The sequence below is a fragment of the Ambystoma mexicanum genome, chromosome 5q, assembly GCF_040938575.1.
Source record: "Ambystoma mexicanum isolate Mex_15411 chromosome 5q, UKY_AmexF1_1, whole genome shotgun sequence".
NCBI lineage: Eukaryota > Metazoa > Chordata > Amphibia > Caudata > Ambystomatidae > Ambystoma > Ambystoma mexicanum.
The window spans coordinates 1,204,419,333-1,204,491,421 of NC_090933.1; positions in this window are offsets into that span (position 1 = coordinate 1,204,419,333).

The following is a 72,089-nucleotide window of genomic DNA, read 5'->3' on the forward strand; positions in this document are numbered from 1 at the left end:
AAGACACAAATCAAGATTGAGTAGGCTATGTGTGATGGGATGTGGATGCTCACAATCCGCTCTTAAATTTGGGATTAGGCACAGTCAACCGGGTTCTGGACTCTATGGCTGGGGTCACCGGACGGCGGACTTTCCTGGCAAAAGACAGCTGGGCAAAGGTCTGCTCACAACACAGCGACACCTCAGCGGGATGGAGCGGGTTGCAGCGGGCATGCAGTTAGTGGGCAAAAAGCCGGTCTGGTTTCAGGATGCTTCCCAAAAGAACACCACAGCTTTCCTTTTGGTTATTGGGATTTTTAAATCTAGGGTCTCTGGATTGAGTCCTTTCTGGGATGGTCAGAAATGCTTTGGCCTTGCAGTGGGATCTGGAATCAGCTATGATTTGGCTTTGCAGGGGGATCTGGAATCTGGCAAGATGAATGTGAAAAATCAGGAACTCAGTGGCAGTAAATTCATGAAAAAGCGTGTGTCCTGTCAGCCACGCTTTATATAAAGTATGGTGACATCATAGAACTATACGGTGGGGCAGGCTTAGCTGAGCATGCCTCTAAACAACTGGATTGGCCAGGGATAATGGTTGATGCCTTGCTCTCAGTTGGTTGGGTTTCAAGGGCAGGATGTCAGATTTATGATATGAGTTTTACAATGTCCAAACCCTACCACAGTTACCTAAGCAAAAATCCAGTTTTGCCATAAATGACACATTTGTACAGAGGTAGCATTTTAACAAATTACATAAACAGGTTACGGGCCTCATTACGACCCTGGCGGAAATCGTGGTGCAATATGCACCATGGAGCACGGCGGAAAGCTGCCGATACCGCCATGGGGGTTGGCGGATTTACCACCCCATTCCGACCTTGGCGGGGCGGTAAATCCCCATTCCCCATTTTACCCTTCCCCATTCCCATATTTGACCCATAGGGCATAATGGGAGTGGGGAAGGCGTTAATTACGCCACCGTAAAATACGGTGGCGTAAATAACAACAAGGTCCCGTAGCGCCATGGATTTCTCCGCCCGGAAAAACCAGGCGGAAAACGCTCCATGGCGCTACGGGAACTCGTAGTAGGGCGGAAGGGTCCGCCGCGAATACCGCTGGCGTAAACCCACTCCGCCAGGGTCGTAATGAGGCCCTACATATTTTATGCAGTACTTGCCAGTCCAACTCTGCAGTCTGTAAGACATTGTTTCGGCCTTCTAATAAGTTTTGTTCATTTTTAGTGTGAAATATTCGGCCTAAAATTCTGTAACTTTATACAGGTGTGTGAATTATCATTAGGCATGTCAGCATTGAAATTCGCAGTGGCATCAGGTATACTTTCCTTAGAATACCCAATTCTCTGCCATTTATGTTCCCAAGGTGGCAGTGAAGGCTACAACATCTTAAATTAAACCACACAAAATTACATTAAAATTGTTAACTTCTTACATTTTTGAGAATTTCTGCTGCAAAAATAACCGTCTTCAAAGTTTCTTAATAAAATAGTAATTTGAAACAAATGGACTGGTTATTGTCCTTCACTCGACTATTTTTTTTCTTCAGCTACCACCAACTGTCACTTCAGCTCTGTGTCGAGATGGGGTTTCCCAGTTTGATTGAAGGTTTTATGGCCGCTTCCACTTCACAGGTTAGTGTCCCAGATTTCCATTGTCCCAGCCTGGAGCACAGACCAATGTCAGACGAGCGTGTGAAATTTCTTTGTCTTGATCCATTCAAAGTTTTTCAAGCTATCAATTATTACTTTCGTGACCTGGTAGTTTATGGTGGTTCCTTTTGGGGGAAGCCTTAGCTTAGCCAGCAGGGAAAAACCTGTTCTGGAGTTTGCAAAATTAAGCCAATGCAGTTTAATTCCTTTTGTTTAATTTCATTTTGTCCTGGATCAAAACAAACCTGTTGGATAAAACAGCCCCTCTATGTTTCACATCAACAAACCCCTTTACATTGCTAGGCACAGACAAGTTTTTGTTCAACATGGTATTTTTAAAACAGGCATTTTTATTTCTGGTTTGCAAAAGTCAATGTTTGCATATGTAAAGCCAGCTGGCATTTTCCTTGCAAATTCAGTTTATCTCTTCCATCTGCACTGCCACATTGTTTTGTAGCCATAGTTAGCTTCTTGTACACAACAGTCTGTACAAGGCCAAGGTCTCTTGAGATTGACATGTGCACAGAGAGCTAGAATTTCTTTTAAAGCAGTGATTTTTGACATTTTGTAGCAAAAGTCAAGCGTTTTTCTGTGTAACTGAAGTAAAGCTTTTGTTGATTTTCCCAGATTTGGCTGACAGAGCCTGACATTCAGGGATCATGCTTTCTTCTGCTTAAGCACAATGTGGATATGGATGGGCATGGCAAGGCCTTATTAATAAAAGTAGTTTGATGAAAAATAGATGAAAATAGCGTCAGAACAGCATCCTTTTCAATTTGAAATATTCCCTTTTTCAATGGGAACTTTGGGCTTTCAGCAAAGCAGAGCTGCTTTTCACTCCCCTTATTTTGTACATGTAAGCAACACACTGGCAGGCTTTTTTAGTGCACCCCCTTATTTCATCCTGCCTAATATGTGCTTGGCCAGATGGTGCAGCCATCTTTTTGTAGTTGCAAAATACAGTTTTGGTGTGAGGCAGTGGTGCTCAAAGGAGTCAGCGCAGCCATTTTGCTGTTTTTGCCAAAGTGCAGCTTGGTTATGGAGGAAAATTCTGTTGAGTGGGTCAATGCAGCCCACAACAGCCAGGAATGAACAGAAATTTAGCAGGAAGAGAAGAGTATAATTATTATCCCCTGGGATGAGGTTTTGCACCCAGAGGCAGAGGGCAACCACAATCAGCAAGGAGGAGGGTTTAATGGAGGACAACAACAATTAGGAGGATTGTATGTAGAAGTAGGGGAAGAATACAACAGAATTGGCAACAAGTACCCACAAGAGGGGGACCAGCATACCCCCGCCATATAGCGCAGAACCACCATAATATTACACCCAAGATATATGATATGACTTGGTATTTATAACACACCTTTACACAAGTGTTTCTAGGCACCACAAGACAAAGGAGGGGAGACAGAGGGATGAAAAGACAACTGATCTTTGTAGGCCTTGTGACATTCAGATTGTGCAAGTGCAATAAGAAAGTGCAGGGAAGAGGGTGAGGGGAGAAGTGCAGCCAGGGCAGCAGGGCTCTAAGTAAGTGCAAGGACGGCAGAGGACTACGCATTTTCAGTCCCAGACTGGAAGTGCTTGGTGGGCCAGAAGGCAGTGCAAGGTGACTGGTCAAGGGGGGCAACCATGCCCCCTGTCATGATAAGCAGACAGGTAGATTAGCAGAGGAGAGAGTGAGAGGAGGGAAAAGAGAAGAGGAATGTCTTGAGCAGCTTCTGGAACTTCAGGAGATCTGGCTCAAGTATGAGAGGGGCAGGGAGACCATTTTAGAGGGAGGCACCTGCAGAGGAGAGAGATTTACTCTCTGGAGAAACATCTGACCCACAGAATGTTTGAGGTAGCTAAGCAGAGGGCCCTAGAAGGAAGGTATTTAGAAAGAGAGTGTTGGATTTAAAGGACCACGGCACCAGAAAGCCATGTGGATGATGCAGAGGGTCTTGAACTTGGTCCTCGCAGCCACCCGGAGCAAGTGGACAGATTTCAGAGCTGGAGAGATACAGTCCCTGGTCTTGATGCCAAGGATAAGTATTGCAGTCCTGTTCTGGATTAGTTGAAGAGGGCGAAGAGTAGAGTTAGGAAGATTGAGAAAGAGGCTGTTGCAGTAGTCCAACCTGGAGAGAACAAGAGCTCTGGAGACAGTGAGCTCTGGGGGAAGGTGAGAAAATGTAGGATACCTCTGGGGAGGTACAGCTTGAAGTGGACCTTCCTGGCAAGGTCCGTGTTGTGTGGCGAGAAGAAGAGAGTTGAATCGAAGATGACTCCAAGATTTTTTGCCTCACAGGAGGGTCAGGGGAGGGGGACCAAGTCACAATGAGAAGGATCTCTGTATAACTGGCATTAAGGCAGAGGCCAGTAGAAGTGCACCATCCCTGAATAGCAGAGAGACAGCCAGTAATGACCAAAGAGAGAGAGGAGGCTAAGGGTAGCCTGACAGAGAGCTGTGAGTCATCCGCAGGAAGGATCAGTAGTGGGCTTTTTCAGGATGTGGTGCTCAAGGGAGTGCTTGAGAAAAGAGGGGAGAGAACCAGTGGCAAAGGAATAATTGCATAAATCACCCATGGCTGGAGTGAGGGAAACACTGTTTTCCTTAATGGTTCTGGAGGAGCAGGGGAGAACCGGTTTGGATGAAACTTTCATAGACCGGACATGTCTAGAAACATCAGGTGTTATAGGAGAGAGCGAGGAGAGACAAAGAGAAGAGGGAAAGATCACCCGAGGGGGCCTGGGAGAGGTAGATGGAGAGAGATGAGGAGAGAAGGATAGCGTGGACAGGATGTCCTTAGTTTTATTGGTGAAATGAGATACCAGGGCTGTGCAAAGGATCTGGGAAGGAACAAGAGAGGTAGAAACTTCAGTCGGATTGGCCAGCTCCTTGCAGATTTTAAAAAGTTTGGCCATGCTGTCGAAGAGATGCAGGCTTGAATGTGGAGCCTCTTCTTGGAGAAGAAGGAGAGTTTCTATTGCCTTTGGAGCAGGCGCCAGGCCAGTTTGTCAAAGGATGTGCCCGAAGCCCTCGACTTCTGCTCGCCAGCTCTGCACTTGCATTTCAGAGTGGCTTGGTCGGAGACATACCAAGAATTGTACTTGGAGGCAGGTTTCATATGGAGCCTCCTGGCAGGGGCAAGGGTATTGAGAGCCTTGGAGATAGAGAGATGATGGTTAGAGAGGGCTGTGTCTGAGTGGGAATCAGCTGCACTGGTAGGAGGAGGAGAGAAAGAAGAGGCAAAAGCAACAACTGACACCCCCTTCATAGGTCAAATGACTGCAAAGGAAGGTGGCAGTGCTGGGGTAGGTTTTTCCAGAGGGACAGATAGCTGCAGGTGAGAGGAAAGCAGAAAGTGGTCAGTCCAAGAGAGTGGAGTAGGGAGAGGGTTAGAGAGGGTGTGCCTGAGGAGATCAGAACATCCAAGGTGTGTCCGGCAGAGTGTGTTGGACCAGAGGGAAGAACAGAGAGTGAGAGAGAGTCACAAAGGTTTCAGAAAGGCATAGAGTGCTCATTGGAGTCCAAGTGGATGTTGAAAGCCCAGAGGAAGAGAAGCGTAGAGGTAGAGGCAAAGAGAGAGGAGGAGAGATCAGCCCATTCAGAGACAAAGAGGGCAACCTGGTCAGGTGGCCTGTAGCTGGTGGCCAAAGTTAGAGAGAGGTCAGGAGAGACAGAAAGCCTGCCGACCAGGTATTTAAAGGAAGAGTAAGCCTGGGGAATGATAGTGGCAGGGACCCACTCAGGAAAGATCAGTGCCACTCCACCTCTGGCCGATTGGCCCTGGGTTTGGAGGGGAGCTTGTTGACCTCAGGGAGGAGGGTGTCAAAACACATGACAGAGCTGGCCGTGAACCAAGTCTCAGTGAGAGCAAGAACATCCAGATCAAGGTCTTCGAGGAGGAGGCAGATGTCAGCGGAGTGTTTGGCAGCAGAGCGAGCATTGAGAGTAGATACGTGGACCAGATTGCCACTTTTGAAAGTCTTCTGTGGTAGGGTAACGGAGAGAGGTACACCCAGTGGAGGCAGAGGGGCCCAAGAGAGGGCACATGCAGAAGGAGTGGGCAGATGGCCCAGAGAGGAGGAAGAGGAGGGCACCAGAGAGGAGGCTGCAGAGGAGGAGGTGAGTGGCAGAGGAGCAGGAGCTGTATATGTGGAAGTTAGCAGAGGAGCCAGAAAGGTGGTAGAGGTAGCGCTAAGTGGCAAAGGGCCCAGAGAGGAAGCAGAGGGGAGAGCCACAGAGGAGGCAATGGAGGTGGAAGGGAGTGACAGAGGAGCTGGAGAGGTAGAGAAATAAGGTGGCAGAGGGGCTAGAGAGGTGGTAGATAGCAAAGCAGGAGGAGAGAGGAAGTTGATAAGATGTGGGAGGCACCTATCCAGAAGAAGGAGGTTGGGCTGAGTGCCCTGGACCAAGCCTGTCCATTTACATAGACATTAATTATAGTTTTGGAGGACAGGAAGGAGGCCAAGAGGACCTCCCATCTTGTGCCACTATTAATAGTAGATGTAGAGAAATTAGAGATTCCAGAAGCCTTATGTAGGGTGTGTCGGTCGGGAGAGGGAATGACAAAGAGGATACCAGTGAGAATCTGTCTGGAGTAGGCACTGACATGGGTGTCAGCGATGGGAAGACCTGTGCTGGAGACCAGTATGTCCTTCTTGGGCTTCTTCATTCCAGACATCATGAGAGGGATAGAATAGGTGATAGAAAATCAGTTAGAAAAGATGGGTAAGACTGAGAGCACCATAGAGGCGTGTAGGTAGAAAGAAAAGGAAAAAGCGAGAGTGAGATGAGAGAGGAGAGGAAACACAGCACAGAACTACACCAGACATAATGCACTGGGTGGGGGAATTGCAGGGGGAGGGGAGTTGCAACAGAAAGGGAGGCACAGTAAGGAATGGACTCATAAGCAAAAGCACATACACTCAACAGAGAGAGTGAGCACACAGGGGAAGGGGCAGAGGAGGCAGACAGGTAAAGTACAATCAAAAATTACCAACAGTAAACAAAGAGGGGGGAACCTAGACAGGGAAAAAGATATAGGGGGCAGAATAGAAGCAGAATTTAGAGTTCAATCAACAATTACCAACTGTAAACACAGAGGGGGGGCAAGGGGTAAAAATGTCATAGGGGGAACAACAGAGGCAGAATGTAAAGTACAACCAGCAATTACCAACAGTAAACACAGAGGGGGTAACATAGAAAGGGAAAAATACCTAGGGGGCACAATAGATGCAGAATGGAAAGTAAAACCAACAATTACCAACAGTAAACTCAGAGGCGGGAACCTAGAGAGGGAAAAAAAGACATAGCTGGCGCAACAGAGGCAGAATGTAAAGTACAACCAGCAATTACCAACAGTAAAAACAGAGGGAGGAGCCTAGAGAAGGACACTGCCTAGAGTGCTCAACAGAAGCTGAGTGAAGGTAACAGCACATGAACAGCACACCCAGAGGGGACAATTCAAAAGAAACAGCAGGGAACAACAAAGAGAGGCAACTTTGAGAGAGGACGTCTAATGGGTGCGTGGAAATAGCCCTGAGATGAGGAGGAGAGTGAAGGCAAGGCAAGGAGAGATGAGGCCTCAGAGAAGTTGAAGTCCATGAGGCGTACAGTGAGCGGAGTCCATAAGGATGATGTGAGGCCAGATACGTGTAAAAGTCCATGCTGCTGGAGAGTGAGGAGAGCCCCAAGTGTGGTATAAGACCTGTATAATGGAGGTGTGCAGGCAGCCTGACGATTCTTATTCTGCAGCTATACATGCAGTCTAGAAGGCCAGCAGCCGATATGAGCATGTGGCGGCGTTGAAAATGAAAAGGAAAAAAGTGCAGGATCTTGAATATGGCACTCACGAAATTAAGGTACTGTGGGGTATACAGAGGCTAAATGGGGGATGGTTTTATGGCCGTTCAGGGGGTCCCCCGTGGATGAGGGTGGTGCGCGCACCCGCTAGGTCCTCCATTGTTTGTGTTCCAGCCTGCTGGTTAGGCAACATGTTATTTTCTCTCCGTGTTCGGAGAAGGACGTTAGAGGAACGTACCTCTAAATGTGATGAAAACGTCAAGAGAACGTCCCGGAAGTATACAGAACTTGAGTGCTACATAATGTTGGAGATTTTCGTTCAGCTGCGTGAGTGAAATTCGCTGCCGATTGCCAGGCCGTACAAGAAAAGAAGAAACAAGGAAGAACAGATGAAGTATGCAGCGGCTGGGGGCAGGAACTTGGGAATGTTTGGGTGAATAAATTAACGCATCCAAAGGATTGAATTAAGCAGTGAGGTTTCTTGGGGTGAATAGAAACGAACGCATTGCTGAGTGAATAGAAATTAAATTTGGCAGTATTTTTGAGCAGCTAATGTACGGCGACGCTGGAATTGAGTTAGTGACTGACATTGTAATGCAATGCTGACTCAAATTACGAGATTAGGAAGAACATTGAGTTTAGGTGTGTTAAAGGCATTTTATTTATTTCAGGCAAAACGTAGGATATGCTTATTGAGTAATGCTGAACATTTCTTTTAGATGTTATTGTGATTTTTACAGAATGATGCAACTAACAAATTGCTGATGTTGCAATAATCTATGTGGCGCTGCCCGTAATGACGGGCCTACGCGGCGGCGTGACGTTGCACGCCGCCGCCCTGAATATAAATAAAGGGGCATTCCCGGCCACGAGCAGAGCGACCGGGAAGCCCGAACCGAAGGGCTGTGTCAGTGTGTGTCCTTTCGGGTGGGGGCTTGGGGGCACGCTGTGGGGGCTCAGGACCGCCCCCCAACAGTGGCGACGAGCGAGTGCGGATGCCCGGGCCCGGTGGTGAAGGCTTTCGAATTTTTTCTACATGAACGGAACACCTTGATGTTCCGTCTTACGCCGTGGCTACGGCTCGTACACGCGGCCGGCGGCCATTTTGTCTTGTAGGCCGCGGATGTTCTCCGAGCTCCGGTTTGGAGGGGGAATTGAATCCGGGCCAAATTTTTGGATATTCTGCTTGCAGGCAGCATGATCTGCACACCCATGGTTGGATTGTGGATTTTCATGTAGTTTTGGTGCTACTACGTCGAGTGAAAGCCTGGAGATGGGCTAACATGGCTGGGCCTGCTTAGCCTACTCCATGCTTATGGTTTAATTTTTGGAACACCTATACACCGGTGGGTGACATTGGATGGAGACAGCATTTTTCTTCGTCCCCTTCATCATCAAGTGGCTGTGGTCTCTTCTTCGTCCTCTTCATCATCGGAGAAGGCTGTGATTGAGAGACATTCATACCAGCACGCCTTATTCCTGGTCCTTGAAGCTGGTGGCCGTCCCAGGTGAGCTGTGAGGCTCGTAGTGTGCGTCTGGTATCGGATTTGACTGTTATAGACACTCACACTGTGGATGGTGAGGGGTGGCTGAGTTGCGGCCCCCAGGACAACTGGTGGGGGTGCATGTGCGCTCAGACTTATGGTTGACTCTGAAGATTCGGATGACGGGGCCGTGGCTGCACCACTTCCACAGCAGGCTGGTTAGCCTCCAGTAATTCCAATGCAACAGCCAGTACCGGCTCCACAGTTGCCCCTGCAAGGACCTCCAGCAGCGCTGCCAGCTGCCCAACCTGGACCCCCCATCATGGCTCAGGCAAGAGCACCTGCGGCCCACGCCGCTTTGCAGCCCATTCCGGAATTTGACGCATCAGGGCCACCTTCGAGCATGGGCCCCGGTGGAGGAGATGGATGAGTCGCCTTGATATGTATTTCAGGGCCTCACAGGTGACGGACGATGACAGCAGAGTGGCCACCATGCTGTACTCCGCAGGGCCTGCAGTCCAGGAAATATTTGAATCCCTCACACCTGCCAATGCCTCTTATGACGCGGCCAAGGCGGCACTCCTTGCACATTTCCTCCCCCTTGCCAATGTGGACTATGAGAGATTTGTTATGCTGTCGGCCAAACAGAAGGATGATGAGACGCTGGACACCTTCTATGGTCGCTTGCGCCGCCTCTCCCTAGGATGTGCGTGGACGGACGCGGAAGACATGATGCGCACAATGTTGATCCAGGCATGCTCCTCCGGCAAACTCAGGAGGCAGGTCCTGAGAGAGCCAGGCATCACTCTGCCCCGCATACTGGAGCTCGGCCGTTGCCATGAGGTGGCGGAGGCTCGGGCCAATAAGATGGAGGCAGGATCCCGGTCAGTGAGGTCGGAGGAGGTGTGCGTCGTGTGGCGAGGTGGCAGAGGCATGAGACGTCCTGGTGGAGGACCCTGTGACAGGGCAGGCAGAGCCGGGGAATCGTGCCAGAAATGCGGGTACGACCTTCCTCACATGATAGAGTGTCCGGCGGTGGGAAAGACCTGTAAAGACCTGTGGCAGGTGTGGACTGGCCGATTACTTTTCAAGAGTATGCCGGGCAGCCCTGCCGGTGATGGTGCCGAGAGGCCAGGCACGGACGTGAAATCCACGCCAGAACCCGCCGCCGAATGTGGCCCAGGTAGATCAGGGCGAAGTGGATCCCCAGGCAGAGGGTGCTGAGGAGGAGGAGGAGGAGAACATCTTTTTTGTCTCAAGCGTGGAAATCCTGAAAAGAAAGAGTCGGAGGCAGCCGAGATGTGTGGTAGAGGTCAACCACTCCCCAGTCCCGGTGCTCGTGGATACAGGGTTCTCAGTCAATGTCATGGCCAGAGGACATTATGACGCGCTTGAACCCCTCCCAAGTCTGGTCACACCGAAGGCTCGCATATTTGCGTTCGGAGGTCTGGAACCGATACCACTAGATGGTGCCTTTATAGCCAGTGTTGAACATGACGGCTCACAGATCAAGGCTCGCTTCTATGTAACTCCTGTGAGCAACAACACCCTGCTCAGCTGTGCAGCTGCCGAGGCCCTGGGAATTGTCAGTTTCGCCTATTCAGTCTACATGGAAGACATTAATGATCTCCTAGACAAGCATGCAACACTCTTCAGTGGGATCGGAAAGATGACCGGTGAACCGGTTCGGCTTCACATTGATGAGTCGGTACAACCTATTGCCCTGAAACACCGCAGGGTACCGTTTCATCTAAGGGAGCAGGTGGACAAAGAGCTGGACAGTTTAGTAAACCTGGATATCATCAAAAAGGTGGAAGGCCTGACCCCCTGGGTGTCTCCGATCGTGGTGGCCAGAAAATCTAAGCAACTTGATTCGGTCCGCATCTGTGTGGACATGAGGCTCCCTAACAAGGCAATAAAGAGGGAGCGGCATCTCACACCCACGATCGACGACATCATTGCTGAAGTACAAGGGGCTTGGTTCTTTTCAAAACTGGACCTCCGAGCAGGTTATCACCAGGTCGTTCTCCACCCTGAATCCAGGTACATAACAACATTTACCACCCACCGGGGATTGTACCGATATAAGAGGTTGAGCTTTGGAGTGTCATCTGCTGCCAAGGTGTTCCAGAACATCATTAGGGGTACCCTAGCAGATCTGGAGGGCGTCCTCAACATCAGCGATGACATTCTGGTGTTTGCAAAAACGGAGGTGGCCCATATGAGGAGGCTAGGAAAGACTCTAGAACGGCTCCAGTCACTGGGCCTTACCCTTCATAAGGAAAAATGCGAATTCATGCGCACCTCCATTGAATTCTTCGGTTTTGTGTTTAAGGAGGGAGGGGTGTCGCCCGACCCAAGAAAGGTCCAGGACATCAAATCGGCGCAACCTCCCGAATCGTTGTCTGATGTGAGGAGCTTCCTGGGGATGGTGACCTACTGTGGGCGGTTCATCCAAAACTTAGCCTCAAGATCGGAACCACTCCAGGCGTTGACGAAGAAGGAGTCAACGTGGCACTGGGGCCCACTTGAGCAGGCCGCTTTCGAGGACATTAAGGCTGCCCTCACAACGGAAGATACCATGGCATTCTTCGATCCCGCCCTGGAATCAGAGATCATTGTTGATGCAAGCCCGTTTGGCCTGGGGGCCGTGCTAACTCAAGTGGATCGCAACGGGAGAGTTCGCCCCGTGGCATACGCCAGCAAGGCACTCTCAGAGACTGAACAGAGGTACTTCCAGATTAAGCGGGAAGCACTCGCAGTGCTGTGGGGCTGCAGACATTTTCGACTCTATGTCTTGGGTCATCCGGTGACAGTGGTAACCGATCACAAACCGTTGCTTCCAATCCTGGTCGGGTCATCGTCAAAACCCCCGGCCAGGATCGAGAGGTGGATGCTCACCCTCCTTGAGTACTCCGTTAACTTAGTGTACAGGCCCGGGGGCAACAATGCAGCGGAATACCTCTCCCGTCACCCGGGGGTGTGCGGGGGAGAGGGGCATGATACCTGTGAAGAAGAGGCTGACAGCCATGTGCGGATGGTGGTGGAGGCGGCCACACCAAACGCAATGCCACTGGCGGAGCTGGAGGCCGCGGCAGCCCAAGACGAGTGTTTTCAAATATTGCGGCACTCGATGCAACACAGCTCCTGGAAGTCCATCCTCGAGGCTGTGGCCGGGCGAACACAAGAGGCCAGAACAACACTTGAACAGCTGTGGAAAGTGAAGGACGAGTTGTCGTTTTCGGAGTCGGGCCTGCTGCTCCGGGGTGACCGGATTGTCGTCCCACTTTCAAAAGTGAAGGAGGTCATCACTCTGGCCCACCATGGACATCAAGGCGCAGCCAAGACCAAGGCGTGGCTCCGGTTGAAGGTCTGGTTTCCTGAACTAGAGAAGAGGGTTGATGGCTTTGTAGTGGCATGCGTGTGGTATCAGGCAGCCTCTCCTCTGCAACGGGAGCCGGCGATAGAAGCGATGCCCCGAGGCACACGGCCTTGGGAGGTCGTCCACACAGACTTTGGCTCGACATCGGTGGGCACCCACTTCCTGGTAATTGTTGATGAGCACTCTAGATATCCAGAGGTGGAGTTCGTCGAATCCGTGGCGTTTGAGCATGTGGTGGTGGCGGTGGAGAAGATCTTTGCAGCCCACGGGTTTCCCCACACTCTGTGCTCAGACAATGGGGCTCCTTTCCAAAGTGAGCGGTTCTCTGAGCTCATGGAGAGCTGCGGGGTGCAGCACAGGAAGGTGTTACCGCTGTGGCCCCGAGCCAATGGCGATGCGGAGAGCCTAATGCGGACTCTTAACAAGACATTCCGAATCGCTCTGGGACAGGGTCAGCCCCTCCAACAGGCCCTGTATCAATTCCTGCGGGTGTATCGCACAACCCCGCATGCCTCCACTGGAGTGGTTCCCGCAGAAGCGCTATTCAAGAGATGCCCCCGGGGCCTACTACCCGAGGTCGGGGAGAAGGAGCCTGGAGTGATTGATAACCAGCGGGTTGAAGCGGAAAGGCGAGTGAGAATTGACCAAGAGAACCTGCGAAGGGGTCTCCGGCCTCAACGGCTTGAGCCGGGAGACGAAGTTCTCATCCGCAACCGACACCCCCATGGGAAACTCTCACTCCCCTATGAATCCGAGCCATTGGATGTTGTGGCGGTCAAGGGATCCATGGTGACGGCCTCGGATGGGCGATCTGCCGTCACCCGGAGTGTGAGCTTCTTCAAGAAGCTGGGTGATCCACGGACTGAAACTCCACCTGAACCTGACCCACCAGAGGACCCCAATGACGGAGATCTCCGTGAGGATGTCCCAGACTCCCCAATCCGGGGAGCCGCGGCTGAAGGACGTCACGGGCCAGAGGTAGGCAGGAGGTACCCCCAGAGGGCTGGGCGAGGGAAACCTGCTTACCTCAGCGAGTATGTTCTTGGACAATTAGCTAGTAAACTGTGATGAAGGGATCCGGGTGGTTGACAATAAAGGGGTGTTGGGTGTGCAGTGGTATTTGTAGTGTGGGTGTGTGTTAGAAGTTATTAAAGTTAAAGTTGCAGCTGTTGTGGTTCCTCCCGAAAAAGGAGGAGTGTGGTGCTGCCCGTAATGACGGGCCTACGCGGCGGCGTGACGTTGCACGCCGCCGCCCTGAATATAAATAAAGGGGCGTTCCCGGCCGCGAGCAGAGCGACCGGGAAGCCCGAATCGAAAGGCTGTGTCAGTGTGTGTCCTTTCGGGTGGGCGCTTGCGGGCACGCTTTGGGGGCTCAGGACCGCCCCCCAACAATCTATAGGGAATTTTGTGTGTGAATTGGTGGGGTTGGACAGTGCTGTTTGTGTGTGTGTTATGAGAGGATGAACACATGGGTTGGTGTTCAAGTGCAGTGAGTTATGGAATGGAATGATGCTGAAACGCAGTTCTGGACATTGTGTAATGAATTTGAACAATATTATTATGCACAGTAATTTTAAACTTTAGTGAGAAGTCCCCTTTAATTCTTTTTGAAGACAGGGGTTAACTCAGAAATGTTTTTTTATGACGACATTTTTCTTAAATGATGAGATTTTTGTGAATGTTTGAAATGTTCGCAGACTTCTTTATGATAGGAGACTGCACAAGATTTTCTTAAATTATGTTCTAATTTATGTGTGCACTGGGTTAAAGGGATTTTGGAAATTGAAAATGTGTATTTTAATTTTAGACATACACTTTAGAATGGTGACTGATCACCACCATGTCTTTTAGTGTTTATCACCTTTTTGAGATGTGTATATTTGGTTTATGTACAGAGGGAGAGTTTTGTGGGTGAGTGCTTGAGTGCATGAGTTGTATTTGAGTAAAGTGATGATTGAGTGTTTGCAGAGTATGAAATATGTAAATGGGATGAATGAAGTATGTAGAGATGTACAGGCGTTAAGACGTGCGTGTGAGAGGTAGCATGAGCATGTGTTTGAGTGCATTGGCGAATGCGTAGTATTGTGTGTAGGGACATACTGGTTTATATGAGAAGTTGCATGCATTTTATTTTTCGAAAGGGGGTGGCTTTCACATGCTTGCCAGGTGTGGTGCCGTTATAGAGAAGACCTAGGAGAAACCCTGTATTAGTTAGAAGTTGAACACGTAGAGGAACAGTGTTGGATTTGAGAGATAAACTCTAGAGACAAGGGTAGTTGTATTAAGACACTAGAGCATGAGGCCTGAGTTGCAGTTAGGAGACTGATTGAGCGCAGCTTTGGGTGCATGATGTGTGGGAGAGCTGACTCATATGATAGGATATGTGTTGTAGGTGAGCGCATGTGTCTCCAGATATGGTTGTTTTGAGAATAGTGTTGGTCTGGGAGTGAGTGGTTCAAACTCCCAGTTGAGTTCTGTGTGCCAGGTAGTGCTATGGTAGTGTCTGGATGTGTTGGTTTTTTTTTTTTTTTTAGCAAGCCTAGGTGTTTTTTCAATTGTTGAGTTGGGCACACGGATTGCAAGCCAGTGTTATTTTAGTGTATTTTCGTTGAGTTGTAAAACATGAGTTTGTGGTGATGAGTTGACTGGGTGAACCATAAACTGGCAGAGTTGTTAGATGAGGGATGCATTTATTTAAAAGATCAACATTTTTCTTACTTAACTATTATTAGCCTGCACAACATTTTTCATTCTTGTTGTGCTCATGTTACCCTACATTTTTCATTCTTGTGGTGTTTTGAACAGTTTTATTTTGCATAGTTGGTACTATGCATGGTTATGCACCACGTCTTTCTTTTTGTGGTTGTGTTTATTGTATTTTTGTGTGCTCTTTGTCTTTGGGGGTCATTTTCCTGTAATTTTCATTATTTATTTTTTTTTCTTGAGGGAGAAGGGAGGAGGTATTCTGTTTTTGGTGAACATAATGGTTGGTGTTTTGTTGCATTTAGTTGGTATGCCTAGGACAGGGTTTGTGCCAATGTAGGAGTCCTACATTCTTGGGGTTACGCTATTTGGCAAGTGAAGTCGCCCTGGGTTGGGGCATAGGTTTTTGCTCAGGTGTGGCAGACGTGTGGCCAGGGTTGGCAGTCCTGGCGGAAAGAGTTTAGCAGATTGAGGGATTTGAATGTAGGTTTGTTTTACATTGTCCACGTGTGGCAAGGTATGTGCTTGATGGTGGGAGCACTGAGACCCTGGCATGGCAGGCTAGGGTAGAAGAGGGTTGGTTTAGTTATGAGTGTTAGTCTTGGCATGGAAGTGGGTATCATCTATTTTGTTGTTTGTTCTTAAGGAGGGAGATGGTGTTGTATCTTGAATGCTATAGTACGTCTGTGTAAGCAAGCCAGGTCTTTTAGAATGCTTGGTGGAGCCTGGAATGTTGGAGGCGTAGGAGTTCCACAGAGTGACGGTTGGGACTTGGAGTATGGCAGGGAACCAGGACAGATGTTTGTGACTGTCTCTCCTACCTTTCATAACTGCATCTATGTAACCAAGAACAATAAAGCATCTATTTCTGTTTCTACTTACCTGGGTCAGCCTGGTTCCTGCTCCATGTCATCTCTGATCCAGGCATATCTTGCAGGAGGCAAGATACTACAACTAGCTCTTTTAAAAAAAAAATGATGTTCATACCTATTCTTGTCTGCTACTTCTCTTGCTATTTTTGCATTGTTTCCACACTTGCAATTTATCTAATCTTCCCTATCCTTGTCTTCTTCTTCATCACTCGTGACTGCTGCCATTGGGTTGTTGAGAGTTTGCTCCATTTATAACAGGACTCATTCTTGATTTCTTCTTCTGACTTAATCTACATTTTCATGGTCTCACTGAGACAAGGATTGTCCCCTCTAACATTGTTAATTTTTTCATACTTCCTCCCTTACAAACCATTCTCATTACCCTGGACATACTGGAAAGGGTAGTGGGGTAGGAATCTCATTTTACTCCCTTTGGTTCCTTTAGGCCTTCCCATTCTATCCTTACCTCTGATATCACCTTACTTTAACCACCACTCATTCCTCATCTTTTTTCCTCTCTTTCCTTGACCCTGATCATCTTTTCCAATCATCTTCTTCCCATCGCATGTCTCTGGTTCCACCCTATATCTTATTTTTGACCCTTTCCCTTCAATGTTACTATTTAGTGCTTTTGATCTTCCATATTCGGTGAAGGTAACTCATCAAATCTATTTACATTGAATATGTTTTGCTACAACCACGAGTCACACAGCCAACACTAGCTGCACAAAAGCGCAGTTGAAGTAGAGCGGGGCATGACCGCAGTGAGGTGCAGGTAAGGAAATTGGTGGGGAGGGTGTAGGGCCATGGGGATTATAATGGGGGGCATTGAGTGGGGTAATTGGGCCTGGAAATGGTTTGGGTTGTGAAGTTAGAGGGTCTCAGGGCTGGGGATGGGAGGAAAACATAAGTGTACAGACAGAAGCAATGAAGGGGAGGGAGAGGTCATGGGGTAAAAAACATTATCAATGACAGCTGGGGTTAGGGGAAAGACGTTTTGACACTAGGGGATTTGATGGACAGGGAAGAGGCAGAAGGGTTAAGTGGATGGGATTCAGTGGGTGGGGAAACACAGGCATGTGATTCAACCAGTTTTGCTTCATTCAGATCACATAGATCCCTGCTTTTCCTATCTGCTCCTCGGATCACTACTGACTCTATTTTCCACCCCTATTCCCTTCTTCTCCTATGACACTTCTTTCCACTTCCATGTTTTCTTGTAACAATCTACATCTCTTTAACTCATCCACATCCACATAAGTAGCCTTTCTTTCTTCACCCCTTCTTACTCCTTCTGATTTCGCTCTTCTGTTGGTCGACCAGTCGAAGAAGCAGAATGCGTCCTTCAATCTAACCTTCTTTCCACTCTAACCTTTTTCTGACCAACCCTTTTGCTCCCTCTCAGAAACCCTTTAACAATTGCTTTCTCCTTCCCTTTGGGCACATCAGGCTTCTCTTCACCATGCTGAACGTTGTTGGAAAAAACAAGTGCTTCTGCTGATCTCAACTCTCCTACTTTTTTCTACCCCTTTTATGACTCTTCCTCATCACCCAAAATATGCTCTTTTTCTATTCTCACTCTATATTTCTTATCCTCCCCACTCTCTTCTTCTAACTTTACTAATTACTTTACTCTTATAGTTTTTCGTTCATGCTCTTCTTTCGCTCCCCTTGTTCCCTGCCCTTATACTTTATACTCTTTTCCCTTCTCTCTTCAACATTTTCTCTCTTCCTTTTCTCCAATTTTTAAAATATGCCACACCCTACTGCTTCACTGCATATGCCCTACTAACTTCTCTTGTGCCCCATGCATACCCATTCTTGCTTTCCGTTTTAACTTCCCTTTTCAAACTTTGTCTTTCCACTGCTCTGTTGCCCTACATCTTAAAAGAGACTAAAACCCCTCCCTTGGCCCTGCACTGCCTGATAATGTTCTTCTTTCTCTCTTCTTTTTTTTTTTTTATTTTTTTTTTATTTTGATATAGCTGAAGACATCAACTTTTCAAAATCAATCAGAATCAATCAAAAGTAGTTACACATAAAAATTGATAAAAACAATATAGACATACATACAATATCAAAAGGCGACATGATGGAAAAGAATGACCAAAAGAAACATAGTTAAAAATAGACCTATAAGTTGAGATTTAAATTCATTAAGAAGATGCAGTTAGATCTATAGAGAATCGGAGCCATGTTAATAGTAATAATTATAATAATAATAATTCGCGAGTATATAAAATAAATACTCACAAGAAGGCTAATTAAGTCATTATTTCGTCAGGTAAAACTGCTTCTAAAAAGTGAATGATGGCCTTCATTACTGAAAATCTAACATTCTTAAATAAAATACTCCATATCTCGTTATCATTCTTCTCCATATGCAAACTCAATAACTTGTTGCAATATTTATCTCGAATGGTTGTTAGGTTTGGACAGGACACAATTATGTGTTGGAGGGTTTCCTTTACATTTTGTTTCTCACAGAATCGGCAGAAGTTGAGATCCGCTGGAATAAGTTTACGTCTAGCCAGAATTTCTCTCGTCGGCCATAAATTTAACCTTATCCGCAGGAATTTATTGCGAATGTTTGCAGATGGGCATTTCACAAGATAGCCTGCCGCTTGGCCTAGACATTTAGTACCGAAGTGATTAGGATGAAAATCTCTATATTTTACACAAAGATCATAATTTGTAATCCAGTCCCAATTCTTTCTCTCTTCTTCCTTTCCTTCTTATATTCATGAATGTGTATCCTATGCATAAAGCTTTTTTGTTGGACAAACACTCTCTTCTCCTTGAAATGAAACAAAATTATATTTTATTTATATTGCACTCGTACACAAGTGTTTCAGAGTGCGACCAGGCAAAGGGGGGGACAGGGGAGAACAAAAACAATGATCTTACTAGGCCCAGTGACATTGAGAATGCTCAAGTTCATGGGGAAGGGAAATGGGGGAAAGTGCATGGAAGGGGGGAGAAATTGGAAAGTGCGGAACAGAGGACAGAACAGGATAAATAATAGTAAGTAAAATACATAAATAAAGGCGATAAACAGTGGTAGTGCAGCCAGCAAGTGGAAAAGTGCTAGGTTAGTCAAATAGGGTGTATCTGATACGTGCAGAATAAGAGTGGGTGGGGGGCTGTATGGGTACACAAATAGGCCCCAGTGCAAGGGGGGCCCAGAAGCAGTGCAGGAGGGTGGCAGGGTGAGCAGGTGCCTGGGCCCGAAGGACAGAGGTTGCCCAGGTGCACAGTGCCGAGAGAGAAAGCAAATCAGCAGGGGAGAAGAGGGGCAAAGGCAGAAGCGAAGAGGAAGGTCTTGAGGTGCTTCTGGAACTGTAGATGGTTCTCCTCAAGTTTCAAGGTGGCAGGGAGCCTGTTCCAAAGGGCGGCCCCAGCCGAAGACAGAGATCTGCCCCCAGCTCGTTTCTTTGAAAAATGACTGACCCTGAGGTAGTTAGAAGTAGAGGAGTGAAGGCTCGAGAGCAAGGTATTTACGGAGGGATAGTTGAAGGTATTTTGGACCCAGGCCCCAGAACGCCTTGTGGACAATGCAGAGGGTTTTAAATGTATTCCTCGCATCCACTGGGAGCCAATGAATGGATTTCAGAGCTGGAGAGATACGATCCCAGGGCTTGAGGCCAAGGACAAGTCTTGCAGTCCTGTTCTGGATTAGTTGTAGAGGGTGGAGAGTGGAGGCAGGTAGATTAGGAAAGAGGCTGTTACAGTAGTCCCACCTAGAGAGAACTAGAGCTTGGGAGACAGTGAGCTTCTGGGGGAAGGAGAAGAAAGGCAGAGTACCTCTAAGGAGGTGCAGTAAGAAGTTTGACTTTTTAGAGATGTCAGAGATGTGTGAGGAGAAGGAAAGTGTGGAGTCACAGATGACCCAGAGGTTCTTAGCCTCCCAGGTAGGGCCAAGGGAGGTCGGCCAAAGAGTGAGGGGAAAGGATGGTCAAGGTGTACCAATGAGGAGGATCTCAGTCTTGTTGGCATTTAAACAAAGATCTTTGGCAGCACACCAATTTTGAATGGCAATTAGGCAATCAGAGATGAGGGAAGGAGAGGAGGTGGCTGAAGGAAGCCTGAAAATGAGTTGGGTGTCATCAGCATAGCACTGGAAATTTGAGCAGAACATGGAAATGCAGTAGGCGAGAGTTGCCAGGTATTAGTTGAATAGCCAGGGTGAGAGGTTAGACCCCTGGGGAACCCCACAGGTAGAGAGGGAGAAAGATGATAGGAAGGACCCAAGTGGTACTTGGGAGGGTCGATCAGAGAGGAAAGAGGTCAGCCAGGCTAGAACCTGATCGGTGATACCCAGGTTGTCACGGACGGAGACGATTGAGCAGGGTGATATGGTTGACCCTGTCGAAAGCAGAGGAGAGATCAAGTAGGATGAGGACAGAGGGAATGTTAGAGTCAAGGTTGGAGAGCAGGTCTTCACGTATGTTCAGGAGAGCAGTTTCCGTGCTTCTAGCAGCTCTGAAGCCAAATTGGTGGTCATGGAGAGAGCCAACAGAATCAGAATGAAGGTTAAGCTGAGAGATAGCAAGCTTTTCCAGGAACTTACCCAAAAAGGGAGTAATGGAAATTGGACGACAGTTAGCCAGACAAGAAGGATCAGCTCTGGGTTTCTTGAGGAGAGGATGCGCAGGGAGTGCTTCAGCGGGGAAGGGAAAGATTCAGAGGCAAAGGAGAGGTTCTGATAATGTATAAAACTAGCCTGCATAGTGATGCTATTGCACTGTAACCATAGCAAAGCATAATACTTGACTCGCATCTTTCTCCTACATCATGCCATTCCTGTCCTTTCTACTGCACTCAAAGTACTTAATCCTGTGTATACTTCTGCAACCGACTATGCTTCTTTTTTACCTATGTTAAGTTCAAGCTCGCTGTAACAGCGCCACGATGCCCCAGGGCAGGTTGTGCGCTTTATAAATGCAAATAAATAAATACATTAATAAATTACTTCTACCCCAATGACTCCAAGATGTGTGTGCCCTTCTCCTGTTTCTCTGACACATTTCATGCCACCTTTCAATTAAGTCATAGATGAATTCCCACTTTCTTCACCTTATCCATGCCAAAACTGAAGAACTATTCTTTCCTTCCACATCTTTCCTCTTTGTTCTCCTCCTGCTCTCTCATCTCCCACCATCTCTTCCATGCCTCTGCCATCGATCTTGATGTCATTATGTATCCCACTTTTTCATTCTTGTCTCAAAATTCCTATTAATGCTCGAAACTATGATGCAATATGTGTACAACTCAGTCATTTCTATCCTTTAAAACTACAACACCGCTCATCTCCTCTCTTGTCTTCTCCCATCTTCTCTTTTGTCTTCAGCTCTTCTGTCCACTTTCTTCTTCCCACTCCCCGTGTCTCCATCCATGCTTCTCTCTTTACTATGCACTGTCTATAAATGCCCTTTTGCAATATCTTCTTTCATTTTCAAAGTCCCCCCTGCACTCAATCTCACTTGCACACATTTTCCCAATTTGCCCCAAGCAGTGGGACCTCTTTCCGTCATGTCTCCTCCATCCCTTGCCATTTTTCATCTTCATTCCACTATTTCTAATTTATAATCTATATTTCGATAAACTATTCTACAGTATTATTGTTCAACCTGTCATTTAATTTCATTATAATTTGTACCATTATTGTTATGTGTCCTGCACTTTGGAGAAAATGCTACATGATTGTCAATAAAATACAAATACAAAACCCTGTAGAAAGGCAGAGACCATTACCATGGCACATAGTTTACTACTGGAATGCATCCCCAATTTGTTCTCCCTGTCACAGTAGACAGTAACCAGTTTATCATCCCATTCCATCGGTATTGTTGAATGTTGAAACTGAGACTTAAAATGAGAATATCCAAGATTTACCAGGAGACTTGCTTTAGTTGGCCAAAAGCACTGTCTCATGACCTACCCTATATTTGCAGCAGTACCAACTGGAAGCCTGGTTTTCACTTCCTGAGATACCTATAGGGTGTCCCATGCATATGGCCACACACCCTTCACAAGCTCCTTATAAAAATAACTTGCATTGTGATGATGATCCCATTTTAAAGTAATTCTCTTGAGATGTCTGTCAGATCTGTTTAATTCCAGGTGAAGGTGACTCTGTCCAAAGTTCCTAGAAGACCCTGACATTCGCTGTAGCCAAGTGACTGGGTCTACACTTGTGCGCATCAGGAAGTGTCAGCACTTCAAACCTCTCTACCAAGACTGCAGTCAGTTTTCAAGAACATGCCTCCATGTCCTAGTAGATTCCCAAAAACCCAACAAGAAGGATCAGCTATGGGTTTCTGAAATCGGCAAGGGCCGGAGCGAGGGTGCTCCTTTTGATAGTGTTGATCACCCTCTCTTCTCACTACACTCCACTCTCCTCAATTGGGATTTATCGATCTGTTCTTGAATGGATCTGCTCTTACTTAAAAGAATGTAGCTACTCAGATTCATGGACTGGCAAGTTCCCTCTCTCTGTCCCACTCCAGTCCAGAGTCCCCAAAAGGTTCGTTCTTGCCTCTTTTTTTACATCATTTCCTATCTTGCCCTTATCGTCTTTTTCAATCTTCCCTAGGCACCTCTGTCAACAATCTAAAAAAACTCCAAGTCACGCAAAACAACGCACTCCGGCCACCGCTGACCATTCCCAAAAGAGAACACATCTCTCAAGCAAGGAAAGAGGCCCAGTGGCAACCGGTAAAGGAACGTATACTCTTTAAAGCCATGGCCATCACACACAGATGTCTTTCATCAAGTCCTAGTAGATTCCCATAACCCCAATGCTGGAGACAGTCTCAATAGGTCTTAGCAGCAACCACACTTGCTAGCGTGGCTACATTGCCTCTCTGGTCCACAATGAAATCAATCTCTTCACCAACACAGGCAGCAGTGACCACTTCTCATCCATTGACTGCTCTGGCTGCTATCCACCTCCAACACTCGCTCCACCACCATATTCATCTGATGCTCCTGCGTCATCTCTGTGAGTTCACATGCTGCTGAGGAAAGTGAACACCTACACGTTCGTTCACATACAGACCCATATAATAATATGGGCACATTAGCGCACAACCATTCTTCGATTCAAGTGTACAAAGAGCAAAGAAGTAGAAAGGCATGATTGTCCACATGCCACACTGATTAAAACACATCCACATAATCAACACGTGGACAGGGGAAGTGGAACAGCATAGCCCTTTGTCATCTATGGAGGTCCTCGATGACCTGGAATGAAGTGTCAATATTGTTTTCTCCCGGGAAGAGATAGAACAGTAATGGCATCTCGATGGCCACGTTAAGATGCGCGAGGGGCTTCCTCGCGCACCATAGTGGCATCAAAGTCACTATGTTTTCTATCTCACCGTTTTCTTTTGCTACGTGCCGTTCAACAGCTCGATTGGCTACTGCCAATGCTGCAAGGAAATGATATGAAGATATGCTGCAGGACTTCAAATGCCACTGTAGTAGACATGTGACTGCCACAGCAACATCTGATACTGGCCAGAGGAATTGGAAGGGAGAGCAAAGGGACATGCTATGTCCAACCTGGTACCAAAACTCGCCTCAGTCATGTTATAGACATACAGATAAAACAGATTGTAAGTGAATATAATACCCCTTCACTTCTATATTGTTAGTATCAGCTGAGGGCAATCTATGCTTTTTAGAGATGTGGAGTAGCACGGGAAGCTTCCAAACAACAACTTTATCCCAAGTGTCAAAATAAAATGAGTGTCCAAGCAACAAGGCTACTAGTCTTTATTAAAAATACAGAATCATTAAATAAACACGAATCACCTAACTAACCCTTGAAGGGAAAGGTGTACAATAACAAAGACTGGGTATACACCACAGGCAGGTAAAATTGGAATAGCACTTCAGGGGATGTATCACAAATAGGAAAATAGAAAAAGAATCAAGGGGACCCCCACATAACGTACATTATTACCTTAAAATGTTTTGGGCATTTTGGGGGGGCCACGTTCAATCGTGAAGTATTGACGGGCTCTCCAGGCCGGCTCATCAGTTATAGCATGGCTCAGGGCACAGAAGGAAGTCAATTTCACCAAACTTGAGGAGATGAATTTGGGGTCCACTTATGACTCTAGGTCTCAAAAATTCTAAACCAATGGTTGATGCAATGCTGGGCACATCGGTACTAGGGGTAATGCCTCTGTGCTAGGAAGAGTTCTGATGTTCCAGTACACAAATCTCACTGCAATCATTCTCTTTACTCCACTTCCCACACCATATAATTATTCAAAATCACCAGCAGGAAATATGTCCCAATCAGGTTAATTGGATATTCTGTGGAAAGGAGCCTTGAGGGAGAAAAGATTAAAAGTTCTTCTATCTGCGGTCCCTCTACTCCTCTCAGACCCTTGGGGAGATGGCCACTTCCCTCCCCCTGGAAAGCGTCTTCGCCCCTATGGGAGGGGACACTGACCTATCAAACTGCTCCAACGGAAATATATTTAGAATTATATTATAGCAGCAGATTCACACATTTTCAGGCCCTTTGCTAATATCAAATAAGTAGAACTTCCTTAAAAAAAAAGTTGCCACTCTTTTTTGTTGGCAGAGCAAAGGAAGTGGTGCCATGCATGGGATTGGGATGAGCTCACAAGACCTCAATGCAATCAATTGGATACCAGCCACCAATCAAAATACCATCTCAGCACGTACAGTCACCCCAGAACGCATTGCTGCTGTGCCATTGTATGGGACACTGTGCCCCATGGTGCATGCAGGCTCAGCAGTAATGCCCCTTTGCACCAGGTCATTGTGATGGGGGGTGCTTCAGCATGCCAGAACCAGCTTACTAAAGTAAAGGCTAACGTGGTGGAAATGTTCCCCATGGACGTCTCACTGCATTCTTTTTGTTGCTGGAAAAGTAATATCATCTCTGGGAAATTCAAAACGGCAGTTACTTTTCATGCCGGTCTTTACTGCAATCGCTTCACATGCTCTTTCTAGGGTGGGCACTAGATCATTCTAAAGGGCCAGAAAGTCAAATTACTTTTGACATGTGAACCAGTGGTCAGAGGATTGACTATAGGCTGTCAGTTAACACTGCATGGCTTGGCCTTCTCCTGACAGCAAAGGCGAATCTCAGTACTGAAGTAATCCTTTAGGGCAGCTGAAACATGGCTCATTTATTTATTTTATTTATTTATTGTGCATTTCTAAGGCGCTTATACATCAAGTAAATTGTGTTTCAAAGGGCCCACAGGGCAACAAGGAGGCGACGTGGGAATGAGAGGCAAACAGAACAACGAAAGAGAGCGGCCATCCTACTAGACCTTGTGAGCATTCAGAACGTGCAAGTGCAGAGATAGAAAGGGATGAGAGGGCGGGGGAGGGTAAGTGCTAGGAGTAACACGATGGAAGTGTTAGGGAGTAAGTTGCAAGTTGCAAGCAGCTGTTAAGTGATTGGCAGAGATCACTTGGTAGGAGTGGTCAGCTGCCAATACATAAGTGCAGGCCTGTGATAGCACAAGCCACAGTTGGCGCCAAGGCATGTGCTGGGAGTGGGCGGAGGCTGAAGGCGATTGGGGGTGGGAGTCCAGAGCCCAGGTGGACACATAAGGGCCCTGGTCATCAATCTCAGCGACTGTGAGTGTATTGAAGGCGTTCATGGCAGAGAACACTGGGTAGTTGACATCTACGAGAAGGTGGAGGGTGATGGCATACCCTTCGTCTGGGCTGTATTGCTGTTGAAAATGTGTTTAATATTCTTGCAGCTCTACAAATTGACAAGGCCTTGCATGCCCCTCGCTTTGTACAGTACTTTGGCCCAATATCGTTTGTCAAAGGCTCTCCATACATATGTGCTACATCCGAAAGGTATTTGAGACAAAGGTTTGCCCATCCAAGTTCTTACTAGTGCAAAATTAGACTATGCATAGAACGCCTTTGAAGTACTGCCACCTTTTCTATAAGATATAGGAATAGCTCAAACTAAATTTAAAAAAAAATGTAAACATCTTTTAAGAAAAAATGGAAAAGGAGGCACGGAAGAGCAGTGAAGACATACATTATTTTAAAGACAATAGAGAACCTTCCCAGATGCGTAAGGCCGCTTTGTGTATGCAGGAATTTGATGCAAGTGGACCCAGGACCATTGACATTTGGGAGACGTTAGAGGGAGTGGCAGCAAAGTGGTTATCCGACAATTGAAAAGTAAGCACTGCAATACTAAATTGTCTGCTGGATAGGGGTGGATGTTACAATGCTTAAGAGGCGAGCATTAGGTTAGTGGATTTCAATATGGTCTTTGTAGGCAATTCGTTGGTGTGAGTGCATAGTGGTGTCAGATGGAGAGGTGAGTCAATACATTGGGTTAGAGAGGGATTTGGGTTTAGTGGGGACTCCAGTCCAGGAGTTCCAGGTTGTTGTTGATCGGGTGTGGCAATTTTGGTGTGGTGTTGACAACCCACATCTAGAGTTATTCAGTTGTGGGCTTGCCTTTTGGGTGGGGAAATGGAGTGCAAAACTGACACCCTTTGCTCAACTCACTGAGGGATCTCAGTGCGATGGGCACACAAATGATTCTCCACAGCATCTTGTATTGTACAGCCCTCCAGCTCCATGTGGCTGACTGCCACTCTTCAATGCAGGCAAAGTGTGCCTACATGCCAGGGCAGACAATCACCCTGGTTGCTTTGGAATGAGAGACGCCCAGGACCCCACTTATTTTTGCATATTAAATAGCTTTCAATGTTCACTCTAAGTTACTAGGGAAATCCAGACGTGGATCCCTTGATCAGTGTTTTAGAGAGGCAAAGCTCCACCTCACTGACAAGGCACAAGCAGGCTGGAACACGTGTCTGGTGTTGCTGTTGGTACTCTTGTTCAGAGGAGATTTGGCTAGCATTTCAGTGCTGGATTGACCTTGGGCAGGACAAACACTGATTTGTAATGGGCATTGTTCTTCTGTGAAAAGGATAGTGAGCTAAAGAATCTGGTAGAGAGAGACTCCCAGAACCCCCCTTGTTTTTGCTTTTGAATGAAACCACAAGGTAGTATTTTCATCACAGGAGCACAGGGGGATACAGAGGCCTGGTAGTAGCAGCCAGTGACTAATAGATGTGGACAGCACCCAGTTCTGCTCTTCTTGGCTGGGATTGGACTTTATGCAGCCATACTCAATGTCGAGGAGGGAATGAACATTATCTTCAGATGTGCTCGCAGGTGGTTCCTCCACATCACCGGAGGGTCACATGGATGCTTGAGTGGTGGTTGCAACATGGTCCAAACCATTGTTTTGTATCACCAACAAATGTGGTTATGCATTGCAGTCATGCCCAATGTGTAATAGTCACTATTCTCGTGACGTAGTATATTTTTGTTGAAGATCTTCCCTGAACTCTGCCCTTCTCTGCCTGCATATTTCCCTCATGCAGTACTGCCACGCCTATAAGAATCACATTGCAAACTTTGATGGGGCATGTGTCTGTCCTTTGCCCCATTCTTTGCGCAATTGTGCTCCCCCACATGAATGGATTCAACAGCAGCACTCTTTCCCTCTCCTCTTTCTGCCCTCTTCCTTTTGTTTCCCATAATTGTCTCGCTACTTTAAGCCTGAAGCTGCCTCCTCTTGCGTCATGTCCCACTGCACCTCCTCGACTTCCTCCATCCACTCATCCAGATTTTACTGATGTCCCTCTTCCTTCGGTTAGGCATCCATCATCTGTGTTTTAGCTCTTTCAACCTGCTGCCCCCTCCTCCTCTACATTCTGCCTTCTAATGCTCCTGTTTGTTATGCTCCTCTTGCTCTGCCCTCTTGTGTTCGACCCCCTGCACTGCCATCTCCTCCTGCTACTCATCACCACCGCCAATCTGCCTCCACAGCTCCTCATTTGCTTCTTCCATCTCCACCATCCTGACAGCCACCATCTCCTCCACAAGGCTATCAGCCACTGTCACCACCGGCTCCCACATCAGCGGAGGGAGTTCCTCAATCGCTGCAAGCTACTCATTTCCTGCACAATGTACACGTCATCCTCACATGTGTGCTGTCCATCACTTGCCGCCATCTTCATCAATCCAAACAGCTATCACATTGACATTTTGAGATAGGTGTCAGCCCCAGTCTTGAAGGCATGAAGGCTTGGACATGCTCTCTGATCACATCTGGTCTAACGATCCTCCTCTTCCTTCCACTCATTGAAGAAAATTCCTTCCAAAGAGATACAGTGGGACCCTTTTCCCATCCATCTCTAAAGAAAATGGGACTAATACAAAGAGAAGAGGAGAAGTGAACTTCAAAAGTTAATCACAATGGTAATTAATACAAAGGTTTCTAAAAGATCTTTCATTGATGTATGTCTGCATACAAAGTGTGAACCTAGCTGTGAAGCAAAGGTGCGATACACTCATGGTCCTGTAGCTACTGAGTTAGTGTCAACACGTTCTTTGCAGATGATGTCATCATCTGTCAAGTGTGGTCATGTACACATGGGTTGGATCACGTGCAGATCCCATTGTTGAATTCCAGGTCCAGGTGATGGGCGTCTAGTAAGACATGGTTTCAATGAGATGTCTTGGGCCAGATGGCATAATTGAATGCCCTCTGAGGTCCATGCACTTGCGCAATCTCAATGACACCGCGCCTAGTAAGATCGTTGTCTCTGTCTTCCCTCTGTTCCCCCTCCCTTGCCTCGTTGCGCCTTGAAACACTTGTGTATAGGTGCGTTATAAATGCCATATCATATCATGGCCATAGTTCCACTTAGTTTGCGGGTCTGGCTCCACTGTGACTGCTGCTGGTATGGTTGATATGCAATATGTTTTTGTGGACCTTGTAGCCTGGCCTTTGTAACTTCCAGCACTATTGTAGGAAGATGGTATTGTTGTACTGTGCAAGATATATATCATTGATGGCCATCCTGGGCTCTCTTGCCATAAGCACAGAATCTTGCAGACTGATGTGTATTGGCAAATGGATGATGACTTTGGTGGTTGGCCATACGTGCTTGCACATGTGACTTTCAATGGATAGGGGTGTGTACTGAGAAGCTCGTGTAGCTCTGCTGGTCATGGGACAGCTATGGGCACGTGCCACGCTGGGCTGGTTGAGGCGCCATCTGCTGTGTTTTGAGCCTTGAAAGTATTTACGTTGTGTATGTAGCACGTTTTCAGGTGTGACGTTATCACTTTCAGGTGTGGGATGTGCACTTGTGTGGGCAGTTTGTTCATTCTGGGTGTAATCATGGCCTTCCATTTTTCATATCTGAGGGTGGCGCTGTGTTGGTGGTCAACGATTGTGTTAATGTGTGTTCACCTGCAGCAGTGGCTCGGGAGCCACAGATTATTCCCTGCATGTGCCAGGTTTCTGTATGCAAGGGTGTTTCCGATGTTCCGCAGTTATGTTAGAGCTGTAGTTCATGCCGATGCCCTAATAATTGTGGGCGTGGCCATGAAGAATTGCCCCTCCCCATAACAGGAATTTGGTTAAGGTGGATTTGGATTCCTGAAGCATTTGTGCAAGTGTGCTGGTAGGGTTGCCGAAATGGCATAATCACCTTATTGGTCGATACTAAAATAGTCTTTCCAAGTTCCAATTTTGGTGTAGGCAACTTGTTCATGTTTTACAGACTGTTGCCGAAGGCTATTTTGTCGTTTTGGTAATGTGTGACTGCCATCAAACTGTGTATTAATAATTAACCCTCTCATCAGGCAATATAGAAATGTCCCACTTGACATGCTGGAACTAACACGCAATTGGCCAGCGTGGAATGATGTAGATATTTCTTATTTGCGATGCCTGCAATCCTGTAGGCTTAAAGTGTAGGGCCCCCTTAAACAAGCACTGGCCAAGTCAGCCTATTTGGAGCTTGAGAGCTTATTGGATGTTCATTTTCCAGGCAGTGATGTAATGGTACGGCATTGCCAAAAGATGGCAACAGTGGACCAAGGTTGGTAGTACCTGTGCATACCCTGGCAATTTCTTACAAATACCTAGGGCTGGAAGCAACACGCTTGTTTTTTTTAAAAAAAAGATGGTGTGAACAGCATGGCTTTGATCAGGGGTGGACTGGGAACCAAAAGAGGCCCTGGAAATAATGTTCCAAGTGGCTCCATATTACACATTTTCAGCAAGCCCAACCCAAAAGAGGAACATGGTGCATAGATCTACCGTGAAATCTCCAGAGTTCCCTATTGGCCAGTCCACCCCTGGTTTTGATAGCCAGTTCCATGCTTATCATACAGAATCTGGCACAAAGCGCGAAATAAGAGTCCAATTTAATGTTATCTAATGTCCATACAAGAGCCAGAACTGTTGTCTGTGCCAATGCTTGAACAGGATTCAGTTCAATCAACAGGTGCCAGGACAAATATTGATTTTAAAATCAAGTAGCTGAAGACACATTTGGTTAAGACAGTTGTATTGCATCTGGAACTTGCTTACCTGGTTTATAGCTGCAAATACGCCAATACCTTTCAGAAGGCTGCTGAGGACGCAAAGAGCTAGAGTCAAAGAGAACCCAGAGCAATGTGTTGTGGTGAAGGAGTGGCAGGTAGTGACGACGACTAACGTGGCCATGAGCGCTCAATCAGAGGGTAAATAACCAAAAACACATACAGGCTGTGTCCTTCCTCAGATGTCACTTCTCTCTTTTCTTTACCGGCCATGACAATAGTTTTGGCTGATAGACCACGCCTTCATCTGCACCTATTAGTGAACCCTGATTAGAGGTGATCTGGGCTGTCAATTGCAACTTGTTCATGAGTGATGTATTGAAGGCTTTGTGCCTTATAAGCTGGGGCGTTCACACATGAAGCCACATAAGCGATGCAATTCCTTAAAAAAGGCCTGAAGGGGGGCATCAGAAACAGCAACATGTGTTGTTGATGACCAATTCCTGTGTGCAGGGCCATGGAGGGCATAACACAGACACACTCTTTCTCAGACCAGAATGAGTTACAAGCCTGCTTGCTTCTGGCTTATCTTGCTAAGCCTGAATAGATCCAGCTCACTTGTTCATTAGCGGGCCAATTTCAATTCTTCTCAATGTGTCTTGATGTTCAGATAGGTTTAATCCATTTAAACAACACCAGAAAATAAATCGCTGCAGGCCACGGGCTCAAAAAGCACTTACCGGTTCAGATCGTTATGAGTTAAAACATTAATTGCAATTATAGCTAAAAATCTCGCATAATTAGGTAATGGCCCGTTAATCACACCTCATGCCAGGACTGGGAACCAACGGTATTCATCCACTCGGCAGACAGATACTTTTTGCCGAGCCCGGATACCGTTCATAATTTGATGAAAGAGAAGAGAGCGCATTTGTCTTAATTAGCAACAATGAGCAAGAATGTATGGGAGGCTTCCTTTCCCGTCCATGGCTTTGCATTATTTTACATACTAATGGAGCACAATCGCAGCGAGATTAAAACGTCCTCGCTTTATTGTTATTAACAATAATTGAGCATTCCTTTTTGAACCCCATGCTTCAAAGAAAATGTTTTTCAGACAGGCAGATATATAAGTGTAAAGAGAGGTAACATAGCAACCGGGTTTGGAAGCTGGGGTTACTTTTCACATTGGCTAACCGTATGCTAATCACGGATCAGGGTTGAAAGCCCGAGATAGAAATCTTCTTGGGAGAAAAGACACACGATTATTTTTCCAAAATAGCCTTTGGTCTTTTCTCCCATGAACATTTCCCACTTGGCCCCTGCCCTCACCACACCCCCACCACACCCCAATACACCCCCAACCCCCTACTTTCCTTGCTGCTGACTCGGTGTGTCCCTGCAGCGCCTGTTCCCTTTCACTTCTGTGATCATGAACCGTCGCCTTTCCTTTTTTTCTTGAGTCTGGGCCATCCCTGCAGCTCCCGCCACAGAATCGGGGATTTGATTGAACGTTTCAGCCGTTCAGTATTTTCGAATGCCCAAAATTCAGGAAAATCTCCCGTTCGGTCAATTTTTCACGTTAATGATGGCTGATTCCCTAATGACGATACAATTCACAAAATCCAGTGTAATCACGTACAGATACATCTAGTGATAGCAAGTCAAGGACTTGAATATTGTTGTCAGTCTTTCCAGAAACATCTGAATTGCAGGGTAGTGACCATCTATTTATGATTAAGATGGACATCAAATAAGATGTGTACTTGATGAGATGCTCCAAACTTTGGCTCTGTTCAACAAAACTTTATTATACATTCCGTGATATATGCATATATTATTGGATTTAGAACATGCTAAATATTTTGACATATGTCCATAAGGTTCCAGTAAGGACAGCCAAAAGAGTTATGTGGAGGAGAACACTTGCATTTTTTCATAGGCCTATTTTTCACCTACATTGCAAACCACTAGATTGTTTTTAGATGAGCGTTTTCCAGGGGCTTGTCTATGGAGTGTCCCAGAATCCTTTTGTGCAGAAATTCTATATATCATTTTGTTTTAAAGTTGGTCAAAAGTTGTTAAAAAACAAACATTTGGGAGCTCTGTATTTGCTCTGTACTGTTTGCAAATCCATAGGGCCAATGGTAGAGTCAAAATGGGTGTTTACAGACCAACAACTGGCATGAAAAGGTTCGTAAGGGGCAACAAGAATGGCTAGTAGAAAAATAGCCCTGCAAACCTTTTTAAAAGGGACATATTACAGCCAAGTGTGCCAGATACTGATCCTAGAAGATGCAAAGTGTAATGCATGGGTGCAAAAGGCCCCCAAAATGGTGGTCTTGTCCATTGGCTACCATTATCCTGTCAGCTGAATCAGTAGTAAGCTCACAGCTTTGAAATGTAAACAAAGATTTGTCAAATTATAAAGAGGTCGTATTCATAAATTCACCCCGACCATTAGGATAATCTCAAGAGACAAGGCAGAACTGGGGAGTGGGCACTCAACGTCAACAATCCAAGAAGGAAATGTTTTGTAACTTTCTCAGAGACTAGTGCTAGCTCAAGTGGTATCAAAAGAGATGAGGACACACAAAGTACAACCCCGTCTACTTCAGCACAGACAATGCAACCGCAAACGTTTTTTCGGGGGAAAGTGAGACAAGACAGGAACCGGAGGAATCCCAGCCGAGGTGGCAATTGTATGAGAACGAGACAATGGGACCCAGAGCAAGGGCAGCTACAGCATCAATGGTGACACCAAATTTTAAGTTATCGAATCATGTAATGACCCAAGATGAAACAGAAGTACCTAATAAAAGGCTTAGTTTTGTTCCCACGAAGAAGGAAGACAGAGGTTGAACTACAGACATTTTTCAGATCCATCAGACTTCTATATATTTTTAAGGACAAGTTGTACGAACCCAAAGAGAACGTGCGGGACTAAAACTCCCTTCTTCATTTCAACCACCCAGACTGTATCTCCGCTGAGATCCTCTCCTTTGAAAATAGAATTCTCAGGAAAGTGATGGAGGAATGCAGGGCTGGAAACTATGTTAAAAAAAATTTAACACTGAGAGTAATGGAAGCACTGAGGTCCCTCCAGAACGACACTAACATGGTTGTCAAGCCAGCCAATAAAGGTGAGGGACTGGTCGTTTTTAGTATTTAAAAGCATACACGGCAAAACTACTTCTTCACCTCACTAATCCCTCACATTATACCAATCCTACACGTCGCCTCCAAAGGGAGATAGATAACAGAGCTGTGTGATGAAGCGGAGGCAGCAGGGTGGATTTACGATAATGGAAGAGACTATGAGGCCTCATTACGAGGCTGGCACTGACAGAATGAAGGGGCCGGTACGGGACCGGCCCCTTCATTCCGTCAGGGCCGATTACAAGCTTCCCATCGTGGGACCCGGATCGCACGCCTGGTAAAACCAGGCGTTCTTTCCGGGTCCCGCGAGTGGAAGAAGGAGGTAACAATGGGCCACTTGTAATCTGCCCTTTGTTACCTCCATCCCCATTCCCATTTAGCCCTATGGGGGCTCGAATGGGAATGGGGAATGGTTCCTGCAAGGAGGAATTACCGGGTCCTCCAATATTGGAATGAACCGGTTATTCCTCATTGCGGAAACCCGGTAAATGAGCCCGGTTTGGTGGCAGCCATAAATAGCTCCATGGCTACCGCCAAACTCGTAATGAGGGACCATGTATGCAGACCAAACCCCAAAACACCTTTGTTTTTTATCCTCCCAAGGGCACACAGGGATTTGGAAAAAATCAGAGGGTAGACCCATAGGATCAGCAATTGTTTGGGTTTTGAAACTTTTGTCTACTTATGTAGGACTAAGGCCTATATTACGGACACAACAGACCAAATAAACGGAATTCAGGGAAAGGTTATCAACACAGATGACATATTGGTATGCTTTGATGTTGAATCTCTATGTACCAACACACTCCAGCAAGTGAGTATTTATGTGACCAAAGGATCACTCAACAATAGGGAGTGTAAGACAGGAATGGTGCCCACTGTTTTTATCAATGACTGCGCACAAAAAGCACTCACTGAGAACTTCGCCTTCAAAAACAACATATACAAGCAAATAAAAGGGACCAGCATGGGTGCAACATTTGCACCTGACCTGGTCAATTTGTATGTAGCTCATTCTGAAGACACTTTTGTTTACAATGAGACAAATCCATTTTCCCCACACATTATGATGGTGCAGAGATTTATTGAAGACATCCTTACCATTTGGAAGGGGAGAGAGGCAGAACTTTCCATGAGTGGTTGAATATGAGAGATACCATCTCAAATTTACCATCACATTTAGCACAGTCGAGATTGCATTTTTGGATATCTGGGTGAGGAACCAGGGAGAACAAATGATCACGGCCCTATATAAGAAACCGACAGACCGGAATATCATACTGCACTTTAAAAGTTACCATCCACACGGTATGAAAGAGAGTCTCCCACTTGGGCAGTTTCTTAGAATCAGGAGAAACTGCCCAAATAGAGTACATTTTGCGATAGAATTACAGACCTCAGAAGAAAAAGTCCAAAGGCGAGGATACCCTAAAAAACTCAACAGACAATGTAGAAAGAGGGCATCGAACATTCCCAGAGAAGTGAGTCTGACTGAACAGAAACAGCAAAACAGGAGATCATTTTTTGTGCCATCATATCCAGTCCTCTCAACAACCTTATAAGAAGAGAAGTGAGAAAAAAACAGACATTTACGTCACTCAGAAGGTTTTAATATCAAGAAACCCCTTATCGCTTTTAAACGTAACAAAAACATCAGTAAGAGCTTAGTAAGAGCGAAACATGATAAAAAAAAGAAAAGACAGATGTCAGACAAATGTGGGGTCTTGCCCCAGCAGTGGGCCATTTTAAATGCGGTGACTTTTGTGTGAGTGACCCCATTAGAAGCATGAAAGAAATTGAAAACAATGACACAAATCGAAGATTGAAGTGATGTGGGTTATTTACAGAATTAAGTGTCCATGTAATCTTGTGTACCTAGGCGAAGACCAAACAAAAGGAAAGCGAGTCAGAGGATTTACGAGCACCGGTGCTGCATAAGAGATCAGCAACAGGGCGAAACACCTGTAAAGGTCACTGGGTCAGCAAGCAGAAGTTCCACACGCGATCGGGCCTGGGTTAGCTTCTATTGAGGAGCTACTATTGTTTGTGGTTATACAAATACAGTTTTTTAAATGAGCTCGACCTAAAGCAGAGCTAGAATTAAATCCTGGTTTTAAAGTCTTTTTCTGATAAAAATGTGTCAGATTGTTTACACTTGTATATATGTATTCTGTTTTTAATACAGATTTTCATGTATTGCTGCTTTAAAGATTGAATGATGTAAATTTTGTTTATATTGAAAGGTTGTATCTACAGCCAACCAATAAGAAAAAAAAGAAAAAAAGACTTAATCAGGCCTCCGTGAGGCAGAACAAGAAATGCATAGAATGGAACAGAGACTAATAAAGCAGATTGTTGCTGTGAAGAAGGGCCCGAATGTATGCGTTGAATGGGGTCCTCTACTATGAGCTCTGCAGTCAGACGAGGTGTAATTCTGGGCGCACTTTGTGATATTTCTTTTAAACTGTACATGCCCTTCTGAGGTGCCAACTTTAATCATTTTTTGGATTTTACCCTTGAGATCTGCTTTACCTGTAACTTAGGGTGTTAAATCAGAGAGAGGTTTTGATCAATGTCGGCCTGTGGCTTGAATAACGGAGCACTATTCAAGTTGTGTAAAGTAATCTGAGTGGATTCCTCTCGTATATCAACAGAAATGGAATTGTAATATCCGCCTCAGGCTTTATATAGTGCCTGAGGAAGGTTTCCCCCCAAAATATATGCGGATGGAGAACGGCAGTTCTTATGTATTGAAACAATTTTTCTTAGAAGAGGCTCCCCCAAGATGGTGGCGCGATTCAGCGACGGCAAACAACTAGATGTCTCATTCCAGACGGAGCCAACATTACTAAGGTAACACGGACCCCACTGTGGAATGAGAGATCAGTTTCCAAAAGTGAGCGAAAATGCTAATAGGCAGCCGGAGCACGAGCAGAGAGCAGCATTGCAGGTAAGGGCATGCCTTCAGAGAAGACTCAGGAGGTAGAAGCCCACTGGAGTTAGTTTTGCAGATAAGGGGAATTTTTTAAGATGCCCAGTTCACCTGGCATAGTGGATAAATCTTAAACTATCCATCGCATACATGCTTTTAACAGATGCGTGCTATATAATGGAAAAATCAAACATCTGTACATTACGGGAAGCAAGTCAATGCTCACGGCATAGATTTTGCAGCAGGATATAACTTGTGAATATATTTGCGTGACATATATATATATATATATATATATATATATATATATATATATATATATATATATATATATATATATATATATATATATATCCAGCAAAAGAGTTAGTGGAGACCCAGCAGCTCGAGCAAACATTTTGAAGAGTATGGGGCAATCGGTGTGCTGTTAAGCATGGCAGGGAGAACCTCACAAGGGATGGTATATCCCCCGCAGTGGGGCATCTTCTTTTCAGCTACTCCATGTTCACTGCCAGTAGAGGCGCGCATTTATGAATTTCAATTTCTGTATAAAATGGGCGATTAGGCAGTAACCTTTATACGTCCAAAGTAGTTGACTATACAACACATGCTGTACATATAATTCTTCACTACAGATTGAGTGGAGGGTGACAAGGGTGCCTCCACAGTGAGATATTCCTGACACGCTGAGGAACATGGGACATTAGATGCCAAAAATGGAGAGCGAGTTCGGGAAATGGCAGGCCCTTTGAGTAAGTGATTCCTAACAAGGCACAAATGAGATCCTGACAACAAGCTGAGCAATGATGCAATCAATCATTCCATTCTTTGTCTTTCTTTAATCAAGGGTGTGGAGTAGTTTGAATATCCTGAGCGCCGTGGGGCTCACATGAATGAAAACATTATTTTGCTGAAATTGTTTGATTTGAATTGAATTTATTCAGGAAGTGGAGCCATCAAAAGGTCCTTATTAAGTGACACTCCTATCTGGGTTGAAGGTAGCACAGTGGTGATGATAATTTATTGTTTCTTATATAGTCACTAATAAATACACTCAATTTGTGCTTCATTGCAGGCATTTCGAATGGTGGATTGAAAAAGTCCTTGTTGTACCTTGTGAAATACACAACTGTTAAGAAAGGGAGGCAGCGGTGTGTGAAGTCCTGATGAAGGCCTGATCATACAATATACCTTAAGTATATTGCAAGGGATATCTAACAAACCCTAGGGCCGAAACACAGTAGTGTCGATGTGTTGTTATAAACATTGTTTGAGATTTCATATGGTGACATTAGAAGTGTGTAGGTTTAAGCTCAAGCACAATACAGCGAAAAATTGCTTATATGCGAAAACACAGCATTACAACTGTCAAGCGATTATCTAATATGGTGTAAAGATTATAAACAGTTGGATTTGGAGAGTGAGTCTAATTTGCTGTGGAAGGCCACACACATATACAACATATTAAGAAGATACCAAGTTATGTTGTTGTTAAACTTGGAGTGAGTAATCAGCCTCACCTACTAACCCCCACACAGTAGATTGTTATGTATTTTGTATTATTTGAGTTGTTTGAAAGAGGAGATTCAGTCCAGGAGACCAGTGTTTGCATTGTTCTTATCATTTGTGGTTCATATAACATTCTTGATTCTTCTAAAGATCTGAGTCTGAGTGGTAGTTTTGGCAACAATAGAAAGGTGTGTGTGAAGACATTTTAGTTTGTATAGGAATGGCCAGGTCCATGGTTTCATGGTACTCCCATTTATGTGTTTAGTTTCCATTCTGATAATGTCACAGGGCCATGTCTCAGGCCTGACCTAATTCCAGCTCTGACAAGAAACCCAGCACTTGCCGAAGTGGTCTATGGGTATGACCACAGGCCATGTCGATGTGTTACATTGTGTGGCTTGATGCTCTCCATGTCATGGTCTGAGGATAAGCCCCAGACAAAATGCCATGCTCTGGGCAACATGACCACTGGTGTTAGGAGTGTAATCTGCTCTTGATGCGACTGATATTTATAGGCATTTTCTTGTGATCATGAAAGCATTATTTGAATCAGAAAATGATTATTTTCATTTTTTCAATTCATTTAAAACATTTGATGAGATGTGTAACTGATCTATCCGCTAGAGAGCAGAGCAGAGCCTTAAACACCTAAAGCTTGCACAGCAAACGTAGGCTATTCTATACATGGGTGAGACCCCCATGCTCCAAACTATTCCCCCTAAGGTTAGGCTGAGCCCAACACGTCTACACAGATTTCAAGAATCCCTTCTTCCCAAACTGGAAATTATATTATTCCCGAAGACACAAATGAAGGGCAACCACTAATTATAGCCAGTTGGTGCTTATTAATGAGCTGTTAGTGGCATGTCATAGCCTTGACATATAGGATTTCATATAACACAAACATACTGATGTGTTAACTACTTCTGAGACCTGGCACAAAGACTTCTCTGATCCAGACATCACTGCATAACTCCCTAATGACTATGCCATCTTAACTACCCACAAGAAATATAGAAATGGTGGGGGAGTTGCTATTATCTATAAAACGTCCATAAATGTAGTCCCTACCAACTGTCTGGATATCCATGGATATGAGATTCTAAGTGCAAATATGCTAAACTAATCTACTGCTCCCACTCAGAGTATTGTCATTTATTGCCCACCTAATTGTTTATCTTGTTTCTCTTAGCATCTCTTAGAATGTATTTTAACATTCCTAAAACCTACTTCCTAAGTGATACAGATGGGGGATTTCAATTTACATTTTCATGATTCCAAGCACTCACAGATCTTAATTGTATTCAACTGTGTTACAGGTCTTGGCTTTTTATTTAACAAAACGCCTCTGACCCATATTCAGGGGTGTACCATCCCTAGATTGTGTGATTACAAAGAATGTATTTCCTATCTGCCCTCATGTACTTTCCATCGATTAATCAGACATCCATTCTGTTTCAGTTGCCTTAACAACAGTCTGCTTCCCCCCCAAGTCCTCTGGCTTTACTGACATCTTACTGCATAACAATGTATACTCATGTTCAACACCCATGGTCCTCTCCTCCTCAATATTAAAGCCACTTTTGAAGTCAACAATGTGAGCAACATTGATGTAGTTTACAAAAGGTCCATCGCTAACATTATTAACCAGGTGGCTCCTCTGAAACTTAAGACCGTAAACTATAAACATCTCAGAAATAAATGGTACTCTCCTAAGTTTGTCTTACTGAAAAATTAAAAGAGAAGCAAATAGAGTGAATGGACAAGAAATCCTAATCAATTGACTACAATTGACTGAAACTATTCTGTCCAGATTGAGAACCTTCTAATAACCAAAACCATTCTGTACAGATTGAGAACCTTCTAATGACCAACCATAAAAAATGATGAAGGAACTTCGATTGTATAAGGGGTTGAAGCCGCAATGCCATAGGAGGACTCATCAGGACTCTGAAAGTAATACAATCTCTATAAGTGATTTTAAAGGGTAAAAACAGGGGTTTATAACAAAGAAGATTTACTAAAGAATAATGTAATTCGCTGGCTGAGACATATTAAGGAATACTTAACTGCTACATGAAAATATATTGTCTCTGTAGATTGTCCTCATGAGAAAGCGTTGGACGTTATTGTATTTAAATTGTCCTCTCCGATAATTATTTAGTGGAGAGTCCATTATCAATGGAATTTCATATTAGCCAAAAATCCACAACACAATTTTGGGAAAAGCTAATCATTTTGGTTATTCCTGCTTCCTTGTGTTTGTGCAGGTTATCAAACAGCAGTAGGCCCACTTCAAATGAGGGCAATTTGATTTCTGTTGAGTTACATGGGGATTCATTCTGTATTGGTTTGATAGGTCACTCAGCTAATTCCGTTATAATGGGTTATTTGGTAGAGACAGAAGCATTTAGAATACATTTTTCCAACTTCTTCACTGTTAACCAGGGTATGTACAGTGGCTTTAAATAAGGAGAGTCATTTTTGGGGTTGGGGGTCAGGATTAGTGTGCATGCGTGAGGCTGTTAATGGAAGTAAAGTGGGAGTCGGAACACAGCTGGTCCTATCGTCTTACGATGCGGGATCTAATTTATGCCAGGTAAAGAGGGTAACACCAAGGTTGATCAGTTGTGTGGTCCAAGGGTGACGGTTTAGAAAGGTTCAAACGAATTGTATTGGTCCAGCTTTTCTTGGAATATACCAGGGATTGGCTCCAATTTAATTGGTCCACATTGGTGTTCCTTTATCTCTCAATTTGACATTACTTTGTTGCAAAAAACACTGGCTCCGTCCTGTTCTTGTATGCCATGCTACCAAACCTTCTGTATCCTGTCTGAAGCTTCCACCAGAGGTCTAGTGAAGGAGGAGGGACTGGTTAGTTGGATTAAGGTCAATATGTATGCTAATTTTTACTTTCAAACTGGTTAATTTAGCACTATTCAGATTTTCAATTTTAGGTTGTGCTCATGTGGAACTGGGTTTATTTTTTAACATATACAATACTTGTAGTGGAGCAGATCCATGTTCAATGGTTTTGGATGCCGTGTTCTGTTTGTATGAACATATTGTGTCCGCCTATGACCTGATATCTTCATCAGATTTTTGTATTGTTATAGGTGTTGATTTTAATGCTCAGATTGATAATGGGTAACATGGGAATAATATTGATCCCAATAAACTTGATGCATGGGGTATCTTTAATTTCTGGAGTATTTCGGAATTTATTAATAATCAAGGGAGATGCCTGGTATATTTATTTGCAGATCTATATTTGTGCTTTATTTATTGGTAGAGTTGGGTAGACTTGCCGAGCTGGGTAGACTTGCCAAAGGCACTTTCACTAGAACACCTGTTGCTCTAATCAACTTTGTTAAAACTCATTTATATGACTGGTTGTAGGTAATTGATTTGGGAAATTATTGATGGAGTTGAAGGTGACCATCTCCATCTGTCCCTAACAATGAATATGTGTGTCTGAGGTTTTCAAAAGTATAGTTCTGTGATATGATATTATATTATTATATTATATGATATGATAAGTAATGTATAGCACACCTGTACACAAGTGGTGTGGGACAAGGAAGGGAGGACAGAAGGAGAAAAAAACAATGATATTACTAGGCCTTGTGTCATTCACATCGCGCAAGTGCTGGGGAGCGAGGGGGCAAAGTGCCAGGAGGGAAGGAGGAGGGAAGAGTGGAGAGTGCAAGTAACTAGTAAGTGCAGCTGGGGAGTGGCTCATAAGTGCAGAGAATCAGGCGAGTATAGAGTTGCAGATAAAGAACCTCAAGTGGTTAGGAGGACAAGAGGCAGTGCAAAGGCAACAGGTTGTGCAGGAGCGTGGTCCCGTAAGTTCAGTGGGTAACCAAGTAACCAATATGCACAGCAGACAGGGACATCAGCAAGGGAGAGAGAGAATGCGGAAGTGAAAAGGAAGGTCTTGAGTTGCTTCCAGAACCTTAGGTGGCCCTGCTCAAGTTTGAGAGAGGCAAGGAGGCTGTTCCAGAGTGCGGCCCCAGCCGAGGACAGAGATTCACCCTCCACTCTCTGCCTGGAAATGTGGCTGACCTTCAGCGAGTTGGAGGTGGATGAGCGGAGGGCTCGAGAAGGAAGATGCTAAGGACGAGAAAGTTGGATGTAGTGTGGTCCCTGGCCCCAGAAAGCCTTGTGGACGCTGCAGAGGGTCTTGACCTTGATCCTCGCAGCCAGAGGGAGCCAGTGGAGAGGTTTCAGGGCTGCAGAGATAAGATCCCTGGGCTTGAGGCCATGGACAAGTCTCGCAGTCCTGTTCTGGATATGCAGTAGAGGGCGAAGAATAGAGGCAGGCAGATTTAGAAAGAGGCTGTTACAGTATTCCAGTCTAGAGGGGACCAGGGCTCTTGAGACAGTGAGTTTTTGGGGGAAAGTGAGAAAAGGAAGAATACCTCTGAGGAGATACAGCTCATAGTGTGACTTCTTAGAGACATCGGAGATGTGAGGGGAGAAGGAGAGCGTGGAGTCAAAGATGAGTCCAAGGTTCTTAGCCTCACTGGAAGGAGCAGCTAGAGGGCCCAGTGTGGGCGGCCAGAGTGAGAGAGGGAAGGAGGGAGCAGGAGTCCCAATGAGGAAGATCTCAGTCTTACTGGCATTAAGGCAGAGATTGTTGGAGACACACCATTCCTGAATAGTGGACAGACAGTCTGGTATGAGGGAGGGGGCAGTAGAGGCAGAGGGGAGTCTGAAGGAGGGCTGGGTGTCATCAGGCAAGGACTTGACCAGAGATACCCAGGTTGTCTCAGGGACAATTGAGCAGTATGGCGTGGTTGACAGCTCCTTCTTCAATAAGGTACCCAATCCCCCTCAGAGAGGCCCTGTGCCTTACCACGGCATTTGCGCCGTCCTGAAGTAATCTTGAGCATTTGTGCATTAAAAATGTATCACGCGAATCCTGCATGAATCCCACAAAATGGCTGTCGTTTGTTGATGTCTGGTTGCTAAGCCAATACACGTCCCTCCTACACAACCTTCTGATTGTCTGGTGATTCCCCTTATTGTGGTTTGTTGGACCGGAAGGCGAGAGCCAGCAACAAGCACCACTGGAACAAGGGCCACGTATAAGGGCCAAGCCTGTCTGCGCCCAACCTCATTTTTCCCCTCATCACCCCAGCAGAGGGCAGGAGCCCTCCCACTCCAACGATGACTCCAGAGTACCTGAAGTGACCCACCCAATTCCCGAACAGTGATGGAAGTCACCCGTGCCCAGCTCCTTCTTCAATAAGGTACCCGTGCCCCCTCAGAGAAGCCCTGTGCTTTACCACAGCATTCACACCATCCTGAAGTTATCTTGAGCATTTGTGCATTCGAAATTCATCACGTGAATCCTGCGTGTATCCCACAAAATAGCTGTCGTTTGTTGATGTCTGGTTGCTAAGCAACCCAAATACACGTTCCTCCTACAAAGCCTTCTGATTGGCTGGTGATTCCCCTTATTGTGGTTTGTTGGACCGGAAGCTGAGAGTCGGCAACAAGCGCCACTGGAACAAGGGCTACGTATAAGGGCCAAGCCTATCTGTGCCTGTCTGTGGATGGACGTGGGCTGCTACTGAATTAAACAAGGCAAATCCCCGTCATTTCACATTGCCGCCAGTGTAAGTACTCTTTGACTATTCTACGCCCTGAGCGGAGACCACTACATAGTAAACGTACAAGTTTGCGCACATTTGCATACATTGTCCTTATGGCCAGGAGAAGGCCCCTGTTTGCCTCCTGCTCGCCGGTGGGCGCGGTGTGGTGCGGTGAGGAGACCATCTAGGTCCTTCAACCTCACAACCCTTGACTATATATATATATATATATTCAGTGAAAAAACTTTGTTAAAGGGACGTTATGGTTCCAAGTAAAACCGAAAAACCCTAAGCAACCATAACTCGCACCACTACCGTGCACTGCTAAGACTAACACCCAGGACATCACATGTGTATGTACTTCTCATGAAATATGTATAGAAGGGATTCTTATTATGTTGCGAAAAAAGTGTCAAGAATCATTGCAAGAAATATACCCTAATAAGTGCATTGAACGATGCATTGATATAATTAGCATCCTATTATGGGGTTCTATCTAGTATACTAAGCTACTCATACAGAAACATAACATTGTGTGCAGCGTACAAGATGAAGGTATGATATTTGTAATGTTAATATGTTGAATAATGAAATGATAATTGTTTTCTTAATAGATTTTTTTGTACTGTGAAATATGTAATAAGTAGATAATAAAACCCATGTATTACATAATTGCATTACTATAGACAAAACACAAAGACACAAGAACACATACCAATATGGGTATATACAGGGGAAGTGAAGTTAGCAAAAAAGCACATGTATTAGCAGAAACAATTCATAACTTAACTGATTAGTTTCATGCAAATAAATGATTGCTCTGTTTCAAAGCTGCTATTTACCTTATGTATATGTATCACTTGATGTGATTGGACCCTAAGGAAAGTAGTGTGAGCACAATGTACACAAATATGACCATATACAGGGAAAGTACAGCCATAAAACAACAACAGAACTATCAGAACGTGCTCATAAATCTAGTGATTATCTTTATGCACAAAAAGGATTGCTGTCTTTCAAGCTTGTGTTTTCCCATATGTATATGTTTCATATGATGTGACTGTACTCTAAGGGAAATACTCTAAGAACCTACTAGAAGGATACGTCTACAAATAAAATAAAATTCTTTGTTTCTGACTGTTACTGAAGAAAACCATGTGGCCTAGATATGTCAGCAAAAGAAAAAATAGTGAGCCAGACATGTGATGTCATCAGTGATGTCATCAATGACATTTGTGATGTCATCTTTGATGTCCTGGGTGTTAGTCTTAGCAGTGCACGGTGGTGGCGCGAGTTATGGTTGCTTAGCTTACCATAACTGGCGAATTTCAAGGGTTTTTCGGTTTTACTTGGAACCATAACGTCCCTTTAACAAAGTTTTTTCACTGAATTTCATAGGTTTCTAGTAGCGCAACTTAACCATAACGTCCCTTTAACAAAGTTTTTTTCACTGAATTTCATAGGTTTTTAGTAGCGCAACTTAACCATAATGTCCCTTTAACAAAGTTTTTTCACTGAATTTCATAGTTTTTTAGTAGCACAACTTAACAATAATGACTTTGACTTTATATACATGTCATATGGAACTGACTAGATCTCTTCTTATGAACTTGATGCCCGCAAACTTATTTAATGTTCGCGGACATGTTCGGAGAACAGTACCACTACCTAAAAACTGTGGGGGAGTGGGGGGTATGTTTGATTGTTATATCATAATATAGGAACATTTAACACATTCAAAAAGAAGCACACAAACACATTATATATAGTAATACATAAGAAATGTAACCCATATATGTAACACACTAACCATTAATTTAAATACAATATGTTCTGAAATGGAATATACCACAAGAAGATAAATTGGCTTCCAACATAATTACCTCACAGACACAACAGAACTGAGAACAATACCAGACCCACTGAATACATAGGACTTATCTTACCAGAAATAGGAAGTGTACTTCATTTTACTCATATATTTATAAACTTTCTGTATTAGATTAAAAAATATATTATCTTTTTTTTTTTCTCACAGAAATGTCTAGTACTCTGGAATGGCTAGAGGACAATTTCCCACATGAAGAAATGTCACAAGATAGTGAAACTAATGGTAAACACTTTATAATATAAACCATTTTTTTTATATACATTTAACATATATATTATTTTTTTGTACAGAGCATACCAAAATAGAAAAAAACTTCAGAAAACCCTGTTATGGATAACAGTCTTCACAATATAGAAGAAAAAAATGGATGTATTGTTGGCTAATTTTAATAATATAAAAACTTTTGTAGAAAATCATTTCAAACCAAAAACCTTGTACCATTGCTCCACATGTACTTGTCCCTCCTAACCATATCCCAGTCAATTATCCCCAAACCCTCTCCATAATCCAAAACGTTTTGATGAGACTTCCATCCCTTCTTCACCTAATACCAATCATGTTGAAACCCCAAATTCTCCTGTTTTTGTTTCTGTTTCTGCCTCACCTTCTCTGTCATAAATTATTAATATATGTTAAATAAAGTTTAATTTTTATATTGTATTGTGAATAGTTTCAGTTTTTTTTTAAAAAAACAATAAAAGTGTCCGCGGACAGTGCGAGTGTTCTGAAATGTTCGTATAAACGAAAATGGAGGTGTCCTGAAGAACACCACACCTGTTCGTACTGTTCGCTAGCAAGTTGAAACTGTTCTAAGAACACACGTGGTGTCCTGAAATGTTTGTAAAGAAACAAAAATTAAAGTGTTCTAAAGAACACTATATCTGTCCGTAATGTTCGCTATCAACTTAAAACTGTCCTAAGAACACAATTGGTGCCCTGAAATGTTCGTAAATAAACGAAAATGATGTGTCCTGAACAACAGTACAACTGTTCGTAGTGTTTGCTAGCAACATGAAACTGTACTAAGAACACACGCGGTGTCCTGAATTGTTCGTAAACAAACAAAAATTAAAGTTTCCTAAAGAACACTATACCTGTCCGGTACTGTTCGCTAGCAAGTTCAAACTGTTCTAAGAACGCTATTGGTGTCCTGAAATGTTCGTACGTAAACGAAAATGGAGGTGTCCTGAAGAACACTATACCTGTTCGTAGTGTTCGCTACCCAATTGAAACTGTTCTAAGAACACAATTGGTGTCCTGAAATGTTCGTACATAAACAAAATTACACGTGTCCTGAAGAACACTATATTTGTCCTTACTGTTCGCTACCAAGTTTAAACTGTTCTAAGAACACACGCGGTGTCCTGAAATGTTCGTTTCACGTGTGACGCACTTTTAATTACTTCAGAAACCGAACAGTGTCCGTAGGACATCAATGCGCATGCGCTAACCAATCTCCGTGCACTTGGTGTCCTGCGGACAGGCGCTTCCTTCGCGGACTAGTTCGCAAACAGATCATATGACCGCGCCCACACTCATCGTGTGTCCTGAAATGCGGACACTGTTCGTGTCCCCAAACAATTTAAAAGTACATTTTCAGTTAATCCATAATATTTTTCAATAAAAACTCACCATGGCACAAGTCCCACATAGCAATCTTGAGTTTCTATATACCTTTTGAAACTTTCCGATCCGAACCGCGCACAAGCACCCCTATAAAAGACCACGCCCAAGAGCTTATTCCCATTGTGTTTCTGGCTATTCTTCAGAACACAGTGATTTTTGCTGCCACATGCAGACTACACCATCATCGAGATGGCATCCTTGGCTGCTGGACTGCCACTTGGTGCTGCACCTGCTTCAGCACCACCCCCACCCCCTCCACCACCACCACCTCCCCAAGGGCCTGAAGAGGGGAACAGGAGTGAGGATGCGGAGGAGGAAGAAGAGGATGATGAGAATGAGGTAGAGGAAAACCCTACTACCCGCACTAGGCGTGAGTCTTGGGTGTGGCGGTTATTTACCATTCATGGTAATGTTCCTAAGGCTCGTGCGAACCGTGTTACCTGCAATGAGTGCAAAATGATACTCAGTCACGGGAAGCACGGTAAGTACAGCTTTGGGCCCACTACTATGAAGCGACACCTGAGGTCATTTCACTCTGGGGCTATTCGCAGGGTTGTACCTTGCGAAGAACGTAGCAGGTTGATTTCCTCTACTTCATCCTCTGTTTCTGATCCTGTCACCACAAGGACCACCTCTGTGGGACAGCCTCTTCCTCAAGCTGCCTCACAGGCCATACAGAATGCTGATGACCCTTACCTTTCGAGGGTCACAGTTGTATGTATGTACTGTGACACAGTACTCTGCAGGGGGAGCGACTTCGGAGTGCTTTTGAGACTATCGTCTCAGAGCACGAGAAGACCTGCTCACTACCCAAATAAAACCCACTCTACATCTTCCTCTCTCAGCTCGCCCTTTCTTATCCCTGTGGTTGGTGCCCCCCTTTACCCTCCTTTACCCTCCTCTCCTAGTGTGTTGTGTCTGAAAAACCAAAAAAAATGCAAAATTACAAAAATCAAAAAAAAATAAGGCTCTTTTCAGAGCCGCCTTTCCCAGTTAAAAAATAGAAGTGAAATAAATGAAGCAGGGCTCTTTGTATTTTTTAGAAGTCCGTGGACAGTTCGCAAACATTAAAAAAATTGGGTTGCTACTCCATCACAAACATTGTAATTTTCTCTGGAAAGAAGTGGTGGCTCTGAAAAGAGCCTTTGGGTGGTGTTTGTAAATCAAAAATTGTAAATGCTTAACATCTACTTCAAAATCGTTGTTTTAATTCCAAAAAAGGTTGCAATGCATTTTGTACATTTCTCAGAAAAATCTGATTGCCAGCATAAGTAAGATGCACTCCATCTCTGCGAAAAATGTATGTACTACAAAACATAATATTTTCATTGTGAAAAGAGGACATGCCAAAATCTCTTAGAAAGGCACAAACAGCCTTATTAACATTGCGCCTTGCTTTTTCCATTTGTGGACCAAATGAAGAAGAACGAAGCCACATTTGTCTCTGCGCAATCCGTGAAAATATCACTTGAGAATTAGGAAACATGTCCATAACCTTCCTAAGTCCATCTTTCATAGCAAATTGCAAAAAAATTCCAGTCACATGTCCTAAACTGTTCCCTCCACAATGAATTACAATTATGTCTGGATGTTGCTCTGTCTCCAAAGTAGCACAGAGAGGTAGCAAGTCCAACCACTTCATTCCACGTACTCCATGCCAGTGTACTTCCACATGTGGGAATCCAAGATCTACAGCTACTCCACAGCTTTCTGCATGCACCTTCAACCAATGTATCCACGAATCTCCTAAAATCCAAACAATCTGTTTTCTGAAACACACAGCCATAGCTATCTTTTGTTCTCTCAGCAAAAAGAGTATCTGAGAAAATCTCTCCTGGCACAACACACCCACCAAACTTTCCTGACCAATGCCTTTCAGTGCTTATTCTCATTTGCATGACTTCTGAACCCAAAAATCCCTGGATGTAACTCCTGATGTCCGCGAACTACCGCCATGTCTGCGGACATATCGTAACATGAAAAGCCCTTCTACCATTTCCACTACACTCTCTCTGCCATTCCCTCATTAGATGTACCTCAAAAATCACATGACCATGCACCAATCACATTCAAGACCTCTACATCTAACTGCATCATCATAGATCAGCACTGCAAATGTACTCTGAATCTCTCTGAGTACAAGTGTCATATCATTGGCAAGCAGCATCTACCAGAAATACTGTACAAGTCTTCAAGACTTCTACTTGCAGCTCCATGCATATCCATATGCATGAACACAAACTTCAGGTATGCATATTTTCTGTATAGTAGATGAACACATTTTCAAACAGACTTTTACCTTGTAAAATCTGTAAAATGAATTTACTGTACTTTTTTCAATTTCCTAAAATCAACTATCACTTATAAACCTTTATACTATTTACTTTCTTTATACACACACACTCAAATCATGTTAAACTAACATTTTTTAAATGCAATATATAGACTACATATATTCAAACAAAATTGCATGCAAAAACAATCTATGTTTAAACCTTTATAAAAATACTTATACAATTTCATATTTTTTGTTTTTATTTATTTATTTACTTAATTACTTTAAATTAGACATGACATTGAGGCGGTATTACCTACAACAGTTTACTTACAGAAATAGTGGTATTACTAATATATTATAAATTTCACAAGACATAGTAAAGATATTTTTTTTTGCTACAGTTAGTCATTCAATACAATTTGTTCATTAAGAACATATCATATGTACTGAACTGATGCAATGTATCTTATGTAAATACATTAGTTTAATGGTTTTACAGAAGGCACTGAGGATTTCAATTAAAAAAATCAATATCTAAATTACAAACAGTGCTATATACAAACAAAGTTACTAATTTGAAGCTTTTACAATTGCAATGAAGACCAGTTTCCTGAAAAGAAGCAGCCGAATTCGAAGAAGAAAGAAAATCTAAGAAGTTACCTGTTAATTTAAAAAGTAAGTAAAATATCACCATAATATTTGTATTATTAATCAAATATACTATAATATTAATACGAGCGATTTCAGTTACTAAAAATAGAGATTTTGTACCATTTTGTCGAAAAATTTCCATGTCTTAAACAGCGATTTACAGCCAGAATGGCCCACAAATTTCTATTTTTGGACACACAAATTAGCCAACTGAACCACTACAATTTTCATATTATAGAACAAACAACTGTTTTAATTGTATACATTAGATTTACTATTTGTACTTTTCCACACCACTAGCTTACTTTTCTTTGTCATCTGAACACCAGTTTAGTAACACATAAATTCAAGAATACCTATCCCTACTAGTTTTAGTTCCCAATGCACAATCACACACCATTACACACACCATTACATACATCTTTATCATCTTACTCAAACACTCATGCACACAGCACACATACATTCCAGAACACCCCAACCCATATCTTCTTTATTTTTTTCAACAGACCCTAAAGAATACCTACCCAAAGTCAAGTCCGTAGAAAGCAACGCAAAAGTAGAGCAAATGAAAATAAAGGTGTCCAACATAAGCATCCATCTCTAGCAGAATTTATAAAAAAAGTTGAAACAAAACAGCTAATACAATCATTTAGTGAAACACAAGAAGTTTCAAGTACAACAACTTCGCTTCCTCTATCAAAATGTAAAACAAACCAAAAACAATTAACAGAAAATCAGCTATCAGTACAGATAAAACTACTTCTTCAAATTTTAATATAGTGCAAAGTAAGCATACCAAGAAAAGTATTTTAGCCAAAATATATCTTCACAAAGTCCTTCAAAATCTTATAAAAACAGGAGAGAAATCAGGTTCAAAGCTTAAAACCTATCGTAGGAAATTCATCTTAGAAGCATTGATGGACAGTGCAATTCTTCTCAAAAGAAATGTATTTATTTTACTGTTAAACAAAATGAAACCACTAACAAACCTAATAACTAAATTACAAAAAAAACTTCTCAATAAGCGAAATATCAACAGAAAGAACTTCTTAAGTATCAGGGGAAGTGAATGGAATCACACTACAAGCACAGAACCATATTTTAATGAAGAGGCGTACAAACAAAAGCAAACAAATACAATTGCCACACATAGCAGTGGTCGAGGTTATGAAAAATTGAATAATACCATAATGGAACAAGAAGTACTTCTTACAAAAATATGCCCTGAAAACTTAGAATTACCCCTCCATTCAACTGAATCAGAACGTCTAGTGTACAAATGGCCATGCATGTCAATGTGTAACATTCCCAAACAATGTTTCAAATCTTTACGCCAATTCCTCAATAAATATGTAAAAAGCAAAGACAAAATCAAAATTAAATTACTGCAAAATATAGATACCTGTCCATTGCGCAAGTACACAGCACTACAAGGACATTCATTGGCCTGCATTACAGGACCTACTTGTAAAACTACTTTCCATGATATCAAAAGGATATCAACACATCATTCAACTATAAGAAATCTAGTCTATAAACTGTACTATGATAAAAGTCCTGCTTTAGCATTAGCAAAGTTAAATAACATCATTCTACATGGTACAGCAAAAGACCTACTTGAAGAAATTCACTATATCCAGAAAAAATATTTTGGAAGTGAAAGCCATTTACAGAATGAAATAGCTTTAAACCAATTAAGCAACAATTCTACACATGGCAACCTTTTGCTAAACACATACAAAAAAGAAATACTAAAATTTAAAAGTACATCAGCTGAAGTACCAAACCATGTATGTGTATGTTGCCGTAGAATTTTTTATAAAAGTAACACAAAAACTGTGGACCTATCATACAAAATAGAAGACAATGAAGATTCTAAATGGTTTGAATTAGCTCTCTACGCTGTAGCAGAAAACAAATATGAAATAACTGAGTCCTTAATACTTTGCAGTTATTGCACTACAAAACTTGACAACAACCAAACTCCTTCGCGATCTATCACAAATAATTTGGAATTATACCCAGTACAAAAAAACTCTACAACAACTTAATTTATATGAGAGCATCATAATTCAAACAGTACACCCATTTCAAGCAATAATACGCCTTAACCAAAAACAGCAAAACTACCTCCCTCTGAATTGGTAAAAGGCATTCGTGGAAAAGTAGTTTATTTACCATTAAATCTAAAAGAAAATGTGCATACTCTAGGAGTGCAACGTCCAATGCAGCAATCTTTAATTATATTAGTAAATGGAGTACCTACAAAAGACAAAAAAAATATGGCAACAGCTGGTAGATTTTTATGAAGTTAGACAAGCCTTCCAATATCTTAAAGAGAATAATGAATATTACAAAGAAATTAATATTGAAGAAAATTTGAAATAATTTAAGAAACACAAGAAGCTGGTCAATTTGAGCTACTAGATCCTGCTACAATATCAAATACTTTAGACCATTATACAATTCATCCTTTGCACTGTAATGACACCGTACAAGATGTACTGGAAACTTACCAAATGCGTCAAACAAAAGGATCGCCAATCAGTATATGGGAAAAAAGTATAGAAGCACGTGCTTTTCCTCTACTCTTTCCTACTGGCAAAGGAGGAAGGTATGATGATAGACCTATTCAAATATCAGCTTCAGAATACCGCTCATTAAGGATGTATTCTGAAGATCCCAGATTTAGACAAAATGTGGAATACATATTCCACCTACTCTTTGAAATTGAACTAGCAACTTTATGTTACGGAGTTGCACACATATTAAAATCAGGATCACACTTATAACAGCTACACAATTATTAGAGAAAGTGCAACAAAAGGATGAGGTTTTACAATCAAATATTACAAATCTATTAGCAAATATGCGTGGTACTAAAGAGTACTGGTTTCGACGTCATTGAGATGTACGTTGTATGATCAGAAACCTTGGCCCACCCACTTGGTTTGTTACATTAAGTTGTGCAGAATATGCATGGGAAGATTTACATGATTTCCTACGCATATCAAATAAAAACAAAACAAACATAGATATTCTAACACCTGGAGAACTTTGTTCTTTGCATCCTGTTAATGTTTCAAGATATTTTCACCATCGCTTCATTGCTATGCTACATTTTATTTGTAATAAAACTGTTCCTCCCTTTGGAGAAGTGCAACACTTCTTTTGGAGAAAAGAATACCAAGCCAGAGGAGCACCACATATCCACATGCTTTTATGGATTAAAGATGCTCCTAAATTTGGTCAAGACAGTGATGCCACTGTTTTACAGTTTATTGAAAAATATGTCACTTGTGAAATTCCATCAGAAGCCACAAATAGTGATCTTCATGTACAAATTTTACAATTTCAAAGACACATATGTGGAAAATATTGTCGTCGCAAATACAAAAACAAAGGCAAATACTACGCCAAATGCCGATTTGGTTTCCCTAGACCAGTTACAAATACAGGTCAAGTAAACAACCTCATGTCTTCAGTTAGACATAGTGTTAAAGGTAAGTCACCTAAAAATACATATTACATAAAAAGAAAAGAAGAAGAAAAATATATCAATGATTATAATGCAATCATTGCCCACTTATGGAATGCAAACATAGATGTGCAGTACATTGCAGACAATTCTACTGCAGTTGCACGATATGTCACAGCATACTTAACTAAAGCAGAAAAGACAGAGCTCCAAGACCTCTAGAATGACCTGTCATCAGATAAAACAGTATCTCAGAAATTATACAGCTTGGGCATAAACATGCTCACACATAGAGAATGTGGATCTTATGAAGCAGCTGATCGTTTAACTGGTACTTCATTGTATGGTAAATCTGAAAATATAGTATGGCTAAGTCTTGGTCCAGCTAAATCTAGAAAAAGAGTTCTAAAATCATATGAAGATATAGAAACAATAGCCAAATGTGATCCCAACAGCCAAGACATTTTAAAAAACAATTTATTGGACACATACTACCCAAACAGAAGTAATACTTTGGAAAACACGTGTCTATACCAAATAGCCCAAAACTACACATACAAAAATAATATGAAACCTGATGAAAAAAAAGGTAAATATAGAGTGACAGACTGTGAAGGCAGCTTAGTTAAACTCACTAAACCAAATGTAATTAATCATATCAAATTGTCATTGAAGACTCCTCAACGTAAAGAAGTATATTACATGTCCCTGCTACAACTCTTCAAACCATGGAGAAAAGAAGAACAATTACTAGATAACTATGACTCATATGAGGATACTTTCAAAGCAAATGAAAGCACTATAACTGAGGTAAACTTTACACAGTACAAAACAATGTTGCACAATGAACAGCAACATGAAGAAGAACTCCAAGCCCAACTAGATAAGGATACTCCTGACAGTAGTCAACCTTCTGTAACAGGAAGCCAAGAAACACTGGGAGAAACACTAATAACAAATGAGGCAGAATTAGCTATGATAGAAGTAGAAAACACCATGTGTCAGTATGAATATAAGGAAGACTTAACTATACTACAATCAAAACTAAACAATGAGCAAAGTAGCATTTTTCAAGAAGTAACAAAACAAATTGCTATGGTGTAGAACATGAAAATAAAGAATGTTCCTGCCATAATTATAAACCTATACTACTGTACGTCAGTGGTGAAGCTGGTTCTGGCAAAACATTCCTAATCAAAATCATTAGTAAGTTCCTTCAACAATTGACAAACAACAAACTGTCAGCTGTTGTCACTGCCCCCACAGGTTTAGCTGCCTACAACATAGGTGGTGTTACATTACATTGATTACTACTATTACCAGTAGAACACCAGAACAAATTAGACTATTACAAACTTTCTGCAGAAGCTGCAATGGAATTACGCAGAGTATTGAAACAAATGAAAATGCTACTAATAGATGAAGTGAGCATGGTCTCCAACCTGATGTTAGCTTTGATTCACCTCAGATTACAAGAAGTACTCAAAACAGACTATGAAGAGCTCTTTGCAGGAAAACACATTATTGTTTTTGGAGATCTGCTTCAATTAACACCAGTAAAAGGTGAACCTATTTTTAAAACATTAGGGCACAAACTCTGCCATAAAACTGTTGGCAGCATTGGAAATGTCAACCTTTGGCAACATTTCCAATACAGAGAATTAACAGAAAACATGCGCCAATCTGCAGATCTAACTTATGCCAACATTTTAAAAAGTTTGAGAGTTGGTATACTTTCTAAAGAAGCAGAAGCAACATTGAAAACCCGGCACATTAATGCACTTTATGGCGATAATGCATGTGCTACAGATGTTATGGAACAATTAGCCCACAAACATGTCAATTGTATGGCCTTAATGCCAACTCTTACAAGCTGTCTCAAATTCAATGAAATAATGTTAAGTAAAGAAATGCAACCAATAATGGAAATTAGCGCCACAGACAAACTAGATGTACATGGTATGACACTACCCATGTGTGACCAAGCCACAACAAGACTAAATAATTTAGAAAAATCAATCTCAAACATAGCAGTCTTAGAAAAGATGCTAAAATTATCCTTAAATTGCAGAGTAATGCTTAAACGTAACCTTGACGGGGACCAAGGACTAGTTAATGGAGCACTGGGTACAGTTGTTGGCTTTCAAACATACCCACGTGACAACAAAATTCAGTTTGTCAATATACTCTTTGACAAACTTTCAGAAGTAAAACGGATAGGACGCTCAACAGCTAGATTCCTTCTCTTCAAAGATATGTATGTACGCAGAGAAGAATTTTCTCTAACTCTTGCATACGCAGTCACAATTCATAAATCACAAGGTCTTACCCTAGACAAAGCAATGATAGATATTGGTAACACAGTCTTTAAAGAAGGCATGAGCTACGTAGCACTATCATGCTTACGTACACTTGACGGTCTATTTCTAATCAACTTTGATGCAAGTAAAGTAAACACTGATATTCCTTGCATTTTAGAATATAATAGACTTTGCTCACTATACACTCCCCATCTAAACACATATTCTGTTCCACAAAAACTAAAACGTTGTAAAAGAAAACTAAATCAAACCGAAATGCAACAGGACGTCACTGCAAATCCTCCAAAGAGAGTAAAAGAAACTAATACTTCATCAAGTACCACAAACAAAAAAGAATCAATTAGAGAAAGTAAACCAGGTACTTCTTTAAAGAAGGAAGACAAATTCCAAAAAAAGCAGTTAGATACAGAACTACCTGGACCATTTAAATTCTCAAATATAGTTGGTGTAAGTTGCTATGCAAATGTAGCAATGAATATTCTATTTCAATTACCACCAATTGATGACAACATTTACTTACACAGTACAGACTCAGGACACCCCCTACGAACACTCCCCGGACACCGCGAGTGTTCTTAGACGCGTCTTCAGAACACCACCATCTTGTTTATTTGCGAACATTTCAGGACACCGCGAGTGTTCTTAGAACACATTCAACTTGACAGAGAACAATACGGACAGCGTCCTCAGGACACCCCCTACGAACATTCCAGGACACCGGGAGTGTTCTTAGAAGCGTCTTCAGAACACCACCATCTTGTTTATTTGCGAACATTTCAGGACACCGCGAGTGTTCTTAGGACACATTCAACTTGACAGAGAACAATACGGACAGCGTCCTCAGGACACCCCCTATGAACACTCCCCGGACACCGCGAGTGTTCTTAGAAGCGTCTTAAGAACACCCCCATTTTGTTTATTTGCGAACATTTCAGGACACCGCGAGTGTTCTTAGGACACATTCAACCTGACAGAGAACAATACGGACAGCGTCCTCAGGACACCCCCTACGAACACTCCCCAGACACCGCAAGTGTTCTTAGAAGCGTCTTCAGAACACCCCCATTTTGTTTATTTGCGAACATTTCAGGACACCGCGGGTGTTCTTAGAACACATTCAACTTGACAGAGAACAATACGGACAGCGTCCTCAGGACACCCCCTACGAACACTCCCCGGACACCGCGAGTGTTCTTAGACGCATCTTCAGAACACCACCATCTTGTTTATTTGCGAACATTTCAGGACACCGCGAGTGTTCTTAGGACACATTCAACTTGACAGAGAACAATACGGACAGCGTCCTCAGGACACCCCCTACGAACACTCCCCGGACACCGCGAGTGTTCTTAGAAGCATCTTCAGAACACCCCCATTTTGTTTATTTGCGAACATTTCAGGACACCGCGGGTGTTCTTAGAACACATTCAACTTGACAGAGAACAATACGGACAGCGTCCTCAGGACACCCCCTACGAACATTCTAGGACACCGGGAGTGTTCTTAGAAGCGTCTTCAGAACACCCCCATTTTGTTTATTTGCGAACATTTCAGGACACCGCGGGTGTTCTTAGAACACATTCAACTTGACAGAGAACAATACGGACAGCGTCCTCAGGACACCCCCTACGAACATTCCAGGACACCGGGAGTGTTCTTAGAAGCGTCTTCAGAACACCACCATCTTGTTTATTTGCAAACATTTCAGGACACCGCGAGCGTTCTTAGGACACATTCAACTTGACAGAGAACAATACGGACAGCGTCCTCAGGACACCCCCCACGAACACTCCCCGGACACCGCGAGTGTTCTTAGAAGCGTCTTCAGAACACCACCATCTTGTTTATTTGCGAACATTTCAGGACACAGCGGGTGTTCTTAGATCACATTCAACTTGACAGAGAACAATACGGACAGCGTCCTCAGGACACCCCCTACGAACATTCCAGGACACCGGGAGTGTTCTTAGAAGCGTCTTCAGAACACCACCATCTTGTTTATTTGCAAACATTTCAGGACACCGCGAGTGTTCTTAGGACACATTCAACTTGACAGAGAACAATACGGACAGCGTCCTCAGGACACCCCCCACGAACACTCCCCGGACACCGCGAGTGTTCTTAGAAGCGTCTTCAGAACACCACCATCTTGTTTATTTGCGAACATTTCAGGACACCGCGGGTGTTCTTAGATCACATTCAACTTGACAGAGAACAATACGGACAGCGTCCTCAGGACACCCCCTACGAACATTCCAGGACACCGGGAGTGTTCTTAGAAGCGTCTTCAGAACACCACCATCTTGTTTATTTGCAAACATTTCAGGACACCGCGAGTGTTCTTAGGACACATTCAACTTGACAGAGAACAATACGGACAGCGTCCTCAGGACACCCCCCACGAACACTCCCCGGACACCGCGAGTGTTCTTAGAAGCGTCTTCAGAACACCCCCATTTTGTTTATTTGCGAACATTTCAGGACACCGCGGGTGTTCTTAGAACACATTCAACTTGACAAAGAACAATACGGACAGCGTCCTCAGGACACCCCCTACGAGCATTTCAGGATACCGGGAGTGTTCTCAAAAACGTCTTCAGAACACCCCCATTTTGTTTATTTGCAAACATTTCAGGACACCGCGAGTGTTCTTAGGACACATTCAACTTGACAGAGAACAATACGGACAGTGTCCTCAGGACACCCCCTACGAACACTCCCCGGACACCGCGAGTGTTCTTCGAACCGTTTCACTTTGCTTGCGAACAAAACGTACACATATTGAGTCCTTAGAACACCCCCCAGTCAGTCTATTTAGAACATTTCAGAACACCCGTGATGTCCGCAAACAAATCGAACACAAAAAGAACATCTAACACATAAAAAACACAACTTTCATCCTATACAATACACTCCCACCCTCCCCAAACACTCCTACACACCAACACACTCTACAAAATACACATTTTGAACAAAGTTTCACTGCGCTGTCCGCGGACATCCGCGAATCTAAGATGGCGGGCGCAACCGAAAAATCTGACGCGCTTCACGCTCCACGCCGTCCAATCAGCAAACACGTTGCATGTCTGCGAACATCACGCAAGACGATTGGCCAATCAGGAAACTGTCGGCGGAGCGAACAGGGAAGTGTGTTCGCAAACCGAACACAGATATCACTAATTTTTTTTGACCTACTTTTTGGTCATTTTAAAAAAAAAACTACTGGACGGATTTTCACCAAATTTGCAAAAGCAAGCTTTCGGGACCAAGCTGCTGCTCCTGGTCCAAATTTGGTGGAAATCCGTCCAGCGGTTTGGGCTGTAGGCGCAAGCAAAATTTCTTTCCCATTCAGTCTATGGGAAAAAACAAAGTTTTGGGATCCCCCCTATAACTTTGCCCCCCTGGACGAATCCTTACCAAACTTTGCAAAAAAATTCAGAGTGACCCATATACTTTTTTAGCAAAGTTTGGTAAGGATCCGTCCAGGGAGAGCGAAGTTATAAGCCACCCAAAAAGTGCTCTTCCTATGGAAACAGCAACTTAACCATAACTACATGGCCACTACCGTGGCCATGTAATTCCACCGGTATGCACTAATCGGAATCCACATGGAGCAACCCAATATTCTGCCAAATGATCTAGTCTACCATAAGTATAGTCCTGCATCAGCCTATGCTATCTGTACCGTGTTATCTTGAGCTAGCCACTGTGTCACTCGAACTAGACCTGTACAGTTCAGACTAATATGATCTTGCCACCTAGTGACAATCTGCTTTAGCCTATCCTGTGATAACTTGCACTAGCCTATTTTGTGACTATCTGCTTTAGCCCATTATATGACAATCTGCTTTAGCCTACCCTGTGACAATCTGCTTTAGACTACCCTGTGACAATCTGCTTTAGCCTACCCTGTAATAATTTGCACCAGCCTATTCTGTGACAATCTGCTTTAGCCCATTATATGACAATCTGCTTCAGCCTACCCTGTGACAATCTGCTTTAGCCTGTTCTGTGATAATTTGCACCGGCCTATTCTGTGACAATCTGCTTTAGCCTACCCTGTGATCATTTGCAAAAGCCTATTATGTGACAATCTGCTTTAGCCCATTATATGGCAATTTGCTTTAGCCTACCCTGTGACAATCTGCTTTAGCCCACCCTGTGACAATCTGCTTTAGCCTATTGTGTGATAATTTGCACCAGCCTATTCTGTGACAATCTGCTTTAGCCTATCCTGTGATCATTTGCTTTAGCCTACCCTGTGACAATCTGCTTTAGCCCATCCTGTGACAATCTGCTTTAGCCTATCCTGTGATAATTTGCGGCAGCCTACTCTGTGACAAACTGCTTTAGCCTATCCTGTGATAATTTGCACCAGCCTATTCTGTGACAATCTGCTCTAGCCTATCCTGTGATAATGTGCACCAGCCTATTCTGTGACAATCTGCTTTAGCCTATCCTGTGATAACTTGCACTAGCCTATTCTGTGACAATCTGCTTTAGCCTATCCTGTGATAACTTGGACTAGCCAATTCGGTGACAATCTGCTTCAGCCTATCCTGTGATTGTGCCCTCTGGTTTACAACCCAATAGACTCTATATCTAAAATGTGCACATTAAGGAGCCTTTTGCTTTCCTCCGCCACATTAATAGCCTTAGCTTGCATATATACTACTCCTTCAGCTATCTATCCCCCATTATTCGTAACTCCACAATGGCCCAGTCATCTACCTCTACAAACAATCTGACTCATACCCAATGGTCAGTTAAACCTAATTCCAAACTTCAGCTGTCCCCTATGTACGACACCCAACCTTGTAACACTACCATTAGAAATGAAAGACTCTAATCCCCAATGACAGTAAAAAATTCTACCACAGCCCTCCGCCAGCATATGCTTCATTCGATCACACTATCTCTAAGACCCAAAACATAGAAGTCCTGCCTTCTTCAGTACCTACTAGCCCAGACATCAAGGGTGCCTTAATAAATGCCAGATCGCTGGTCGTACATGCAACTGAGATATCTGACATTATCCAGCCAGAAGCTCTCGACTTCCTAGCGATCACTGAATCATGGCTACATGCCGCCGCAGGCCCAACCCTCTCTCTGGCTATCCCTAATGGCTACACCATTTTAAGAGCTGACAGAAACGAAGCACGAGGAGGTGGTATTGCCTTTATCGTCAAATCCATTCTACCTATCTTACTAGTGCCACCCCTACTTGACATCAAATCATGGGAATATCTAACAGCTAAGCTTACTATCAACAACTCCCAGACTCTCACGATCCATCTGATATACAGACCGCTAGGCTAGATCAGAACTTTTGAGGAAGATATCTCCAACATTCTGTCTAATAATCAAAAAAACTCCTCTGAAGTCCTCCTACTAGGGGGCATGAACCTAGGCTTTAGTGACCCCAAAGGCACACATGCATCTAGTGTGGCTAATATCTTGACTGAACTAGGCCTTACTCAGAAGGTGCTTCACCCTACTCACAACAAAGGAAGAACACTTGACTGGGTGGCAGATTACAACTGCAATGCCTCATATCTGCCATATCCACCCAGATCTGGGCAGACCACCACCTTATAACCTTTGCCCTAGAAAATGTAAAACCCACTACTACTCCTTTATTGCTAGCTCGACCCATACCTACCAGGAACAAAAAGAATATCATCCCCGACAACTTACTCCCTCTCATTCTCCCTACACTCAATGCGCTTCCTGAAAACCTGCGGCCTGAGGCACTGGTCAAGGAGTATAATCAAGTCATGTCCACCTCACTTGACTCAATAGCACCACTTAAAATGAGACAAAGCAAACCCAAAGCCCACCTCAATTCATGGTACACACCATACCTGAAAACACTACAAATAAAAAAAAAAGACAATGCAAGGCTTCCTGGAGATCACTACCATCTGAGGAAAATAAGACTAACCTCAGCCCTATGACTGCCCTCTATAAAAATGAAATACTTTTAGCTAAACGTGAAACCTACAATTTCAGAATAGCACAAGCCAAATCCAGCATGAAATAACTCTTTGTTATCCTGAAAGAGCTAGAAGCCCCCATTCCAGTGCAGACAACTGTATAAAAGATAAACCATGGTGTTGCAACATACAGCAAGCACTAGCCAATAATGTTACCACTTTACAAACAAAAAGTACCAAGAAAAAAGCCTTTCTAACCAATACCACTCCCCCTACAACCTCCCCGGCACCACCCAACAACACTGCTGACCCCCTCCGCTTTAAGTTCTTGAAAGTCACCATAATCGAAACTGAAAAAAATATCTTATCACTCAAACCGTCCAACTGCCAGGGTGATCAATGCCCTGGCCAACTCATACAGGATGCAGCCAGAGATCTGTCCCATTTCATCACAAAACTCATCAATGCATCATTCTCTTCAGGCACCATCCCATCCAACCTTAAAGATTCTTGGGTGCTTCCACTACTTAAAAAACAGACCCTTGACCCTTCTAGACCTACCAATTACCAACCAATTACAAATGTGCCTTTTCTTCTAAAAATCATATACAAGATCGCCTACTCAGATGATACTCAGATCCTCCTACCACTTACTGGTGATTATGATAAGTATTTGGCCTTGGTGAATAGGGTATATCTCATTATCCAGGCATGGATGGCCATTCATGGACTATGCCTGAATGATGATAAGACTGAGATTATCATCTTGGGAACTACCTCAACACTTAACAAATTGAGCCCCAAATACACTGCCTTCAATATCGCAACAATATTATCACCGTAGCCAAGGAGGTGAAAACGTTGGGTTTTTACCTTGAATCTTCCCTATCCCTCAACAAGCAGGTCAATGCCATGGTCTCGGCCACAGCATACACCTGCAAATTGATCAGAGCATGTGAACCCTTCCTGTCTAACAATAGTTGTATTACCTTGGCCAGAACGTTCATTTTATCTAAGTTAGACTATTGTAATGCGCTGTACATAGGGGCTAACAAACAAACCATTAAGAAAATCCAATTCCTCAAGAACAACACCCGTAGAGCAGCATTGGGAATCGCCAGTAGAGAACATATCTCTGAGATTAGAAGATCAAATTATTGGCTCTCAACACTTGACAAAATCAAATTAAAAGCTGCTTCACTCACATATAAATGCCTGAACAAGATTCAACAGATAATCTACTACAAGAACTACCAGATCGTCATACACCAACTGCTTCCTCGTCCCAAGATTTAAGCTGTCTAGAGTCGGGGGTAGCAGATTCCCGGTCAAGCCTGCCCAACTCTGGAACTCTTTACCCCCTTCAATAAGAGCAGATCAACCTTACCACAATTTCCGCCAGAACCTTATAAGATGGCTCAAAAACTCAGATAAGTAAGGCCCACACCTGACACCTAGAACTGACCCTCGCTGCTCCCATGTAAATAACTTAGTTTGAGTTTATATTTGCCTATACCTCAAACCTTCAAACCTTATCAGTCATATTCCGAACTGTCTACTGTATTTGTCCCTACCTGACTAGATCATGCCTATGTTTCCATTTGATTGTTCTGCTTGCACATAGCTCCTGTTTTGTATAACTTGTATGTATTGTATTACCTTGATGGGTAACTAAGCTGTAAGTTATCTTATGCTTTGCACCCTGATACCCTCGGGCCTGGTGTGCAATACAAATAATAAAACAAACAAATCATATCGAAAGATAGGTCAAGTAGAATGACAGAAGGAAGGTTAGAGTCAAGCTTGGAGAGCAAGTTTTCACGTGTGTTCAGGTGAGCAGTTTCCATGTTTCTGGCAGCTCTAAAGCCAGACTGGTGGTCATGGATACAAGCAACAGTTTCAGAATGTAGATTAAGCTGGGAGATGGCCAGCTTATCCAGGAGTTTTCCCCGGAAATGAGTGATGGAGATCGGCAATAGTTTGTCAGGGAGGAAGGATCGGCTGAAGACTTCTTAAAAAGGGTGTGCACAAGGGAGTGCTTAAGGAGCGATGGTTAAGGTCACAGGGGCAAAATATTGATTGCAGAAATCGGTCAAGGCTGGAGCAAGGGTGTCAGTGTGGTCCTTGGTGGTTCTGAGGAGCATGGGAGCATCTACTTTGCCGATACTTTCATAGATCGGGGGGGAGAAGAAAGGATGAGGAGAACCGGATGCAGAGGGGCCTGGAGAGGTAGAGGGAGAGGAAGAGGAGTTAGAGGAAGAGAGAGAGAGATTTAGTTGCCAATAACAGGAGATGGGTAAAATGGTACCCTCGAAACAAAGTCTATCTAGGAAAGTGATTGAGGAAGGCTACAACTATATCATGGTGTGTTTATATGACGATGTTGATGATTAACGTATTGTGGAAGTTTTGAATGTTTTCAATTCATTGATAATACATGTATTAACAACTAATACTGGTATTAACTGTAAGCCTGTCCAACTAACATGGCATTCTAAGGACTGTATAATTGCAAATCAGGAATTACTGGTGGCTTATAGAAGAACCATTTCTATAGGCCTGCTTTGAAAGTGACACACTTAAACTATAAACATGTTCAGACCCAAGGCTAGCACACCTATAAAAGTGAGAGATGGAATGAGTTATTATTTTCTTGTAAGACAAAGGATTCCAAAAGTTTTTGCTGTCTGATTGTGAAGGGCTCCAATGATTTCTCTATCGAGGTGGAAATCAATGGAAATATCTACCAAGAAGAGTGGGTATTCCATTTTGCACACTTTTTGATTCTGGTGTGGTAAGTAGTTTGGTTAGTAATATGTCCTTGGGAATTCCCGAGAAATTGAATGAGGAATTTACATTACTGCTTTTAACTGTAAGTATTAACCAGCAAGCCTCCCCTGAGGCCTCCAATGCCATCTCTGGGGATATGTATGAATCTAACATTGATATAAGGGGTCCGTTAATTTGGAATGTGATAAGACATGCACATTACTGGTTACATAGCATCTTAGCCCCATTATCCTAATTTTTGATTCAGGATCTTGTGATGTGCTTACTTTTTACTGTCCACTTTTGCTGAGCAATATTTCCTTAAAAATTGTGGGTGTACTCATTTTTATTGTAAGTGATATGATTTTGGATCGTTGTTCAATATTTTACAAGATTAACAATTGGGTTTTCAACCAGGTTTGGTTAATGTCTCAATTTGTCTCTTCTCGTAGATGCATTCAAGAAGTTAAAAAAGGCCATTATATTTGGCAATCATGATTTTGTCTTTGGCTTTTGTCAAAGATGATAGAGCATTATTATGGAACCAGGTATTTATCTGGATCTCCTGAGTATTTTGAGCCCACTTTACAAACGTACAGAAACCTTTTGTTTGGCCTTGCTGGCAAATTCACAAATAATGAATCTATTAATCAGGGAATTTGCCAAGGCTGTGTTATTTCTGCATTACTTTTTAACATATATCTGATCGAGCTGGACTAAATTTTAAAGGATTCAACTGGGGATGTTCTACTACTTAAAAGTCAGCTTATAACATGTTTAGCATATTCAGATGATGTGGTGCTATTAGGTAGAACACACATCTATATCTATATGAAAGAAGAAGTCCTGACTGGCTGACTCATCAAGGCCCAATTCAAACCGCTTAACCTAGGAATGTGAACTTTGGAAGGTACATTGTTTTCATGATGTAGGCACCCACTAAGGAAGGATTACTGGAAATTCCATCCCTAAGGGAGTGTAAAGGCAGGTTTAATTTCTTTTAGGAGGATACCTATGTCTCAAAAACCAAAGATGTTACAGACATGAACATTGATATTTAGATTCTTCTTCCAAATTTGAGAAACCCGTGTTATACCATTTTCTAAAAATCCATTTAAGGGAGGTGGAAAAGTGGGGTACATTTTTTGAAGGATAACCATATCTCACAAACAGATGATAGAAAAGTAAAATTTTGCATTTTAGATCTTCATTATGAAGTAAGTTTACATGCCAAATTTGCTGCTCCTAACATCAGTAGTTTCTGAGGTATGGATATCACAAAACAAAATACTCCTTTTTCACATCTGACAGTTAAGTCATAATATATAATTGCAATTTAATATTAGAGTAATTGTTAACAGAATTATAATAACAGACACCCTGCCCACAATTTAGCTGATTGGTGCCCATGTACGTGAAACACAGAGAATTAATGAAAACTCACAAAGTTAATGCCAGCAAGTCTGTAAGACAAACCGGCACACACGTGAGGGCACACATAGTTGTGAGTGGTCGTGTTTTTTGCTATTTTTTTTTAAATGTGATGATTCATATTTTGTAGTTTCCATTGATCTATTCCTAGATATGGTTGATTTCTTACTTCATTTAAATTTTTGCTTCTGTTTCTTTAGTTTAAATTATCTTTCTATCTTTAAGACGTTTATTTATATAGGTATAAATAGAATAACATACTCACCAAAAATAATATATTGTCCTGCTTCATTTCTTTTGCTCCTTCTCAATAAGAAGAAATGAAAAATGCTAATTGAAAATTTAAATGAAAATGGTGTGATGACACCACACACAGTCGAAACAATTGTAGGCGATGGAGCCTGCCTATACCAGGCGCTACCTTACTTGTGCATGGCAGTAAAAATCTAGGTATAGAGGTACGTAAACTATAACTTCATCATGTCATTGAAAACTAGCATGAATTCTCTATAATGTCCCACGACAGTGATAGTAACAACTATAGGAGTACTGATGCATACTTTGACGACATGTGCCAACCCTACACTTATGAATGCCTGTGTGAGTTGACAGCGGCTGTACAGCTTTTTGAATTTGTTTTCAAAGTTTATTGTAATGGTGAACTTTAGACAAAATTCGGTAACAAAGGTAACCCTGTAGAAGGGTTAAGTTTTACGCAAAATCTTTCCAGTGCCATTTTGGTGCTTATGTGCCATATAAACCTGATGGTGTTTCTAATAGCAATACATTTCCCACTGAGTTCAGTGTTATCACACACTGCTCTCAGGAATCATCTCTTTCTATTTCCACACCTAAGAAAGTTTGCAAACGTTGTGCGAGATACAGCAATCCCATGAGGCAAAGAACTATACTCGGTTCTGCTTATCAACAAAAGAATTAAATATCCATAAAGCAGCATCAGCAGCGTATCAAGAAAATAAGCCTGAGGTGCATATGGTGGCAGCAAAGAAATATCAACAAGAACAACCAGAGGGCATAGGGCAGTGGCACAGAAATAACACCAAGTAAAGCCAGAGGTGCAGAGGGGTCGGTAGCAAGGTATGAGAAAATAAATCCTGATAAACAAGTCGAAAGGTGGACGCTTCTGTGGTAAGTTAAAGCTTACTCAAGCTTAGCATATGACCCAAATATAAGTTATGAAAATGACAACACTGTAGCTCTCTGTGCTATTTGCCACAAATGTAATTACCTCAGTGCTCCCAAGTGGAGGGAAGAAGCTCCTGGCATGTGTCGTTTTGATGGTAAAGTGCAGCTTCAGCCTTTACAACCTTTACCTGAGCCTCTTTACAGTTTGCTAATGAACAATCACCCAGAACATACTCATTTTATGGACCGTATTCGGAAATATAACAGTTGCTTTCAAATTACGTAATTCGGTGCAAAATAGATTATAGAAGACGATTTTATGCCAATGTTCAAGGTGCAAGGTCAGGTATACCACTTAGTGGATGGTCTTCTACCTGTTCCACATCAAGAATCTCAATTCTTCCAAATGTATTTCCTTGGAGAGGACAAACGGCAGGCACGCTTAAGGTGCAGCAACTTTCCTCGTGGCAAACAAGGTTTGGTGAAACAATTGCAGCGTATGTTGCACGATAACAATAAATATATAAGTGTGGGATGTTTTTACCCATACATCCGAGCCCTACCTCAAAAACTGTGCAGTACTGGCATTGAAAACATCATGATGGCCAGAGATTCCCAGAAAATGCCCAGAGAAGTGCATGAAGAATAGGCTGCCACCCATTTTTGCCGATGTTATGGGCACAGAAGGGCACTGCCTAAAACCACCATTGGACTACCCACACAGTAGCCTGAAACCATTGGGAATGGCAATGCTGATTGCCAAAAGCAACCTAGAATTGTGGGGAATTCATTTTCTTAAATCCCAAAAATGGTTGCATTACCAGTACTCACCACTATCAGAAAGCCGGCGTTTTAAAACCACCAGACCTTTGTGTAAAACTGAATAAATGAACCCAAAGCAGGCCAATGAAAGACTTACTGAGAGGTGGATACAATGTAAAGTTATATTCTGAAGTGACTTGAATGTTCATAACAAGACTGGCTGAGCTATGCAGGTCTGCAGCAGCCTAACTGAAACTGGATTTAAAACTACCAAAAATCGAAAATGTTTAAATTAACTGAGTGACCTACTTTTGAGTGACACATAGTTTGTCACTGTTGAAATGTCATAGTTTTGAACTTAGAATCAGCATTCTAGCTGCACATGTAAAAATTGTCTTGACTTAAACTGGGGAACAAAAAGTGACATTTTATCTGAAACCTGGCTTAATGAAACTGAATTCTGCCCACCAGCTACCCCCGACAGGAGTTGAGACTTGCACAACAGCTGTGTTCCCAGGCCTAGCTGCCTTTTGCTGTTCCCACCAAAAGGGATATGACACTTCTCTGATTGAATTACCTGGGCTCTGCAGGAAATTGAACAAAGCCCTGTCCTGACTCAGGCAAATGCTTTATTATGGGGGTCGTAAAAGTGGCTTCCCCCTGGAAGGAAAGGGGAGGAGCACTGCCTCTGAGAGCAAGCTGGCTTGGCAGAACTGGAAAAACCAGAAATTCAACCTTGTGCTGGGGGAAACCACACCCCTTTGGGGCCAGAACATAAATCTAAAAAGATGGATCATTCATAGAGCGGACTTGTGAAAATGTTATAAGTGATATCATTATTCTTGTGATTTTTCTGTGCACATTTGAAGACGTGGTAGGACCCGGTGGTATGTTCAGGGGGGTTTTAGCGGAAAAGAGGATATTACTCTAAATGTATGTATGTTAAAAATCTGACACTCCACCACCTAATGCCCACATGCTTTGCGAACATTTGTGTAAATGCGGGGACAAATCCAATATTGGTAACCCGACCAAAAAGTGAAATATGTTGCCATTTTTTAACCCAAGCTCCGAGAAACGACAGAATTGGAACAGGGGCTACCATCAGTAAATGCATGATGTGTGTATGCAATGCCAAACAACTGTCTATCGGGGAAGTATGTATTTGTATCAGATATAGATTGTGTGTAAAGTTGACAGGGGTGGGTTCTCTGTATCATAAACAGACCTCATCATGATGACACTTCATTTCATTCTCCCAATCAAGGGGAAGAGGAGGAAGTGGCCAATGACAAGTGGAGAGGGGTAGGGCCTAGAAAGCTAGCCTCTCCACCCACTTTCAAAACACATAAAAGCAGACAGTCAGGACAGATAGGGAGATTCAATTCCATTTGCTGCGGAGCATGCTGCCAGACCATACAACATCCAGAGATCCAGACTTCAAATCCATCAATCTCCAGAACCTGTAGCAGTACTTAGAAAGCAGAGCAGTATCCAGAATCCAGAGAGGCTAGACCAGCAGAGCAGAGCTGACCCAGACCGCTGTTCGCAGAACCAGAGAGCTGAACCGGAGTCCAGTCCAAAACCTGACCAGATCCGTGGCGAGGCCTATTTTAAAATATATTGTGAGTACCTAGCAGAATTGTGCAGAACCAATCTCTTAGTTAAAATAATCTAATCCAAACTATTTTAATCTAAGTAGAACTGCCTCCTAGTTGTCACCTGTCATTTGCAAAGCTGTCACCTGTCATTTTCTATCTGCAAGCTGTAACCTGTCGCTTTGAACTTTTAAAATTTCAAATCCGAAAAACTACCTTTATTTAATCGTTCGTATCTCTGGAACTGTTTGGGCTAGGAACTTGGTTTAACTTTCATCTGAAAGCTTAGAATCTCACATTCTCAACAAGCCTAGAACTTAGACTTCCTACTCCTCATACTTTTGCCGTAATCACGATTCTCGCACTCGCGAATTTTACCACGAATTGCGATTTGGTTAAAAATCCAGCCACGTGTGAAAACAGCAGCTTCCTTGCTTTCCTTGCTAAAAATTTGTTTGCCTCTTAAGAACCATCCCTGAATCATTGCTAGAGTGAGCCTGGACTAATATTAACTAGATACCACTCACCCTGAACCTCTAGAGGGAATTAAAAGCATTTTAGCATATTTTTCACTTCATTGCCAGCACATATAAAAGCATTTTTTGGGCCTGTGTTTCAAACTTCTGTAGTCTAAGCTTGCTGGGGTGAACTGAATTACATTTGATTGCATTTCTGAGAACTGTGTGCTTTCCTTCCATTTCCTTGCATTGCATAAAGGGGGGAGTGGATTGCCAGAGAAAAGTGATTACATTGTTTTGTTGAAATCATATTGAGTATTTCTGTACTGCAATTTCATTCCACCTTGCATCCATTTGAAACCATATAAGTATTGTTGCTATCTTATCCATCCTATAACCACTCATGATTGATTATAAAGAAGTGTGCTAGTGCCGGACTATCCATTATTGACTACTGCTCAGATTAAGTGTGATATTCAATTATTAATTTATTATAAAGTGTGATATATATATCTATTGTTTAAATGATCAAATAAACCTTTTAAACTTGCAAAACAGAACTACTTCTTGGCTCAGTGGGGTCAGGGGGATTCCAAGAGAGGGGTGTTATATAGGGGTAGTCATCCAGAACGCATGAACTGGACATAAAGATATATCAATAAGGGTTTCCATTCAGTATCCCAGACTAGGCATTGACTTAGCTGTAGTGTTGAATTGAATCCTCTTACAGTGGTTAAAACAAGCTGGTCTGATGTGTTGATTTGCCATAGAAAATATTGTAAAAGAATGTCAACCTTCTATGTAGACATGGTAGTCCTCTCCAGAGTAAATCATTTTGATTATCTGCGAATCAGATTATCAGATTTAGAGTCACTGTAGACTCCCAGATAGACCAAGTTGCAATTAGGATGAAACAAAGTTATATGGGTATTCTTTGCTTATTATCATAGTGTGGAGGTCAAGCTGTAATTCCAGTACTAGTTTATGATACTAATTCATATGGACTGCTCTATATGGTTTAGCTGTATGGGCTGTTAATAATCTTGAATGCGACAACTGAAGAAGAACTACTGTATTTTGAAACAAATCAGATTACAATATTCTTTGAACTTCAGTACACCCCAGCACGTTTGTTCTAGCAATATGGAGTAATGAGGATACTCAACTGAATAAGTTGATTTTAAAGCTGTGTTATATCTGGCGAAATCAAAGAATGTTCCATGGTTATGCTTTATAAAAAGTACTATGTCAAATAAGGGTTTAGGTAATTCATACCTACTAACAGGACGAATTATTAAGAACTCTGAGTTAATGTTGTATAGCATTCTGGTAGTTGTCCAAAAACAGATTTTCATTTTTTTATAGGATCGCAAGATGACTGTAAAAGCTTATTTACTGCACCAGCATGGGAAATTATCTTAGTACTAGCATGGGAAATTATTTTACGTTAGTATCAAATAGTCTTGCAAGAAAGATACTTGCTAAATTATTTTTTTATGTACTTCCCTTTTCACTAAATCGACATGGAATAAATCTAAGACATCACATGCTTAAGTAATAATATTTCTATAGAATCAAATACACATAGATTATTTTTTGCAAATTGTTTGATTCATTATGTAAATGTTTTTAATATCCCTTTAAAGATTATTTAATTTTAGGCAATGTCGGGTCGCTTACTTTCATCCTATGCAAGCCCAAGATGTGTACTTTGCGCTGGTACAAACTAGGAAAATATGAATCTGTACTATATAATGCAATGTGTGTGTATTTTCTGCTTATACTGCATGTATAGAAAGTATTTTTATATTTTATTGTAAAGGTTTTATGAATTTTATGTTCAAGATAAACATGACCTGATTGCTAAGGCTGTAGAAATCTCAAGACTTGCCTATAAATCCACTATTAAGAGTGCTAAAAGAAATGATCAAGCTAAACATATTGAATCAGCCCCATTTTGCTCCAAAAGCTATTCTGAATTGTGTACACATCTGAAAAAAAACCCTGTTATAACGGGACCTCCATCTACCAATCCACCTCTTAGTGTAATGACCTAGAGTCATATTTTCGAGATAAAATATTAAATATCTGAGACCACATCAGTCCTTCGCATATGAAACCCGGAAAGAGTGTTATAGAAGCATGCACAGGACAACCCAGCTTTTCTTTAACTGACATGGACATTATCCACTCTCAAGTTAAATTTTAACTTCAGTCTGTCTCAGTCCATGATGTAACAGCTATTATAAATAAGCTGATCCAGTGATCCTTGT